This window comes from Microchirus variegatus (genome assembly GCF_963457635.1).
Source record: "Microchirus variegatus genome assembly, chromosome: 15".
Lineage (NCBI taxonomy): Eukaryota > Metazoa > Chordata > Actinopteri > Pleuronectiformes > Soleidae > Microchirus > Microchirus variegatus.
Genome location: NC_139816.1, coordinates 23,100,430 through 23,172,518, shown reverse-complemented (window position 1 = coordinate 23,172,518; position 72,089 = coordinate 23,100,430). Strand labels below are relative to the sequence as shown.

At 39.8% G+C, this 72,089-nt stretch overlaps 1 protein-coding gene across 2 annotated transcripts; it reads left to right on the top strand.

The window, feature by feature from the left end:
* The first annotated feature begins 38,424 nt into the window (after positions 1–38,424).
* ssr1 (signal sequence receptor, alpha) lies at positions 38,425–57,844 on the top strand. 2 transcript variants are annotated; one of them, XM_083902037.1, is made up of 10 exons: positions 38,425–38,561; positions 43,482–43,615; positions 47,293–47,389; positions 47,470–47,573; positions 48,392–48,550; positions 48,629–48,705; positions 53,098–53,176; positions 54,851–54,944; positions 55,452–55,466; positions 56,295–57,844. In XM_083902037.1, the coding sequence occupies exons 1-10, from the start codon at positions 38,492–38,494 to the stop codon at positions 56,360–56,362; spliced, it is 897 nt and encodes a 298-aa protein (XP_083758163.1). In that variant the 5' UTR covers positions 38,425–38,491; the 3' UTR covers positions 56,363–57,844. The 2 variants fall into 2 exon arrangements, with proteins under 2 accessions (XP_083758163.1, XP_083758164.1); XM_083902038.1 differs by lacking the exon at positions 55,452–55,466.
* Positions 57,845–72,089: the final 14,245 nt, after the last annotated feature.

Genomic DNA, 72,089 nt, shown 5'->3' with positions numbered 1-72,089 from the left:
GTGCATTGGAGTGAGTTAAGCTCATTTGGAGATTTTCCATTTTTTTCTCCTGCCATATGATATAAACTTAAAAAAATGAACATAACATCTTTACAATGTTACTTCTGGACACTCAGTGTAAAATTTTGCAATTATTTTATTGTTTGGACTTGTTTTCTGTTTTTCTATGTTTACTTGCGCATTGGAGTCAGTTAAGCTCATTTGGAGATTTTCCATTTCTTTCTCTTGCAATATGATATAAACTTAAAAAAGTGAACATAACATCTTAACAATGTTACTTCTGGACACTCAGTGTAAAATTTTGCAATTATTTCATTGTTTGGACTTGTTTTCTGTTTTTCTATGTTTATGTGTACATTAGAGTGAGTTTAGCTCATTTGGAGATTTTCCATTTTTTTCTCCTGCCATATGATATAAACTTAAAAAAATGAACATAACATCTTTACAATGTTACTTCTGGACACTCAGTGTAAAATTATGCAAATATTTCATTGTTTGGACCTGTTTACTGTTTTTCTATGTTTATGTGTACATTTGAGTGAGTTAAGCTCATTTGGAGATTTTCCATTTTTTTCTCCTGCCACATGATATAAACCTTAAAAATTGAACATAACATCTTAACAATGTTACTTCTGGTCACTCAATGTTAACATTTGCAATTATTTCATTGTTTGGACTTGTTTTCTGTTTTTCTATGTTTATGTGTACATTAGAGTGAGTTAAGCTCATTTGGAGATTTTCCATTTTTTTCTCCTGCCATATGATATAAACTTAAAAAAATGAACATAACATCTTTACAATGTTACTTCTGGACACTCAGTGTAAAATTTTGCAATTATTTCATTGTTTGGACTTGTTTCCTATTTTTCTATGTTTATGCGTACATTAGAGTGAGTTAAGCTCATTTGGAGATTTTCCATTTTTTTCTCCTGCCATATGATATAAACTTAAAAAAATGAACATAACATCTTTACAATGTTACTTCTGGACACTCAGTGTAAAATTTTGCAATTATTTCATTGTTTGGACTTGTTTCCTATTTTTCTATGTTTATGTGTACATTAGAGTGAGTTAAGCTCATTTGGAGATTTTCCATTTTTTTCTCCTGCCATATGATATAAACTTAAAAAAATAAACATGACATCTTTACAATGTTACTTCTGCACACTCAGTGTAAAATTTTGCAATTATTTCATTGTATGGACTTGTTTTCTGTTTTTCTATGTTTACTTGCGCATTGGAGTGAGTTAAGCTCATTTTGAGATTTTCCATTTTTTTCTCCTGCCACATGATGTAAATCTTAAAAAGTGAACATAACATCTTTACAATGTTACTTCTGCACACTCAGTGTAAAATTTTGCAATTATTTCATTGTTTGGACTTGTTTTCTGTTTTTCTATGTTTACTTGCGCATTGTAGTGAGATAAGCTCATTTGGAGATTTTCCATTTTTTTCTCCTGCCACATGATGTAAACCTTAAAAAGTGAACATAACATCTTTACAATGTTACTTCTGGACACTCAGTGTAAAATTTTGCAATTATTTCATTGTTTGGACTTGTTTTCTGTTTTTCTATGTTTACTTGCGCATTGGAGTGAGTTAAGCTCATCTGGAGATTTTCCATTTTTTCTCCTGCCACATGATATAAACCTTAAAAAGTGAACATAACATCTTTACAATGTTACTTCTGGACACCCAGTGTAAAAAATTTCAATTATTTCATTGTTTGGACTTGTTTTCTGTTTTCTATGTTTATGTGTACATTAGAGTGAGTTAAGCTCATTTGGAGATTTTTTATTTTTTTCTCCTGCCACATGATATAAACCTTTAAAGGTGAACATAACACCTTTACCATGTTGCTTCTGCATACTCAGTGTAAAAATTTGCAATTATTTCATTGTTTGGACTTGTTTTCTGTTTTTCTATGTTTACTTGCGCATTGGAGTGAGTTAAGCTCATCTGGAGATTTTCCATTTTTTTCTCCTGCCACATGATATAAACCTTAAAAAGTGAACATAACATCTTTACAATGTTACTTCTGGACACCCAGTGTAAAATTTTGCAATTATTTCATTGTTTGGACTTGTTTCCTATTTTTCTATGTTTATGTGTACATTAGAGTGAGTTAAGCTCATTTGGAGATTTTCCATTTTTTTCTCCTGCCATATGATATAAACTTAAAAAAATGAACATGACATCTTTACAATGTTACTTCTGCACACTCAGTGTAAAATTTTGCAATTATTTCATTGTTTGGACTTGTTTTCTGTTTTTCTATGTTTACTTGCGCATTGGAGTGAGTTAAGCTCATTTTGAGATTTTCCATTTTTTTCTCCTGCCACATGATATAAACCTTAAAAATTGAACATAACATCTTCACAATGTTACTTCTGGTCACTCAGTGTTAACATTTGCAATTATTTCATTGTTTGGACTTGTTTTCTGTTTTTCTATGTTTACTTGCGCATTGGAGTGAGTTAAGCTCATTTGGAGATTTTCCATTTTTTTCTCCTGCCATATGATATAAACTTAAAAAAATGAACATAACATCTTTACAATGTTACTTCTGTACACTCAGTGTAAAATTTTGCAATTATTTCATTGTTTGGACTTGTTTCCTATTTTTCTATGTTTATGTGTACATTAGAGTGAGTTAAGCTCATTTGGAGATTTTCCATTTTTTTCTCCTGCCATATGATATAAACTTAAAAAAATGAACATGACATCTTTACAATGTTACTTCTGCACACTCAGTGTAAAATTTTGCAATTATTTCATTGTTTGGACTTGTTTTCTGTTTTTCTATGTTTACTTGCGCATTGGAGTGAGTTAAGCTCATTTTGAGATTTTCCATTTTTTTCTCCTGCCATATGATATAAACTTAAAAAAATGAACATAACATCTTTACAATGTTACTTCTGGACACTCAGTGTAAAATTATGCAAATATTTCATTGTTTGGACCTGTTTACTGTTATGTGTTATGTGTACATTTGAGTGAGTTAAGCTCATTTGGAGATTTTCCATTTTTTTCTCCTGCCACATGATATAAACCTTAAAAATTGAACATAACATCTTAACAATGTTACTTCTGGTCACTCAATGTTAACATTTGCAATTATTTCATTGTTTGGACTTGTTTCCTATTTTTCTATGTTTATGTGTACATTAGAGTGAGTTAAGCTCATTTGGAGATTTTCCATTTTTTTCTCCTGCCATATGATATAAACTTAAAAAAATGAACATGACATCTTTACAATGTTACTTCTGCACACTCAGTGTAAAATTTTGCAATTATTTCATTGTATGGACTTGTTTTCTGTTTTTCTATGTTTACTTGCGCATTGGAGTGAGTTAAGCTCATTTTGAGATTTTCCATTTTTTTCTCCTGCCACATGATGTAAATCTTAAAAAGTGAACATAACATCTTTACAATGTTACTTCTGCACACTCAGTGTAAAATTTTGCAATTATTTCATTGTTTGGACTTGTTTTCTGTTTTTCTATGTTTACTTGCGCATTGTAGTGAGATAAGCTCATTTGGAGATTTTCCATTTTTTTCTCCTGCCAGATGATATTAACCTTAAAAAGTGAACATAACATCTTTACAATGTTACTTCTGGACACTCAGTGTAAAATTTTGCAATTATTTAATTGTTTGGACTTGTTTTCTGTTTTTCTATGTTTATGTGTACATTAGAGTGAGTTAAGCTCATTTGGAGATTTTCCATTTTTTTCTCCTGCCACATGATGTAAACCTTAAAAAGTGAACATAACATCTTTACAATGTTACTTCTGGACACTCAGTGTAAAATGTTGCAATTATTTCATTGTTTGGACTTGTTTTCTGTTTTTCTATGTTTACTTGCGCATTGGAGTGAGTTAAGCTCATCTGGAGATTTTCCATTTTTTTCTCCTGCCACATGATATAAACCTTAAAAAGTGAACATAACCTCTTTACAATGTTAATTCTGGACACCCAGTGTAAAAATTTTCAATTATTTCATTGTTTGGACTTGTTTTCTGTTTTTCTATGTTTATGTGTACATTAGAGTGAGTTAAGCTCATTTGGAGATTTTTTATTTTTTTCTCCTGCCACATGATATAAACCTTTAAAGGTGAACATAACACCTTTACCATGTTGCTTCTGCATACTCAGTGTAAAATTTTGCAATTATTTCATTGTTTGGACTTGTTTTCTGTTTTTCTATGTTTACTTGCGCATTGGAGTGAGTTAAGCTCATCTGGAGATTTTCCATTTTTTTCTCCTGCCACATGATATAAACCTTAAAAAGTGAACATAACATCTTTACAATGTTACTTCTGGACACTCAGTGTAAAATTTTGCAATTATTTCATTGTTTGGACTTGTTTTCTGTTTTTCTATGTTTACTTGCGCATTGGAGTGAGTTAAGCTCATCTGGAGATTTTCCATTTTTTTCTCCTGCCACATGATATAAACCTTAAAAAGTGAACATAACATCTTTACAATGTTACTTCTGGACACCCAGTGTAAAAAATTTCAATTATTTCATTGTTTGGACTTGTTTTCTGTTTTTCTATGTTTATGTGTACATTAGAGTGAGTTAAGCTCATTTGGAGATTTTCCCATTTTTTCACCTGCCACATGATATAAACCTTAAAAAGTGAACATAACATCTTTACAATGTTACTTCTGGACACTCAGTGTAAAATGTTGCAATTATTTCATTGTTTGGACTTGTTTACTGTTTTTCTATGTTCATGTGTTCATCAGAGTGAGTTAAGCTCATTTGGAGATTTTCCATTTTTTTCTCTTGCCACATGATATAAACCTTAAAAAGTGAACATAACATCTTTACAATGTTACTTCTGGACACTCAGTGTAAAATGTTGCAATTATTTCATTGTTTGGACTTGTTTTCTGTTTTTCTATGTTCATGTGTACATTAGAGTGAGGTAAGCTCATTTGGAGATTTTCCATTTTTTTCTCCTGCCACATGATATAAACTTAAAAAAATGAACATAACATGTTTACAATGTTACTTCTGGACACTCAGTGTAAAATTATGCAAATATTTCATTGTTTGGAGCTGTTTACTGTTTTTCTATGTTTATGTGTACATTAGAGTTAGTTAAGCTCATTTGGAGATTTTCCATTTTTTTCTCCTGCCACATGATATAAACTTAAAAAAATGAACATAACATCTTTACAATGTTACTTCTGGACACCCAGTGTAAAAAATTTCAATTATTTCATTGTTTGGACTTGTTTTCTGTTTTTCTATGTTTATGTGTACATTAGAGTGAGTTAAGCTCATTTGGTGATTTTTTATTTTTTTCTCCTGCCACATGATATAAACCTTAAAAAGTGAACATAACATCTTTACAATGTTACTTCTGGACACTCAGTGTAAAATTTTGCAATTATTTCATTGTTTGGACTTGTTTTCTGTTTTTCTATGTTCATGTGTACATTAGAGTGAGGTAAGCTCATTTGGAGATTTTCCATTTTTTTCTCCTGCCACATGATATAAACTTAAAAAAATGAACATAACATCTCTACAATGTTACTTCTGGACACTCAGTTTAAAATTATGCAAATATTTCATTGTTTGGAGCTGTTTTCTGTTTTTCTATGTTCATGTGTACATGAGAGTGAGTTAAGCTCATTTGGAGATGTTCCATTTTTTTCTCCTGCCACATGATATAAACCTTAACAAGTGAACATAACATCTTTACAATGTTACTTCTGGACACTCAGTGTAAAATGTTGCAATTATTTCATTGTTTGGACTTGTTTTCTGTTTTTCTATGTTTACTTGCCTATTGGAGTGAGTTAAGCTCATTTGGAGATTTTCCATTTTTTTCTCCTGCCACATGATATAAACTTAAAAAAATGAACATAACATCTTTACAATGTTACTTCTGGACACTCGGTGTAAAATTATGCAAATATTTCATTGTTTGGAGCTGTTTACTGTTTTTCTATGTTTATGCGTACATTAGAGTGAGTTAAGCTCATTTGGAGATTTTCCATTTTTTTCTCCTGCCACATGATATAAACCTTAAAAAGTGAACATAACCTCTTTACAATGTTACTTCTGGACACTCAGTGTAAAATGTTGCAATTATTTCATTGTTTGGACTTGTTTTCTGTTTTTCTATGTTTACTTGCCATTTGGAGATTTTCCATTTTGTCTCCTGCCACATGATATAAACCTTAAAAAGTGAACATAACATCTTTACAATGTTACTTCTGGACACTCAGTGTAAAATGTTGCAATTATTTCATTGTTTGGACTTGTTTTCTGTTTTTCTATGTTTATGTGTACATTAGAGTGAGTTAAGCTCATTTGGATATTTTCCATTTTTTTCTCCTGCCACATGATATAAACCTTAAAAAATGAACATAACATCTTTACAATGTTACTTCTGGACAGTGTAAAATTTTGCAAATATTTCATTGTTTGGCCTTGTTTACTGTTTTTCTATGTTTATGTGTACATTAGAGCAAGGCTCATTTGGAGATTTTCCATTTTTTTCTCCTGCCACATGATGTAAACCTTAAAAAGTGAACATAACATCTTTACAATGTTACTTCTGGACACTCAGTGTAAAATTTTGCAATTATTTCATTGTTTGGACTTGTTTTCTGTTTTTCTATGTTTATGTGTATATTAGTGTGAGTTAAGCTCATTTGGAGATTTTTTATTTTTTTCTCCTGCCACATGATATAAACCTTAAAAGGTGAACATAACATCTTTACAATGTTACTTCTGCATACTCAGTGTAAAATTTTGCAATTATTTCATTGTTTGGATTTGTTTTCTGTTTTTCTATGTTTACTTGCGCATTGTAGTGAGTTAAGCTCATTTGGAGATTTTCCATTTTTTTCTCCTGCCACATGATATAAACCTTTAAAAGTGAACATAACATCTTTACAATGTTACTTCTGGACACTCAGTGTAACATTTTGCATTTATTTAATTGTTTGGACTTATTTTCTGTTTTTCTATGTTCATGTGTATATTAGTGTGAGTTAAGCTCATTTGGATATTTTCCATTTTTTTCTCCTGCCACATGATATAAACCTTAAAAAGTGAACATAACATCTTTACAATGTTACTTCTGGACACTCAGTGTAAAATTTTTCAATTATTTAATTGTTTGGACTTGTTTTCTGTTTTTCTATGTTTATGTGTACATTAGAGTGAGTTAAGCTCATTTGGAGATTTTCCATTTTTTTCTCCTGCCACATGATATAAACCTTAAAAAGTGAACATAACATCTTTACAATGTTACTTCTGGATACCCAGTGTAAAAATGTTCAATTATTTCATTGTTTGGACTTGTTTTCTATTTTTCTATGTTTATGTGTACATTAGAGTGAGTTAAGCTCATTTGGAGATTTTTTATTTTTTTCTCCTGCCACATGATATAAACCTTAAAAGGTGAACATAACATCTTTACAATGTTACTTCTGCATACTCGGTGTAAAATTTTGCAATTATTTCATTGTTTGGACTTGTTTTCTGTTTTTCTATGTTTACTTGCGCATTGTAGTGAGTTGAGCTCATTTGGAGATTTTCCATTTTTTTCTCCTGCCAGATGATATAAACCTTAAAAAGTGAACATAACATCTTTACAATGTTACTTCTGGACACTCAGTGTAACATTTTGCATTTATTTAATTGTTTGGACTTATTTTCTGTTTTTCTATGTTTATGTGTACATTAGTGTGAGTTAAGCTCATTTGGATATTTTCCATTTTTTTCTCCTGCCAGATGATATAAACCTTAAAAAGTGAACATAACATCTTTACAATGTTACTTCTGGACACTCAGTGTAAAATTTTGCAAATATTTCATTGTTTGGCCTTGTTTACTGTTTTTCTATGTTTATGTGTACATTAGAGTGAGTTAAGCTCATTTGGAGATTTTTTATTTTTTTCTCCTGCCACATGATATAAACCTTAAAAGGTGAACAAAACACCTTTACAATGTTGCTTCTGCATACTCGGTGTAAAATTTTGCAATTATTTCATTGTTTGGACTTGTTTTCTGTTTTTCTATGTTTACTTGCGCATTGTAGTGAGTTAAGCTCATTTGGAGATTTTCCACTTTTTTTCTCCTGCCAGATGATATAAACCTTAAAAAGTGAACATAACATCTTTACAATGTTACTTCTGGACACTCAGTGTAAAATTTTGCAATTATTTCATTGTTTGGACTTGTTTTCTGTTTTTCGATGTTTACTTGCGCATTGGAGTGAGTTAAGCTCATTTGGAGATTTTCCATTTTTTTCTCCTGCCACATGATATAAACCTTAAAAAGTGAACGTAACATCTTTACAATGTTACCTCTGGACACTCAGTGTAAAATGTTGCAATTATTTCATTGTTTGGACTTATTTTCTGTTTTTCTATGTTTATGTGTACATTTGAGTGAGTTAAGCTCATTTGGAGATTTTCCATTTTTTTCTCCTGCCACATGATGTAAACCTTAAAAAGTGAACATAACATCTTTACAATGTTACTTCTGGACACTCAGTGTAAAATGTTGCAATTATTTCATTGTTTGGACTTGTTTTCTGTTTTTCTATGTTTACTTGCGCATTGGAGTGAGTTAAGCTCATCTGGAGATTTTCAATTTTTTTCTCCTGCCACATGATATAAACCTTAAAAAGTGAACATAACATCTTTACGATGTTACTTCTGGACACCCAGTGTAAAAATGTTCAATTATTTCATTGTTTGGACTTGTTTTCAGTTTTTCTATGTTTATGTGTACATTAGAGTGAGTTAAGCTCATTTGGAGATTTTTTATTTTTTTCTCCTGCCACATGATGTAAACCTTAAAAAGTGAACATAACATCTTTACAATGTTACTTCTGGACACTCAGTGTAAAATTTTGCAATTATTTCATTGTTTGGACTTGTTTTCTGTTTTTCTATGTTTACTTGCGCATTGGAGTGAGTTAAGCTCATTTGGAGATTTTCCATTTTTTTCTCCTGCCACATGATATAAACCTTAAAAAGTGAACGTAACATCTTTACAATGTTACCTCTGGACACTCAGTGTAAAATGTTGCAATTATTTCATTGTTTGGACTTATTTTCTGTTTTTCTATGTTTATGTGTACATTTGAGTGAGTTAAGCTCATTTGGAGATTTTTTATTTTTTTCTCCTGCCACATGATATAAACCTTAAAAGGTGAACAAAACACCTTTACAATGTTGCTTCTGCATACTCGGTGTAAAATTTTGCAATTATTTCATTGTTTGGACATGTTTTCTGTTTTTCTATGTTTACTTGCGCATTGTAGTGAGTTAAGCTCATTTGGAGATTTTTTATTTTTTTCTCCTGCCACATGATATAAACCTTAAAAGGTGAACAAAACACCTTTACAATGTTGCTTCTGCATACTCGGTGTAAAATTTTGCAATTATTTCATTGTTTGGACATGTTTTCTGTTTTTCTATGTTTACTTGCGCATTGTAGTGAGTTAAGCTCATTTGGAGATTTTCCATTTTTTTTCTCCTGCCAGATGATATAAACCTTAAAAGGTGAACAAAACACCTTTACAATGTTGCTTCTGCATACTCGGTGTAAAATTTTGCAATTATTTCATTGTTTGGACTTGTTTTCTGTTTTTCTATGTTTACTTGCGCATTGTAGTGAGTTAAGCTCATTTGGAGATTTTCCACTTTTTTTCTCCTGCCAGATGATATAAACCTTAAAAAGTGAACATAACATCTTTACAATGTTACTTCTGGACACTCAGTGTAAAATTTTGCAATTATTTCATTGTTTGGACTTGTTTTCTGTTTTTCTATGTTTACTTGCGCATTGGAGTGAGTTAAGCTCATTTGGAGATTTTCCATTTTTTTCTCCTGCCACATGATATAAACCTTAAAAAGTGAACGTAACATCTTTACAATGTTACCTCTGGACACTCAGTGTAAAATGTTGCAATTATTTCATTGTTTGGACTTATTTTCTGTTTTTCTATGTTTATGTGTACATTTGAGTGAGTTAAGCTCATTTGGAGATTTCCCATTTTTTTCTCCTGCCACTTGATGTAAACCTTAAAAAGTGAACATAACATCTTTACAATGTTACTTCTGGACACTCAGTGTAACATTTTGCATTTATTTAATTGTTTGGACTTATTTTCTGTTTTTCTATGTTTATGTGTACATTAGAGTGAGTTAAGCTCATTTGGATATTTTCCATTTTTTTCTCCTGCCACATGATATAAACCTTAAAAAGTGAACATAACATCTTTACAATGTTACTTCTGGACAGTGTAAAATTTTGCAATCATTTCATTGTTTGGACTTGTTTTCTGTTTTTATATGTTTATGTTTACATTTGAGTGAGTGAACCCTTAAACGCGCCTTTAAAAAAGTTACGTTAACACACCCAGAGCACCAAATGGTGCGCATGAAAGTACACAGCTATAAAAATAGTATACATCTGTATTTTTGCCTTTTTTTTTTTAGGTTTTAGACCAACATCTCCTCTTTCCATCCATATCAAATATTAATATATATTTTTTATTTTTAACCCTCAAATTTCCAGGTTTAGTCATGATGCACCTTATTTTAAGATCTAAAAAAAACACAAAAAATGTATTATTTTCAATAAAATTCATGCAAACTGGATTTTTTTTTGTTTGGATAATTGCAGCCTGGTATATGTGAAAGATTAGCAGAAACATTTTTTTTTCATTATTATTTTCTTTGTAATGTCAGATTGTCTCATTAAATCACGTTAATACACCCATACATTTGTATTTATTTTTTTAATTTTTTGGGGGTTTTAGACCAACTTTTTCATATTTTTTACCCTTAAATTGCCAGGTTTAGTCATGATGCACCTAATTTTATGAAAAAAAAAAAGACAAGAAATTTAATATTTTTAATATAATTCATGCAAACTGGATTTTTTTTCTTTGGGAGTATTGCAGCCTAGTATATGTAAAAGATTACCAGAAAAAAATTGCATTATTATTATTTTAAAATGTTAGATGCTCATACAAATACAAGCTATACAAATTGTGTATGTATTTTTGTTTTTTTATTTTCTTATTTCTTAGACCAACATTAGACCTCATTATAGATACCAAATAAATTTTTTTTTTTTTTTGTGCTTTAATGAAGAACTTTCATCCTTGGTATCCTCTCCTTTGCAGAGGTTATAATCAGAATGATCTGGGGCTTCTGGGCCTCTTTTTTTCCCGTTGCTGAGGAGGACATTTTTGTCCTGCTTCGGAGTGTAGGACAGCAGAGTGTGAGTAAATGGAGAGATGGAGGAGCCTCGGGAGCTGAGGGGGAAGCTCTGGTCAATTTTTACGCATTGTGCCAAAGATGGTGATCTTTCGTCGCAGCAGCTCCTCTGCCAGCCCAAATGAGGAAAATAAATGATCAATAGTCACAGTCACCCTCCCAGCCCCTCCGTCATGTCCAACACAACCCTCTCTGTCCTTGGTTTTGTTTCTGCAGCGCACCAGCTGCCCAATAGACGCCAACAGAAGGAGTCCAAACTAAGCCCGCACGGTGGTGGTTGTCGAGGTCCTTCCACTCGGGCACTGTCCTTCTCCCATGCAGTTTGGTTCATTCCATGATAAGTTTTGTGATCTCCGTGGTGAAAAATAAATAAAAAGTGTCAATCAGCTCACTAACAATGGCCACGGCAGAGCGGGGAGGTTCTGGAGTTAGTCCTGAGTCTGGAGGCTTGAACTGGAGCGTCAGGGTGTTTGTGGGTGCCCAGATCGCTCCGTTTTTGGATTTCCATAAAAGGTTGTCGTTTTAGTCAGGCTTCCTTCTTGTTCAGAACACCAGGTGATGAGATGATGACGTAGAATGAGACTCCGTGACACAAGACATTTTTCAAACAAAGAGATATTTATTCTGTAACAAGTCAAGTGTCAATTCCAAGCTCTGCAGTTGCTCGGGAGTGCCTCAGCCAAAATCCTAAGAAGCACTAACTTCTCCTGACCAAAGCCACACTTAATAAAGGTTACCTGCTCCTCCTACATCTTCCTATGCCCTTGGTTAGCCATTCGACCTCCAGTCTCCTCTAGGGAGCACATCAAAGGACAAATGCCAGGACCAATGCCTAACCTACACATCCACTTTATGGTCAACCGATGATCCATCTGAGCAGTACCTGCTCAGACAAAATCTACAGACATCTGTCGTAAAACTTAATTGTAGGGCATTGAAAACCCCAGTCACAGAATTATAGTAACATATTTGCTGTGTTAAAGTGTCTAATACACTTCATTCCCCCCTTCGGGACTTCATAGAGTCCCGAAATGCAGAATAATTAACACAGCCATGAAGTTTGGCACATTATCACACTTGCTTGTTTACTCAACAAAATTCTCCCTGTTTGGTCTTTTTTAATTCAAGTTAAGAACCTAATTTTCAATTTTGGGATCAGCTAATTAAGTAATATCCTATTAAATGTCCTATTCGCACATTAGTTTAACTATTTTAGACTAGGTAAACTAATCCTCTATTTTAATCCAATCAAATTTGGCTACTCTTAGCCACATCTGTCAATCTCCTTCCAGCCACACTCCTGTAAACCAAATCACCTTTGAGTATAGGTGTAAGGGAACCCCAGATCGGCTGTTATCTCCCAATCAGAAAAACCACCCCTCATAAAAGGTGGGAAAAAGACTAGGAGACCTTTCTAAAATGAAATTAGAGAAACTCTCATCCACTCAGCCAATCAGGATAAGAATCTCTTTTAAATTTAACAATTAATATTTATCCTCTAATTGTATGACTCTTTGCCAATTGGTCATATAACACACTTTTAACACTGAAGATTTCAAAACATCCAAAACATCATTGTTAGAAATTACACTCCAACAAAACAAATCTCCATGTTATAAAAGACACCTAATAAAAATAAAGAAAACATAAAAACAGTTTCTGTATATAAACATTCACACACGTCATCCAGTATGTCATTTAAACGTTGAAACTTCAGTAGCATCGCCTCCCAATGCAATGTAATATTATGTAATGTCCAGAGTATGTTGACTCAGTGAATCCTGCTTCTGTCATGTTCAGGAACCACAATCCACTTTCTGCTGTTCGGGCAGAATGTGTCGTCCACTTCCTTGTACTGGCTCAGTTGACACCATGCCATGCTCCTTCAGACTGGACTGCTGATGATGTTCTCCCCACACATTTATTGGACTAACTCCTTCACGTTGAGAAGGCTGAGCTCCACAACCACATTCTCCCGAATCAGGGTCAGCTCATGAACTCCTGCAGTTTCTAGTCTCACCACATCCACAGCACAGATGTGGCAACATCCTTCACTCATTGGAAGTGACACTGTCAACGTCACTGTTCATCACTGGAACTTAAGTCTCCTTCTTGCATTGATTGTCAATCCTCAAAGAGGTAACTGTGCCAGCTTTCTTTGCACTGCCTCACTTTGCATCTCAAAGATATGTTCACTCTTCAGCACCTCTGGATCTCACATGGGATTTATCATCCAGCCTTTCCCCCTGGAATGCAGTAGGTTATCCACTGCTGATGTTCCAAGAACACAAGTCCACACAGCTTCATTTCCTTCACGTGGCAAGATTTTCTTCCACTGTCATTTCCCCATTTGCTCTCATCCACTCACTTGCCCCTTCATGAATGTCTGGCAGTCTGGACATCAGCCTCACAAGGTCAAGTGTTTGGTCCCTGACGACCCTCAGCACCTTTAATTAACAAAATAGTAACCAACCAGGAGAACGTCTATCTGGTGGGTGTATGTTGGCTCTCTATTTTAGATCAAAACCTGTCTCCTAATGAGATTCTCAGCATTAGTTTCAACATCATTTCCAAATGTATCCAACCACCTATTTGAGAAGATTAAGATTTCTGTATTTGGCTTTTTATTATTGAAATCAAGTAGTATGATTCATCACTTCTGGACTTGAAGCAGTCTGTTATACCAGAATAACCCCTAGGAAAATCAGCAAATTGAGGGTATTTTAGATTTAGATTTGTTAATCTAAACCTCATTAATGTTGATAGATCCTAAGCAATTGATGCAATCCTACAATCCTCAGCAAGCTTTGCTGATTCTCTTTGTTTTGTTTTCATCAATTCAGTTTTGAATACAGCCAACCCTGTTCTTGCATTATTTCTGTTGTTGTTGGCCTTCTGTATTGAATACATTTAGTATTACTAATTCTAATTGTCTTTTATTTTGTTGTGTTTTACTTTTTACTTTTTTACCTGTGCACCTTTTGAATGAAATACCTCATTTTATTCAAACTAGGCATTAGTTGGTGTTTCAATTCGAGAGCTAAAACAATTAATTCTGAGAAACAGCTTGAATGTCAGAATTCATCCAATCTACTTGCATATATCTTAAATCTGCTAAAAACGCTCAATTTAAATTTATTTATCCAAATCCTATTAGTAATTCTCCACTTTTGAATTGTATGTGTAGTTTGCATACAGTCACTTTAATCCTGTTTTGTCCCTTCTCAAAGTTTTTGAGTTGAGACTGAGGCCTCACAGAGGAACTGTGAAGGTGACCAAATGTCAGAGAACAAGATGATAGGATAACATAGATAGCCCCTCCTATTCCACTGAGAGTCCGCGAGTTTTATTTCTGTCTCAGGCACTGAAGAGAACACTGCTCCTGGCCACAAAACAGCCATTCCAGCTGCACATTAATTGTCCAGCTGCTATTTGCACCCTATTCATCAGTAAACTTACAACATTTGCAAAAATTTGAGTCGCTAAACAGTGTTACACTGTTAATCTACCTTTTGATTTTAATCCAATCAGCTGTAAATGACCGCTGTATTTGTCTTAACCTCACAAATATAAGTAATAAATGTCAACACAATCATAAACACCCTGGAGCAGAACACCATTTCCAAATTAGCACTTACTTCTTTTCATTCAAACATGATTTGACATACAAATGTTTGATTGCCCACACTTCAGACAACTTTCAGAACATCAGACTCTTACAGACACTCTTCACATTATTCACAGACACACGCACACACACAGACACTCAGTTATTTCTGCAGTTTTTCCTCATTCGTCAGTCAGGTCTGTTAGTGGAATCAGTGATTAGATCAAGGTGGTCAGTCCCCAATACCTATATTAAATGTATGCAATTTGTTCTCAACTAACGCCTGAAATGATCAGAAGATATTTATTTGGTCAGTAAGTGTTCACCCAAAGCTTTGAGAAGAAAAAGAGCGTCCCCGATTTCCTCTCATTTGGGATCACCGAAGAGTCATGGTGTCCCATGTCTCTCCTGTTGACCTGTCACGATCCATTCCACTCTCCACATTTCTGCTTTTAGTTTGTTTTGTTCTTTGCTGCTCCCTGGTGTTTGCTTTCTCTCTCAGCAGGGGGCGTGGTTGACCCAGTTCTTCTGATGACACCAGAGATGACTCCACCCGCGCAGCTCCTGCCCAGCTGTTCCTGATCAGCGATCAAGCGGACTTATAAGGCGGGGCTTCGCACATCTCTGGTGTCAGATCCATGTTTTCACGCCGCTGGTAAAGACATACACTTACCTAGCTTGTAGAAACTTTGACTCCAACCTGGTTACTTACCTGAACCTTCCTCTCAGGTCTCCACGTCTCCTGCTGCTGAGAACAACACCGACTCTCCTGCGGATTCCATTCTTCTGGGATCGCTTCCACCTGTTGTGTCTCCAGCTTGCTCGTCATCTCCATTCCACACGAAGCGGCAGCTTCGCCACAGACTCTCTAGGACTTACGTTCTCCTCCATTACATCCTGAGTGAGTTCGTTCCACCTGGAACACAAGACAGACTGTGTTGCCACAAGAGAGCTGTAGTGGATCCTGGCTCAGTTGTATTCGTTCACTTTAACTTACCTTCGTGTGGTCATTTCCTATGTCGCTTGTAAACACTGGTAGTTAATAAAAGAATACTTTTACTTACCTGCCTCTGTCCTGTCTGCATTCGGGTCCTCCTATTATAATCTCTACGTTTCCTTTAACGGAAACGTAACAGTTGGATCTGACCAACCATGGACCCGGCAGACAGCGCTCATCGAAGACGGTGAAGCGATTAGCCGCCACGAGGCTTTGCTAGTTGATGTTGCTAACGCTATGAAGATGCTAACAGCTAGCCTCGGGCCGCTTCAGTCCTCCGCTTCACCAACTCCTCCGTCTCCTCAGTCTCTTCCGGTAGCTTCGTCACTCCGACCTGCTATGCACCCCCGTGAGCCATTTGTTCCGACACCTGAACGCTTTTCGGGGGAACTGAACAAATGCTCAAGCTTTTTGTTTCAATGCTCTCTGGTGTTTGACTTACAACTGGCTACTTATCCGTCTGACCACGCAAAGATAGCGTTTGTCGTCAATCTACTCTCCGGGAGAGCCGCTCAGTGGGCCGCGGCCATTTTTCGTAATGTTCATTCACATCCAACTTCCTACTCTGCTTTCGCTACCGAGTTAAACCGAGTCTTTGATCATTCCTTTCGGCTACTCGCGTTAAGACAGGGCAGTTCTTCGGCGGCAGATTTCGTGGTGGATTTTCATATTTGTGCTTCAGAGAGTGGGTGGAACGAGCTATTTTCTTACGTGGGTTAAACGATGAGTTAAGAGACGAATTGTCCACTCGAGACAGAACACCTAGTCTCTACGCTCTAATAGACCTAGCCATTCGTCTAGACTGCAGACTTAAGGAGAGGCGACGCGATAGACGGCGTTCTTCTCCTCGTCGTTCGATCAAGGTTTCTCACTTCCCCGTCTCTACCGTTCTGTCGTTTAAATCACCCACTCCTAGTCAAAATAATAATAGTGAACCTATGCAGCTGGGCCGCACCCATCTATCATCCACGGAGAGACGACGCCGACTGCAGTCTGGTTCCTGCATCTATTGTGGTCTCACTGGACATCTCCGTGCCTCATGCCCCAGCCGCCCAAAAGAGCAAGCTCACCAGCGCATGCAGGAGTGCTGGTGAGTAGAGCGGTTTCTGTTCCTGCACCCATCAGTCTCGCTTCCAGGACAACTTCAGTGGGGAGAAGAGAAGTTGTCCCTCACTTGTCTCGTCGACTCAGGAGCCGACGATAACTTCATAGACACTCTTCTGGCTGAGCAGGTGGGGATTCCAACTATCCCGTTGGACCAGCCCAAGACCATCTCCGACCTCAATGGCAATCTACTCGCCGAGGTGACTCACCGTACCGACACCATCACCATGGTCCTGTCTGGTAACCATGTGGAGGAGGTCCAGCTGTTCCTCATCCCTGCTTCATCAGCGTCGATCGCCTTGGGGCTTCCCTGGCTGGCTCGCCAAAACCCGGTCTTCAACTGGTCCACTGGTCTACTCTCCAGTTGGAGCGTCCACTGCCACTCACTGCCTCAGATCCGCCAGACCTTCTTCTCTTAGACCTCCAGACATCAACCCCAAACCTCCTGACCTCACCGGCGTACCATGACCTCACTGAGGTTTTTTCCAAGGGCCGTGCGCTTTCGCTACCACCACATCGCCCATACGACTGCGCCATAGATCTTCTTCCTGGGGCCACACTACCATCGAGGCGTCTGTATAATTTATCTCGAGCCGAACGTCAAAGCATGGAGGACTACATAACCCAGTCTCTGGCGACTGGGCTCATCCGGCCGTCCTCCTCTGGAGTGGGGGCGGGATTCTTTTTTGCGTCCAAGAATGACGGGACTCTCCGACCGTGCATTGACTATCATGGCTGTTGCGGAGATTTGATTATTAAGTGAGTCGACCAAAGATGGAGTTTCCTGGAGTCAGAGATGAGTTAAGTTGAAAAGCTTTATTGGAAGCAGCTCAGATCTGAGGAGAACTGAGACAATGCCGAACATAAAACAAGTATGTTAACAGTTGGGCATCCTCTGTCAGTCTGCCTGTGAGTCCCAGAGTTAGGATACTTAAAGGTGCTTCTTCTGCTGATACATGGAGCTGACCTTGGGGAGGACTGCGCAGTAGCGTCAGTCCTCTGCCCCAATCCGGTCAGGCTCAGCGAAAACATGGAGACGAATTCTGTAGAAAACAGTGCTGTACCGAGGTCAATGTGACAACAACAGTTCCAGCGGGCGCTGTCCTGAACTGTTTAGGCTTGTGCTTAGGAATGGGAGCTGATAACTTTAGAGAAGGCCGAATAATATTTTTCACTTACAGTCCCCCCTTTTATTGATTTGTACCATCAATAAACTAGAAAGCACAGAGCCTCAATAACCCAATCAATTACATCTAACCATTAAATCACTAAAATACATGTATCAAATACCTTTAACCCAAGGACTTCACCTGGCATCAGTTGAGAAAATGCCCTTCTAACAAAAAAACACAATCAATCATAAACATAGTCATGACTGATACAAAAAACTTAAACATTGTAATCAAGACATCAAGAAATCATAACATCACCCTTCTTTAGCCATCTCTTATCTACCATATGACTCATGAATTCCGCCTTCCAGGTCAACAAGGACACATTTTAGACAAAATTGTCTCCTCATGGAAAGAAGAACCCCTATGACACCAGAGCATCACAGGCGCTCACAGCGGAGGTCACAGATCACATGACACGGGAGCCAAAAACCTTCCTCAGAATGCAGAAGAAGGGTTAAAAAGACACCTGCGCTGACTATTCTGATCTATAATGGTCAAACCTCGATGTTTTTTGAGGAAATAAGACCTACAGAAACTTCTCTATTTATCAGATGTTACACACTGCGGTGGGTGATGTAGAAATACAATGATCGTCATACATTACATTCCAGATAAATGAAGAAATAAAAACATCAATTATCATGAATCAGCATGAAACATGTAGTGCAGGGAATTGAAAATGCATACACAAAATCATACTAATCACACATAAACACATTACTGCAAATGTATTTCGCGCAACCATATTCACTTCAACTCATAAACACATTACTGCAAAATGTATTTCGCGCAATCGTATTCACTTCAACTCATGCACTGTCCGTGCAGTAGAGAGTCACCAGCCATGGAGAGGTTACTAGCACATGATGCATGGCGGCATGGAATCCAACGTCGTCATCTTCTTTATGAAACATTTTACAGAGTAGTGTTCAACCCATTTAAAAACCATAAATCTTTTTTTTTTTACATGTTGTTGCTTTATAAAAACATTTCCATTTCCAAACATTTCCCCATAGCATAATGGGAGGAAGGTGGAAACATAAACTGAACTGTTAAAAAACAATAAACTAAATTAACCTTGGCAATGAAAAATTATCAAAACAGTATTGTATTGATCTGATCATTACTCTGAAATGATTGAAAGCACAATATGAAAGCATAAGGTTAGTGATCTAATCAACACACATTGTTAATTGTCTAGGAATGTAAATAACATTTCTCAATCATTAGCACAACAAGAAATATAACCTCAAAATTAGGTTATTGGTACATTTTCTGAACTTCATGGTTACCTACCGACCACTTCAATACAAAAAACATCTATCACTCTAATTGGCATTCATAGTAAAGCACTATGAACTGGCAATTTATAGTTCTTTACAGAGGCAAGGAAATACATCGGAAATCCAAACCGAATCAATTAAAAGAAGTTATAGAAATTCAAACAATTCAAAACAAACAATTTAAAATCAAACAGACAATTTCATCTGTCTTGTGTTTGCTCTCCCTTATTAGTCCGGGATGTGAAAATGAAATAAGTCACAGGGCTTACACTCCAACTCAGCTCAGTCTCCAAGACTCTGGAGCTGGTCCTATGAGTCTCCAAGACTCGACGAGTGCTTTTTTACCTGTTCTTCCCATCCATCTAATCAGTCCCCCTTTAACTCAGAGAAACACCAAACAGATGAAGCATCCGTCAACTTAAAATTAATATAACTTTGGAATTAATTTAAAATCATTAACCCAGCAGATATGAAAGTTAAAGTTTAGTGAATTGATCCTATGTGAAAGAGGATCTGATTCAAAATATTCTTTAACTTCAGTCTAAGTCGAAATTCAAAATACACATTTCAGTGAGTTTACATCTCTTTTAATACTCCTAAGATAAGATAAACATTATTTATCCCCAAAAGGGGAAACTCACTTGTCATAGCTGCTAAAAAACAGTTAAGACAAATGTGTGCAGACAGCAAAAGTACAAAACACAATAACAAGCGAGGGGTTAAAGAAAGGTAAAACAGATGCATTTTTATACGAAAATAAATAAATCATATATATTAATATGGACACTGAATACAGTGAATATGTATAGAGATATTGCATGTTGCCAGTAAATGCGTAAATAAATGTTTACAGACTCAGTAAGACAAAAGTAATACTTTTGGCTATTGCACAGGATAAAGCACTGATGTACACATAGGCACAGATGATGGAGGTAGTAGTGTCGGAGTAGTGCACGTGGAGGCGGTCAAGACCCCCACAGTCTCATGTAGGGGGTGAGAGGGGTTGTCCATGATTGATGGCACAACATCCTCCTCTCACCCTCCTCAATATCCCTATGTCAACCCTCTTTGGCAAACTAAACTGATTATAACAATGTTATAACACAAATAGTTTTCCCCATCTAAACTAAGCAAATCTAATCAAATTAAAGAAACTTCATCTATGTACTTGTCAATAAACATGGTCACAGTTTAAATTCCAAAATAACAAACATCACTAAAACCTTTAAGAATTATGTTACTTTAGTTACTATTTTGGACGGTTAATTTACCCATGGAACCCTGAAACCTGAATGAAGGACAAGAAATCTCTGTTAACTCATGTTACTGTTCTACTCAAACACAGTAGAATTCCCAAGTCCCACGACAAATGGCCTGTAATAACAATCCCTAACAATCCTTCAGTTTACATTGTCAACAAAGTGACTTCATCTTTCAATCGTTTCAGGAACAAGCCCAATTTATACTTCTGCGTAAAGTGCTCTGTGTCGTCTCCGTGGTGACGCAGTCGGATAACGCATACGCAGTCATGGAGTAAGGACAATGGAAGATAGATTTGTAGATTAAGATCTGTAAACCATGACACAGAGTGCATTTAATAGTTCTAGACATATCTTTTGAACTATCTAGCAACTCCATCCCAAACAAATACTTCAAACAAATACTAACCATTGTATTACATTAGAAATCAGGATATTTAAATTCTTATATCTTCTAGAACACTAGCTCTTGTAAAAATAAAATAAACCTGAAATGTCCAATTATACATTATTCTTGTTATCATTAATAACGTATTTACTTATTTCTGTTCTTCTTTTCGTGGAAGGTCTGAGATTAAGTGCTTTCACCTTCTCAAAATTCACAAGTATTGTGATAATTTTTTATATCTTCTTTCAGCACAAATATATTCAGAATTTGGAATATTTTAATTCTAAATATACTTTGCATACAGGTAGATAGGCTTCTGTTCACAACTCTAATAATATGTCTACATTCCCAGAGACACATTATTTTTGAAACTTACAAGAGAGACATTATGAAAAACATAGTGACAAGTCTTATTGATGATTCTATACACTGTAACGAATTGCTGTAAATTTACAGCTGATTTCCAACAGTAGTGCACTGTATTTTACTATAATTGTAAAATACTGTTAAATATTCATCCCTTGCATATAAATTAACTGTAAAATTGGTCACTTAACAATCACAGTAGATAACTGTAATTTAACAGGATAAAACAGTATATGTAATGAATTGCTGTAAATTTACAGTGGATAACAACAGTATTTTACTGTATTTTATAATAATTGTGAAATACTGTAAAATATTCATCCGGTGCATGTAAATTAACAGTTAATGCTCAGTTAACAATACAACAACTGTAATTCAACAGCATAAAACAGTATTCTGTATTAACAAGACGTGATTGGCTATTTTCGAACTTGATTTTGGACAGCACAGCGTTGTCATCATTCCAACCAGAGCAGTCCATGTGGAGTTCAACGGAGGAGGTAAAGTTATGCTCATCTCCTGAAATTAGCAGTGTTCAGTATTGTTTTGTCTGCATGATTATTGAACTGTTTCAGATAATGTTTAATTAGGTCAGGTTGCTAAAATTGGTGATGCAAGCTCGAGCTAGCTCAGTTTAGCTCATAGCTCGAGCTAGCTCAGGTTAGCTCATAGCTCAAGCTAGCTCAAGTTAGCTTGTAGCTAGCTTATCTTATCATCTTATTTGTTTATTTGACTTGATTTACAAATTATTACAAATATATCCACTATAATTTTATATTAGCCATGTATTGCCTTGTTTTCCTCACATATAGTACTTTGTTACTTTGTACTAAGACTTGCACTGGTTTGTTAAGAGGCACATTTAGACCCAAAGTTGTACACCAAATGGTTCTTTTAAATGTGTTTTTCCTGGATGTCATAGAACTTTCCAAAAGTTCAGAACATTTTTACCATCACTGTTATGGCCTGTCTAGGTCTACATATCACATACCAAAGTACAAGTACAATACAGTCTTAATAGAGGAGTATTTGGATTCGAGGATACAAACTTTTCCAGATCACCAACTTAAGCCAGCAAAATGTTTGTTGTGATCGCTCATAATAATAATGGCCTTATTGTTGGTAAAATTAAATTACTCTTATTCATTAGAGTTCATCTGTTTATTTTCTTACTGAACAGTATCAAGCTATGCATCTGCCAGAATTTGGTGTTTATAACATCACACCAGTGCAGAGAGCCTATTGCTGTGTTGCTCATGAGAAGCTACTAGACTATTATCCATTGACACAATACAGTGTTTGGGGAATGTCACTCATAATTCTTCATCATTCTCTCCCAACTTTTCAGAAGCATGTCTTCACTGGAAGAGAGCATCAAAAGGATTATCCTCAACACTTTGCCCAGTCTCTCTGTGGAGATGCAATTAGAGATTGTTTCTACAATTTAGACATCTGGTGTCGAGTCTGTGGATGACCTGAAGTATGTCCAACAGAAGGACATCAAAGGCCTTCTACCTGTTATACAGCAAAGAAAATTACTCAAGGCCTTCAGATTAGGTAGGCCTCAAAGTTATCTCAACCACCTGTGTAACATTAAATAGCGCTGTGCTTGGTATATTAGTTGTGTAATTTTCAACTCATTCTTGATTCTGAAGGTCCTTCTGGACACTGGTTTTTTAATAGAGTGTGTCCTGCCTTTGAACCTATAAGGCAGCACCTCCTTCTGAGTTTTTTGAGCACAAAACCTTTGGTTTGTTTTACAGGCACTCGTCATCAGGGACTGAGGATACTTGCCAAACATTTGATAAGTACTCACTGCTCACATTTTCATGTGTTAAATACTTGTTACCAAACTACATTGTTCTGTTACACTGTTCTTGAAGCTAACTTAATTCAGTGTCTTGTGAGTTTAGTAAATCCTGTCATAAATGATTTTATTGGAGACAGTTTATTCCAAAAATTATGGCAATGCTACACCTTGTAATTTTTGTAATTCAAATGTATGTTACAAGTCTGCTGTACAAATGAGGGTTTGTAATAAACTACAACAATGCTATAGAATGTATATTCTCTTGTGTTCTATAACAAAGGTCCTCAAACGTATTACTCAACAGTCTGCATCTGTTTTTTTGTTCATTTGGTAAGAGGTCAGGAATGATTTGTGATAATAGGATAACATAACACTTGATTAATTGAACTTTTTTAAATTATGGGGACTTATAGGAATTAAATGCAATAAAGAGCAGATTTTATTACCCTTTGTGTATAAAACAGTAACACATTGGCATATATTGTAAAAGTATCATAACCCACATTTATACTTCTGTAATGGACTGTAATCCAAAATACAGCAATATACTGTTAATTTAAATTACGGTAGATGCTCTGTTAAATTGCCACAAACTAGTTATCCTACTATCATGTACTGTAATCCAAAATACGGTAATATACTGTTGAAAATTACAGTAGGTGCACAGTAATACTACCATAATACCTACCGTTAACCTACAGTTGTGTACTGTTATCCAAAATACGGTATGATACTGTTAAAATAAATTACAGTAGATGCACTGTAAACTAACAGTAAATTACTGGCGTCTCTGCTGCCAGTAATTTACTGTTATTTTACAGAGAAATTCTTTACAGTGTAGGGTTAGGGTTAGGGTTATCTATAAGGTAATCTGTATCTAGAATCAGAATACTTATTGATCCCACTGGGGAAATTCATGAAAGGATATACATACAATGTATAGGAATAATAATACAAACTTAATAGAATGAGATTGAACGTAAAGATAAGTAAACGTATACATTCCTATGTTACATGTCAACATGTAAAATTTATACAAGAGAGATGTAAATACAGTAATGACTGAATAATCTGGAGATGGTTGTAATTTGAGTGATGGCACATAAATATGTTATTGTACCAATAATTTAAATAATATGCACAGATCCCAACATAGATGTCAAACATTAATGGAGGGAGGAGTTGTTTAGTCCACTGACCACAGTTAGGAATGCCTCCCTGTGATGCTCTGTGCTCTATTTGTTTTGTAGGTATTTCCCACAAACAATATGACATTTATGATAGAACATGTGAACAGTTCAGTACATGCAAACATTATCTTGTTTTAAACAGATCACATGTTTTGTACCAAATCACAATGCTCTTGGATATTTACCTACATGGAGGAATTTTAATGTTATTACACTTTTACATATTGTAACCTAAACTTTAAGTAGCTTCTTAACCAATGATTTATCACAGGAGTAATGAATGATCAACTGTGTTAAATCATGTCTTCCATACAATAAATCAATATATATCTGTAGTAATTAGACCTTTTTAGATGCTGTGATCTTGATTCAGAATTCATCCCCAAGAGAACGGATAAAAGAAACTTGGGCAAGGAAAGGACTTATAACCTGTCTATCTCTCATCCACATACAACAGTAAGATACAGAGTTTTCAGTCTTTGCAGGACAAACATGGCCTAGTACAAAGTGACTATTTCAGATAACTCCAGGTACGACATTATCTTAAAACTAAGTCGATTTCTAATTGTATAATGCCTTCTTTTCTGCTAAAAACTGAAAACACCTTATATATTAAAGACAAGTGGGAAACAAGAAGCAGGAATAAGGCTTTCTGATGAAACTTGGGGGGGTTGCATCTTCCAGTGGCCCACAACTAATTACATGAATTGGAGAGAACATTGCTTGAAAAATGTTTAAAGGTCACATAGAGTGGTCCTGTTGCACATAAATGTTAGTTATGGAGGTCTACTTACATATATTAACTTGTTTTTATGGTTAAAAACCTCCTAGTTGCTGTGAACTAGCCGATAGAAATCCTCTTTTCTGACAGTTTTCGGTTGTTCAGGAGAACCGCTGCTTACGTAACTATTACGGGATTTTCAGTGATCTCGTTGAGCCCCGAGATTACAATAAAACACAACGTTCTCAGCAATGGCTGAACTGTTTGTTTCGAACCGTCAGGGCTTCATAAACAAGGTAATGACGCAGATATCACCAAAAAACAGCGATAATAGGAACTTCCGGTCTAGTTCCGCTTTAAGATATTTTAGGACTACAAGAATAGGAGTTGGACATGCTGGAGACAATGTGGTTCAATGGATGCAAATCATTTTCATTAACTCTTATGAGGCGTTCATGTTACCATGTGAAAATATCCACAAGGAAATATCTTTACATATAATAGGTAAACTACACAATCAAGGACATGTACACCTTTATCAGTGACATGTCAATAGAATTACCATTAGTATTTTGTAATTACTCTTAAACTTGTAACCAGATTATGACAATAAGATATTATTCTCACAATCTCCTCAAAAAAACATGAAATTCCTATTATTAAAAGCAACACAAAAAAATATCATCTTCATCACAAGGGACTTTGAATTTTAACTTGGCAAAGATAATGATTAAACCCACTTTTCTACTTACTAACTCCTTTATATGTTCAATAACTGAATTGTTGAATTGTGCATTTTTTACAAAGTGTAAAATAAATATTAAAATGTATAAAATATACATTTTACTATTTACTTTTTTTTTTTTTAACTCTTTTTAGTCAAGAGAATTTGCACACTCAAAATGTTTTTTTTAATAATTTTGCAACAATCGAACATAATCTCTTCTTTTGAAAACTTTTCAAAAGGAAATGAAAAACCAACCTAATCCTGTGCAGTCGATGGAGTACAATTTTGGAAACATAAAATCTTTTGTCTAAAAAAATGTAACTGCACCGACTTATATCAAAATAATCAAACAAACCGAGTTACTTTAATGCCATGCTCACCATAGCATATAAATACCAAAACATGGGATGAATTTTAACTGATTATTTGGACCAGAACTAAATATTGTCATCTCCTTCCCCACTGAACATGAACTATTATCAGTTCTGCAGTGACTTATGTTAAGATTTATGACAATAATCACTTAGTAATTTAACATTTCGAGTTGTAACAACCATAACATGAATCAGTGTAGATTTGTACACTGTTAAACTAGTTTAACCAGCTGCTAATCTAAAGGCTTCATAAAGAGCCACAAGCTCAGTGTCTAGAACTGAGTAGTGGACAGGAGCAGAACCTGAGGACAGAACAGCATGATTAAGAACAAACAGCATAGATACAACTTAACCACAGACTGTGTTAGTAACAAAACAGAAACATCAACAAACAAAAATGCATCAGCATTTAACAGAGGTCCAGTCTGGGAGTGCACACCTGTTGGAGAAATCAAACCAGATTAATGATGTGTTCTCTGTCACGTGCAAGCTTGCATGTGTCTTTCAACAAAAAGACCTATGCATCATCATAATGTTTTTTTGTTTTTGTTTATCTAGTGAGGCACTGATGACATCATAAAGTTCAAACTGTGCAGAAATAAGTGATATTGCCAATGCACACCCATGTCATCTATGTGCTGACCAGAACATGTGTATCATTATTATTATTATTTTCAAACCAACTGTTGGCTTCATCAGGACAGACAGACACAAGTTCAGTGCAGTGCAACTCATCAATTGACATAAAATCAGTCTACTACAGAGAAACATCAGATTGTGCTTCTATCAAAATGTTAACAGAAACAGTGGAAACTGAAACTTCCATTCACTTGCATATTACAACTGTGTGGCACTGACATGAACATGTGTGTGTGTGTGTTTAGCTTAGAATGCATGCATTTTCTGACAACGCCACCATCAGGTGTGGAAACAGAAAGACATTCCTAGTCTGACCATCAAAGCCGTTCCCTATCAAATCTACATGTGACAAAACAGAAAAGCATGTTTAAAAGCCTTCGCCTTTGAATTACAGTTACTCATTCATTTATCTTTTTGACCAGAGGAACCTTTGTAGTGCACATAATGTCCACTCAGTTTGGGGTTTCAGTAAATTCTGCTTTAATTCTACTGTCTACAAGAAATGTATGTAGACAAAATGTACTCAGCATGTACGCTGATCATGTATGTGTGCATGGGGGTGTATTTTCTGAGTAATGCACATACTGGATTGTGCAATAAGATTGTGTGAATCTGTATTGTTTTCTGCATTAGCAAGCATTTCTTCTTTGCAGTGGTGTGTGTGTGTGTGTGTGTTACCTCCCTCCTTTTGTATCACAGTCAGACACGTTCACTGAGTCACCTCTCCTTCCTCCTGCCCCCTTCTCGAGCTTGTTGACTGGTTTGTAGCTCGTCATGTCAAAGAATGTTCATCATTATTGGCACCATGCAAAGTTCTTTTACATCTTTTCATTTTAGTCTTTCTTCTTCCACTGAAGTTGATCTTGGGTGTGGTTAGCATGTCTGCATAGTTCTTGCAGAGTATCAGAGCAGAAAATCATCATTTGCTCACCAAACTTGAGGTCACACTCAAAAGTTTGACAGATGTTTAAGTAGCTGCCGTGAGGTCAGCAGCAGTCGGGACCTGAACACCAGTGTTGAGTGCTCAAGAATGGCCACTTTGACCATAGGCAAGGTGTGTTCTGCACCATGGTCACCTTAATTATCATCATCATCATCATCATCATCATCATCATCATCACCATCATCATCATCATATGACACAGTGGATTTGTTGTAGAGGCTTTGAAGTGTTATCACAGTCTCACCCTCTCCTCCTGTCTGGCCTTACACACCATTTCTTCTTCAGCATGTGTGTAGTCGTTGCCCGTCCCCTGTGACGCCCATTTCTCATGACGATGTAGACGTTGGGCCTATGGGGGGTTAAAGGAGGAGTCAGGGGAGGAGGAATCTGATACTTCAATCTCCCTTCTGGGTGGAGCTGTCTGAACGGTGGGAGGGTCTTTGAGTCCTGGTGGTTGGTGTCTCGATGGCGGGCAGGAGTGGAGGTCAGGTCAGTTTCAGTGCAGTGATCTGTGAACAGAGAGAGGAACTGTGCGAGTATGGTGGTCGCAAAAATATGAACTTTTTCTTTTTCTCTTTTTTTAGTCTGTAATGTGTATATGTCCTCGACAAATGTTTATACAATCATTCTTCAGCCCTCCCATCTCTACACAAATGGAGGGTGGAGGCTGGCGAGATTTTGTCTCCAGGTTGGCCATTCGCTGTCCATGGAGCCTCAGACCACCACTCTACTCGATCCCCCTTCTGACAACAAATTGTCATGGCAAATTCTTAATAAGACCATCATGAGTGTACAGACATTAGTGAGTGGATAGATAAGGTCATAAAAATAGTAGCTGTTTTGTGAATTTTAGAATCTTTCTGCAAGAGGAGCAGACAGAACAGTGTATCAAGGTTGTTTGTGCAGTCGTACTCTGGAATAGAGTCACAGTTTAGATTGTTATTTTATTATCCTATTTATTCTTCACTCTAAACTGACCAATTCCTATATAGACACTTAAAAACAGCTTTTCAACAGCATCAGAGACTCCTCACTCCTTTTAATTTTCCTTTTGTTTCTGGGACCTGTGTGGGTTATGAGTGATTATTTCTACACCATGTGCACATGGAATTTGGGCGTACCCCGTTTCCCCCAGGACACAGGGCAGATTCTTGGTCTTGACACCAAACGAGGCGGCCTTTTTCATCCTCCCGAAAACTTAATTTTCCGATGATTTGGTTCTCACGAGGCCCCCTGTGTCGGACACAGCTTGATGCTGAACCGGAAACCAAAACGTCACTCATATAATGTGACAATAATCTTATACTACATACCCCCACACTCCTCCCCAAAGAAACACTTTTGTTCTACTTTTGAACAAAATCACTCTATTATTATTTGAATATTTACAAGAATTGTTCACACTTATTAATTGTAAATCAGTCGATAATCAATCCCCTTTAACTACACAGTTCTTTGGATTTCGTCAAACTCAGACATGGTAAGGCAAACTAAGAATGTTGCACTTACCAGTCTGTAGTTCTGTTGAAATCCTGTTTGTGACGCCAATTTGTTGCAGAGATTTGATTATTAAGTGAGTCGACCAAAGATGGAGTTTCCTGGAGTCAGAGATGAGTTAAGTTGAAAAGCTTTATTGGAAGCAGCTCAGATCTGAGGAGAACTGAGACAATGCCGAACATAAAACAAGTATGTTAACAGTTGGGCATCCTCTGCCAGTCTGCCTGTGAGTCCCAGAGTTAGGATACTTAAAGGTGCTTCTTCTGCTGATACATGGAGCTGACCTTGGGGAGGACTGCGCAGTAGCGTCAGTCCTCCGGTCAGGCTCAGCGAAAATATGAAGAGACGAATTCTGTAGACAACAGTGCTGTACCGAGGTCAATGTGACAACATTGTTTAGGCTTGTGCTTAGGAATGGGAGCTGATAACTTTAGAGAAGGCCGAATAATATTTTTCACTTACAATGGCCTTAATGATATAACCATAAAGAACCGTTACGCTTTACCTCTCCTTGATGCCGCCTTTAACCCCCTCAGTAAGGCACGAGACTTTTCCAAGTTAGACTTACGTAACGCCTACCATCTGGTCCGCATAAAGGAGGGAGATGAATGGAAAACAGCCTTTAATACACCCCTAGGTCATTTTGAATACCTTGTGATGTCCTTTGGCCTCACTAACGCCCCTGCTGTTTTCCAGCACTTGGCGAATGATGTGCTGCGTGACATGCTGGACAGGTTCCTCTTCGTGTACTTAGATGATATTCTCATTTTCTCCAGGACTGAAGAGGAACATGTCCGGCATGTCCGCTTAGTATTACAAAGACTTTTGGAGAATAAGTTGTTTGTTAAGGCAGAGAAGTGTTCTTTCCATGCAAGATCCGTTCCGCTCCTAGGGTTTATTGTGGAACAGGGGAGTCTTGCTCCCGACCCTTCGAAGATCTCGGCGGTAAAAGACTGGCCTATTCCTACCACCAGGAAGCAGCTACAGCGCTTCCTAGGCTTCGCGAACTTTTACCGATGTTTTATTAAGAACTACAGCCATATTGTCGAACCTTTAACAAAACTAACTTCTCCTAAACAGACGTTCCTGTGGTCCGGTGATGCTGAGTCTGCGTTCCATCGATTGAAGGAAATGTTCACTTCTGCGCCTATCCTGTCCCATCCTGACCCAGAACGTCAATTCGTGGTGGAGGTTGACGCGTCCGACACCGGTGTGGGGGCGGTCCTCTCCCAGCGCAGCCTCAACGACCAGAAACTCCATCCCTGCACTTTCTTAAGCCGTCGACTCTCTCCCGCTGAAAGAAACTACGACATTGGGAATAAAGAGCTCCTGGCTGTCGTCTTGGCCCTCCAAGAGTGGAGGCATTGGCTAGAGGGGACCGCCCAACCGTTTATCGTCTGGACTGATCATAAGAACCTGGCCTATCTACAGAACGCCCGACGACTCAATTCGAGGCAGGCACGTTGGGCTCTCTTCCTGGGACGTTTCCAGTTCACCCTCACTTTTCGACCAGGGACCCAGAACGTAAAGCCTGATGCCCTCTCCCGACTGTATGCTCCAGACCCTCCAGAACCAGAACCCGGAACCATCCTGCCGTCCTCCTGCATCCTGGGGGCCGCTACGTGGCCAGTGGAAACGAGAGTTCGTGAGGCCCAGGCGACCGATCCCGACCCTGGAGGAGGACCACCTGATCGCCTTTTTGTGCCTGCAGCTGCACGCTCCGAGGTCCTTCAATGGGGCCATTCCTCCAAGCTGGCTTGTCACCCTGGTACTGCTCGAACTCTCCAATTCCTAAAACAGCGCTTCTGGTGGCCTTCCATGTCCCAAGACGCGGCGACCTTCGTCTCTGCTTGCCCCACCTGCTCCAGGGGCAAGACTTCCAATCGCCCGCCGTCTGTTCTTCTACACCCCCTACCCATCCCCCACCGTCCCTGGTCACACATCGCTGTAGACTTTGTTACTGGACTTCCCCCCCCTCCAATAATCATACCACCGTTCTCACTGTTGTTGACCGTTTTTCTAAGTCAGTACATTACATCCCACTACCTGCACTGCCCTCCGCCATGGAGACTGCTGAACTTTTGGTCCAACACGTCTTTCGCATCCATGGTTTCCCCCGCTGACATCGTCTCAGATCGTGGTCCTCAATTCGCCTCGCAGGTGTGGAAGGCTTTTTGCTCTGCTTTTGGGGCTTCTGCCAGCCTATCGACCGGCTATCATCCCCAATCAAAAGGTCAAACAGAAAGGGCAAACCAGATTATGGAAGTAGCTCTCCGATGCGTCGCCGCCCACCATCCAGAGGAATGGAGTACCTTCCTACCATGGGTCGAATATGCACATAATTCCCTCATCTCTGCATCTACTGGCGTTTCCCCATTCATGGCGTCCCTGGGCTACCAACCACCTCTTTTTAGTTTTCAGGAGAGAGAGGTCGCAGTTCCGTCTGTTCAGGCCAACCTGGAACGTTGTCAGGCAGTCTGGGCTCAGGTCCGGACAGCACTCCAGAAGGCCTCCCAACAGTCTCAACGACAGGCGAATCGTCACCCCACTCCCGCTCCTGAGTACACCCCTGGCCAGAAGGTCTGGTTGTCCACGAAAGACCTCCCTATCCAGGTCGAATCCCGCAAGCTGGCGCCCCGATTCATCGGACCTTTTCCCATCGACAGAATCATCAACACCACATCGGTACGTCTCAAGTTACCTCTTTCTCTCAAGATCCATCCCACTTTTCATGTCTCCCTCATTAAGCCCGTGGTCAAGTCAGATCTGGTCCCTCCCGCCGATCCCCCTCCTCCGATCATTGAGGGCGGTCCTGCCTACACGGTGAGCTGCATTCTTGACATCTGCCGCCGGGGCCATGGTCACCAGTACCTGGTGGATTGGGAAGGATACGGTCCGGAGGAAAGGTCATGGATCCCACGTCACTTCATCCTGGACCAGACCCTGATCCAGGACTTCCATCGCGACCATCCCGAGGCTCCTGTCTTGGCGCCAGGTGGCGCCCGTTGAGGGGGAGGTACTGTCACGATCCATTCCACTCTCCACATTTCTGCTTTTAGTTTGTTTTGTTCTTTGCTGCTCCCTGGTGTCTGTTTTCTCTCTCAGCAGGGGGCGTGGTTGACCCAGTTCTTCTGATGACACCAGAGATGACTCCACCCGCACAGCTCCTGCCCAGCTGTTCCTGATCAGCGATCAAGCGGACTTATAAGGCGGGATTTTAGTACTGCTAGAGGAATTAAGTACCTGTAAGTCAGGTCAAAAGTGAAAACATGGATCTGACACCAGAGATGTGCACCAACACCATCTCTGGTGTCAGATCCATGTTTTCACTCCGCTGGTAAAGACGTACACTTACATAGCTTGTAGAAACTTTGACTCCAACCTGGTTACTTACCTAAACCTTCCTCTCAGGTCTCCACGTCTCCTGCTGCTGAGAATAACACCGACTCTCCTGCGGATTCCATTCTTCCGGGATCGCTTCCACCTGTTGCGTCTCCAACTTGCCCGTCATCTCCATTCCACACGAAGCAGCCGCTTCGCCACAGACTCTCTAGAACTTACGTTCTCCTCCATTACATCCTGAGTGAGTTCGTTCCACCTGGAACACAAGACAGACTGTGTTGCCACGAGAGAGCTGTAGTGGATCCTGGCTCAGTTGTATTCGTTCACTTTAACTTACCTTCGTGTGGTCATTTCCTATGTCGCTTGTGAACACCTGGTAGTTAATAAAAGAATACTTTTACTTACCTGCCTCTGTCCTGTCTGCATTCGGGTCCTCCTATTATAATTTCCTTTAACGGAAACGTAACATGACCTCTGATATCTCCTGAGCCTAATTGTAGACTATGTGTTCAGATGTTTCCTAATGCAGTCAAATTCACTTCTGGATTACAGATTATTTTAGTCCTATAGTTACTGGAATGTAATTACAGATGTATGTGTTAGTTTATATCCACTTCAGTCATTTTCACATCACATCAACCACACCCACACAGCACCCTCCTTGTCTACAATAAGACAAAGTCATTTTAAACAAAACAAAATCATGTCACACATTCATCTTAAAACTATGGGAGCCGTTAAGAACTTAGTGTCTTGATCAGGGACACCTCGCCATAAACATCATCCGCTCATGCACTATATACAACATAGGAACACATTTAAATTTCCACAACTGAGTTGAGCTAACTCAGCCCCAGCCACACATCATCCTCCTCCTTAGTGACAGGAAATCCTGCTCCTTTCCCAAAGAATAAAATCTCTTGACTCAGCCTTTAGAAATAGAAAGATAAAACATTTCTATTTCATCCTGTGCACAGGATTTCACTCTTCTTCTTGAATCAATGTTCACGCTTTCCGCTTCTTGACCTGACTTACAGGTACGCAATTCCTCTAGCAGTGCCCAAATAGTCTAGTCCACGCTACTAATTATTCTTTTGAGCTACTGTTGCCTGCAACTCCACCTGACTTATAGGTACTTAATTCCTCTAGCAGTACTTAAATAGTCTGGGTCAACAATACTCATTCTTCTCTTCGACTGCTGTCACCTGCCACTCCACCTGACTTATAGGTACTCAATTCCTCTAGCAGTACTAAAATAGTCTGGGTCAACAGCAGCCATTCTTCTTTTATTACTTAAATTTTCCCTACCATTTACAGTTCCCTACCGAATTTGCGCTCAACTTTCTCAAAAGTATAGGTGAATACCATGCCTTACAGTTCAGCGAAGATTGGGGCCCTTCTTCGAGATCTTGCACCGTTTACCAGCTTTACTGTTAGTTACTCATTAGCTCTTTTGCCAAATTACTAACCAATCTGTCCCTAATTTCTTAACTTCTTCTTTAATGAAAAATTTATTTTCGCAGGCCCTCTAATTCACACATATTAGTACTTTTATTCCTCTCATATGGCCATTTAGTCGGGCTTACACTACTCATTATCTACTCATCTACTACTCATTATTCTCTCTAACTTCTACTTTTAACTCTTCATTCTCTTAACTCTTTATCTTTATTCTCTTAATTCTTTATTCCTCAGCATAAAAACAAAAACAAATTCAGACGGAGCTTTCTGCACCATCATCACTCCTCAGCCTGCTACCACACAAATGATCCTTTTTAGCATGCTCGTTAGCCCACTGCATTCCAACAGCTAAAGCCCAATTTATACTCCTGCGTAAAGTGCTCTGCGTAGCTACGCAGAGTCCTCTGCGTCGACGCAGAACCTGTCGAAGAGCCTCTGCGTCGTCTCCGGGTGCACGGAATATTTTTTAAGTGTCCGTCACTCCGTCAAGGGACTACGGAGACGGCAAGAGCTGCGATTGGTCCTCAGGACAGGCCGAGCAAAGCTGCTCTGTGCCGGCTCACAGTGAGCGCCGAGCGCTACAGAGGGCGGAGCTGATCCCCGCCGATTTCGTCGCTGCCAAACTATAAATACGTCATATCTTAACACACACAGCACATGTTTAGACTCTAAATGACCAATTTCTCGCCTCAAATTATCTTAAAACTGCGTTGCGGGACACAGAAAAGTGAGAAACGGCCGCTGTTTCAACAACAACAGTCTTTCTCCCTCGGACGCCATTGCTCACTGTAGCCAAAAGCACAAGACCTTGCGCAGCGACCCCTACTGATCGGGCGGGAAATTGCAGCGCCTATCCGTCACCACGACGCAGAAGTATAAATGCTCGAGTGGTCTACGTGGTGACGCAGACGGATAACGCATACGCAGTCGGAGAAGTATAATGTGGCCTTAATTCAACAGATCTCCTCTGGCTCCCATAAAGTGAGAAATCACTCACCTCTATTTTATATGCCGGCAAGGAGCGAGAGCAGATCCAGTGAAGAGCCATCGGTGTCGCAGACACAGAGCAGATAGACCATACTGTTCGTGACGCCAAAATGTCGTTTTAGTAAGGCTTCCTTCTTGTTCAGAACACCAGGTGATGAGATGATGACGTAGAATGAGACTCCGTGACACAAGACATTTTACCAAACAAAGAGATCTTTATTCTGTAACAAGTCAAGTGTCAATTCCAAGCTCTGCAGTTGCTCGGGAGTGCCTCAGCCAGAATCCTAAGAAGCACTAACTTCTCCTGAGCAAAGCCACACTTAATAAAGGTTACCTGCTCCTCCTACATCTTCCTATGCCCTTGGTTAGCCATTCCACCTCCAGTCTCCTCTAGGGAGCACATCAAAGGACAAATGCCAGGACCAATGCCTAACCTACACATCCACTTTATGGTCAACCGGTGATCCATCTGAGCAGTACCTGCTCAGACAAAATCTACAGACATCTGTCATAAAACTTAATTGTAGGGCATTGTAAACCCCAGTCACAGAATTATAGTAACATATTTGCTGCGTTAAATTTGCTGTGTTTGCTAATACACTTCAAGGTCCGCTAGTGTCACCTCTTCCCCAAAGTCAGAAGAGTCAGTGGAGTTGGTGGGACACGGGAAAGCCCCCGGGAAGTACTCTTCATCGGCTGTGTCGGTGTCCAAAGCTGATGGAACGCATTGCGCTCCGTGCGCTCGTCTTCAATGACCATGTTTAGCGCCTCTGTGGTGCCGCTGTGATGCTTCATTGTGTGTGGTTTGACATGCAAAGTCCAGCTATGCTCTTAGCTCTGCACAGACACCTCATCACCTGTATACCTGTGATAATTGCAGCGCGGCGCACAGATCGGGGTTTGTTTTGGCTCTAATTTTTGCTGTACATTTCATGTGATGGGAAATCGCCTGCGTTATGGATATTTCAAAAGCTGTGGGGACCCCACAATTTAGATGTCGGGGTGCTTTGGAGACTGTACTTTGAAGTTTTGGTGCTTTGAAAGTTTGAAAAAAACATTTTACATGAAAGGAGGGCATGGAAAAGGTGTTTTTTACTTTATATTTGAGCAGGATCAAAAATAGTGATTTTAATGGGTTTCAATGAGCACACTTTGGTTCAAAGGTGTGTTAACGTGATTATTTTTGTCACAGTTGTTTAGAATGGACTAAAAAAAGAATTCACATGAAAAAATTTTAAAGCACCCAAAAATACACAACCTAGCAAATTTTGAACAATATGCATGAAAAAATTAAAAAGATATGCTAAAAAGAAAAAGTCAAAAACACAAAAAGGTGGCTAGGTGTGTTAAAGGGTTAGGCTCATTTGGAGATTTTCCATTTTTTTCTCCTGCTTCATGATATAAACCTTAAAAAGTGAACATGACATCTTTACAATGTTATTTCTGGACACTCGGTGTAAAATGTTGCAAATATTCCATTGTTTGGACTTGTTTTCTGTTTTTCTATGTTTATGTGTACATTAGAGTGAGTTAAGCTCATTTGGAGATTTTCCATTTTTTCTCCTGCCACATGATATAAACCTTAAAAAGTGAACATAACATCTTTACAATGTTACTTCTGGACACTCAGTGTAAAATTTTGCAATTATTTCATTGTTTGGACTTGTTTTCTGTTTTTCTATGTTTATGTGTACATTAGGGTGAGTTAAGCTCATTTGGAGATTTTCCATTTTTTTCTCCTGCCACATGATATAAACCTTAAAAAGTGAACATAACATCTTTACAATGTTACTTCTGGACACTCAGTGTAAAATTTTGCAATTATTTCATTGTTTGGACTTGTTTTCTGTTTTTCTATGTTTATTTGTACATTAGAATGAGTTAAGCTCATTTGGAGATTTTCCATTTTTTTCTCCTGCCACATGATATAAACCTTAAAAAGTGAACATAACATATTTACAATGTTACTTCTGGACACTCAGTGTAAAATTTTGCAATTATTTCATTGTTTGGACTTGTTTACTGTTTTTCTATGTTTACTTGCGCATTAGAGTGAGTTAAGCTCATTTGGAGATTTTCCATTTTTTTCTCCTGCCACATGATATAAACCTTAAAAAGTGAACATAACATCTTTACAATGTTACTTCTGGACACTCAGTGTAAAATGTTGCAATTATTTCATTGTTTGGACTTGTTTTCTGTTTTTCTATGTTTATGTGTGCATTAGAGTGAGTAAAGCTCATTTGGAGATTTTCCATTTTTTTCTCCTGCCACATGATATAAACCTTAAAAAGTGAACAACATCTTTACAATGTTACTTCTGGACACTGTGTAAAATGTTGCAATTATTTCATTGTTTGGACTTGTTTTCTGTTTTTCTATGTTCATGTGTACATTAGAGTGAGTTAAGCTCATTTGGAGATTTTCCATTTTTTTCTCCTGCCACATGATATAAACCTTAAAAAGTGAACATAACATCTTTACAATGTTACTTCTGGACACTCAGTGTAAAATTTTGCAATTATTTCATTGTTTGGACTTGTTTTCTGTTTTTCTATGTTTACTTTAATTTACTTTTAAGCTCCTACTGCATATTTTAAAGGTGATATTTGCTTTAAAATAAAATATATTTTTAGGCGAGAGAAAAAAATCCTTCAGTTATGCTGTGTTCCATGTACATTTACTCTGACACAGTGGCATCTACAGTGAAACTTACACCTCTGGTGAAATCTCACAAGTGTTATCTTTATTTTGATACTCCATACTCCATTTAGATAATCCATATAGAGCTTGCAACTGCAGATATTTACTCTATTTAGTTTGGGCATGTCATTTTCGAGCAGGGACTCCAAAAAAGAGGGTCAGGGAAGAAGTGGTTAATGCTAGAAATTAGTTAACCACTATTAGTGAGTCTGCCCGTGAGGTGGGGGCACCGCCGCGCCAGGTGTCCCACATTGTCCCTCAGAAACATACCCCTTGTCCCCCCTTGGGCTTATTTGCAGGTGGTCACCCTAACTACATTACGGTGTATAAAGAGAATGGTATATAATCTGTATGAAAATACACGCGGCAACAAAAAAGGAATTTGCAAAAAAAAAATGGGCCGTTGGGCGCTGTCTCCGTGTTGTCGTTTGTTGGTTTTGTCAAAAAAACGGATTATACTTAAGTATCCGGACCTTATAATACATCCATGCTGAAACACGACGACAAAGAAGAAGGAACTCGGTCACAGCAGCTTCCGGTGAGCTTGTTATGGGCATGCGCGGTGTGAGGAGCGAAGAGAAGCAGTTCGGCGGCGCACACACGCAAGTCCTGACAGCCTGACACGCGCACTGATTCCCGCTGCAAAAATGATTAAGTTTGTGCCCAAACTGCTGCTGCTGGTGCTGTTAGCTTTCCCGGCGACTCTGCTCATCAAAGGTAAACTTAAATTCACCTGCTACAACAACATTAGCCTGTAAATAGCTCTTGTGCCTTCATATGCTAGTGTTAGCAGCTAACTCGTTAGCCGCTTTGAGAAAGGCCACCTTCTTCTTCTATTTTTTTTAATTAACAAAAAGTCAATGAGTTTCAAAAAAATAAAGGAGTCGTTTTGTTAAAATAGAAGGCGATTATTTAAGTGTTTAATTAAAGTGTTTATTTTAATGTGAGTGTTTTACTTGTTCATGTCGGGACAGTTTAGCTGCGTGTGCGCTTATACTGACGTGTCCTTACCTGCTAGCTGTTAGTTGGGAAGCTAAGTGGCTCTGCTAACGTGCGAACTCTCCCATAGTAGACATTAAACATTAGGTTTAACTCGATTTAAATATACGTTTATATTACTCGTAACTTCATATTGTGATCGGTGAACACAATGACAGCTGTAGTTATCTTGTTACTGAGTCTCAAGCTACGCTAGCTCACTCTGCAGATGCTAAAGTTGGACCAGCTGGTCGTTTAAATGTACCGACTGGTTTATTTTCTAAGTTTTTTTGCATATACACTGCTTAACAGATTCACCAGACCACCACATAGTGTAAGGTTTATGTCACAGCTTATTCTAAATTAATAGCATTGGTTAATATCAAAATCACATTTATCACTCTGACCATCACTACTATTTTAATACATCACTGTCACTTTATCACAGCGCTCTCATTCCTTTCTGATAGTTACTGTTTTGTTGTCTACCCCCATTGTGTACATATGTACATAAATTTATATTTCCCAGTCATATATTTAAAGGGTACATATTTGGCAAAATCAACTTTTCATCATTTTAATTATATTTGGGACTCTGGAGGCCCTATGAGTTTGCAAAGGCAAAAATGACTCACTCATGTTTTTGTTGTCCCCCTCAGTCTACGTACAGGAGATAAAATAGGCAATGTTGACTTCCACACTCATTGCAATGTCTCAATTAGGGCTGCAGCTATTGAATAATTTTTGTAATCGAGTATTCTCCCGATTATTCATCGATTAATCAAGTAATCGGGTAAAAAAAAATAGGGGAGAAAAGCAACAAAAGTAAAAAATAGAATACAACAAATGGATAAGGAGGGTTCTCATGCCATCCATTCATTCACTCGACACGGTTTCTTGTAGGGATAAATTGAGGTAGTCCGACTGCGACTTTGGTAACTTCATTATAAGTAACTGTGGTTGGGATGGGACACTGTAGCGTGGCTCAACCCTTTTCAATAAATACTTGAAGCCGGGCTCCTCTACTACGTCTTATGTCGCATAGATGTGGATATGCCAATTTATGTTTTTGGTCCTGTCTGTTATTGTCAAGAGGTTGCTTAAAAGCAGCGGGAATAAGTTGTGCACACACGTTTTTCCTCGCACCAGTGACTGACATATCGGGGTGATGCCGTCTTATGTGTGTTAGAATGTTTGATGTTTTTGTCTGCGAAACATCACCGGCAGATGGTCTTTGTCCCCCCCCCATCTTCCTGTGATGGCACTCTTTTTGAAAACGGATATTTTCTTCCCTCAGTTTTACAAAATAACTTACATCCTTTCCAATATTATCCCGCATAAATAAGCTGTCGAGAGCCATCATAACTACACCAAGCCTGTGGGAGGCAGTGTAGGAAGAAGGAGAAAGCTATACAAGCCCATCAAAATCATCATCGACAACGACGACTGACCTCTCACCCTCGATGTATGGACGTAACTATACAAGCGACAGAGTGACAGCAGCGATGATCGCAACATCCTAAAATTGTCACACCACTCCTCCGTGACAATAACCTCATTCTCAAAGTTCTCGCACCAGACGGCAGTCCGCCCAGGTCGGACCCCAAACCGGCAATGCTGACGGTGACACGTTCTGGCTCACCTCCGAGCCCTAACATCTCTGCTCCTCTACGTAATATAGGAGCTGTATTTGCAAATGCAAACATGTACAAATGATCATAAACCAAATGTAGAAAGGTTGCATTTTTGGATCGTAGATTGCCTAAAACTCTGTTTTTCTCTGTTTTTCTCCTTTACATGCAAATGTGAAAAAAGTTTCCTAAAATTTCCGCTTTTGCCGGAGTTTTTAGATAGAATCGTTTTCAGAGGCAAAATCGCCATTTGTGTGTAAACGAAAGGCACGAAGGCAGGGGAAAGTCTCCGGTTTAAAAAAACAAAAAAACCCATGCTAGTGTAAACGTAGCCTTAGTGGCCCACAGTCTAGCATAGTATCGCCTGGAATAGCCTGCCAGTAAAGCTAACTTGTTATGCTAGCAAAACCACCGTATGTGAATCTGTGAGTCTATGTGAAAGATGAAGTTTAAGTAAAAGTATCGGGTGAAAGTGTTTACCAACTTTACAAAACTAGTGTTTGTCAGTTAATCGATCCTAACAGTAGATAGCATAGATCGCATAGAGAGCAGGAGATGCAGAGTGTATCACCAGTGGAAGAAAAGGAAGTGACACCATACGTTACCGCCTACATCAGACAAGTGTTCGAATACATTTAAGCACTGTATATTAGTGTAGGGCTGGGCGGTATGACCAAAAACATATATCACGGTATTTTTCAAAATTTGAACGGTTTCACGGTATCTGACAGTATTTTTTTTTTTTCATGTATAATCAGGTGTTCACAGCAGGGATTAAAATTAACGTCTTCCCGGGGACTGTGTTAATTGTCATCGGGACGATCAATATTCTCTCTCGGGACGACCACAGGACGAAAGAGAATTTTGACTGACTAAATGTTTCTGTTTAAGTTTTCAACACTTTCTGTGAACCATAATGGGTTCGCAGTCGGTGGGAAATACTTATGTGAAAAGGTTAATGACTGGGGCACTCGCGTTTGCGTTGTTCAATGAGACGCAGAAACTGCTGCTCTCTCACTGCTGCCGCTCAGCTGAGATACTGTTGCCGCTCGAGCTCAGCTGAGACGAGACGAGGATACTGTCGCCAAAGGTCTGCTGTCACTGTGCGCAATGATGTGCGCAACATCATTGCACGTTTCATTAATGTTGACATATTTGTTTCAATCACTGAATGAAGCCTGTCATATTTGGGACCTTAAATTGCTGCACAAAACTCTTGATCAGCACTCAGCATTTGTTTGTTGTTCATTTAAACCAGTAAGCGCAGAGAGCGAGCGAGGGAATCTCCGCTCTTGGTCATCAGTTCATTTACTTATTTTTGTGTAGGTAATGTGTTGTGAAATATGTTTAAACTTAAATTAACTACCTATAGAAGTAGTTTTGTCTGGTTGTATTAGTTTGTCCTGTTATTGATGTCATGCTGTCATCACCTGACAGTCTGGCTGATTGAAAGCCCCCAGATGCAGCGGATGCAACGCACCCCAGATGCGCGTCATTGATATCATGCGCAAATACAGATATTCAAATATGTGTGTTTTTTCAAACGTCATTTTTGAGCAATTTTGACAGCTCTTAACAGCCTCATGCAAATCTCAATGCATGGCCCTTCTCATGACGACTACAACCCACTAAATGCAGTCACTAAATGGTGGAGTAGTGGCATAAGGTCAGGTAGGCCACAGTTCTGTGACTGAGCATGTTGTTTGTCATCTACAACAACACAACAAATCTAGTCTGGAAATAAATATATTATTTATTATCAACATAATGTATTGTGTTTTTATTATATTATCAGTAAGTAACAACTCAAAATGTAAAAAACATTTTCGGGACGATTCAGGACGGTTCAAAATGTTTTTCGGGACGTTTCCGGGACGGTGGTGAAAAAAGTTATTTTTAATCCCTGGTTCACAGCATTTTCTACTGGTAGAGAACAGAATTACTGCAGTAGATAAACTTAGGAGGGTCTATTTTACTGACATAAATACTGTAGAATAACTCCACACTAGTACAGGTTTGCATGGCCCCAGAAAATGATGCTGTTTACAAAGAAGAGCTACTCATGATTCTAATGAAGTGAGGAATCAGAATGCAAAGACAATTACAGAACTTTGACTGTGTAAATAAACATCTTTTATAAAAAATCCCTGTGTTACATGCTGATGTGAAGGGTGCTGACTTAACTTCATGCATTCTTGATATTCCAAGACATTGACATGCTTACTAGGGCTGTCAAAATTGCTCAAAAATGGTATTCGAATATTCCCTCTCAAAAACACAGATATTCGAATATATTCTCATAGTATTTGCATCGCGCATCTGGTGTGCGTTGCATCCACTGCATCTGGAGGCTTTCAATCAGCCAGACTGATTGTCATGTGATGACAGCGTGACGCCAATAACAAGACAAACTAATATAACGAGACATAACTACCTGTAGATGTAGTTTAAGTTTAAACATGTTTCACAACATATTACCTACACAAAAATAAGTAAATGAACTAATGACCAAGAGCGCACTCGCTCGCTTGCTTTCTCTCTCTCTCCAGCCCCGTGCCAAAAATGCCTCTCTCTGCGCACACAGGTTTAAATTACAAACAAACAAATGCTGAGTGCTGATCAAAAGTTTTGTGCAAGTGATTTAAGATCCTGACTCTTGTCCAAAATATGACAGGCTTCGTTCAGTGATTGAAAAAAATATATAAACATTAATGAAACGTTTACATGCAGAGCGACTCGCAAACAGACTGCAGCGCCGCAGCATGTTGTGTAATCAAATAAATTGTGATTACACAACATGATAATTCATATTGTGACGGAAAAAAAAAAAACTTCAGTTTGACTCTTTTTATTGCTGAATAATGAAAATAAAAATGTGACACTAGGTGTTCTGGGCTTAAATTCAGTCCAATAACAAAATGAATCAACTATTTTAATAATATGGGTTTAAGTCCAGTTTCTTATATGTGAATATGTTTTTGGTTCATGGACAAAATAAGATGTGTGGTGTCTTCTCCGTACCCTCCAGGGCCGGCAGCGAGCGCTCAGGATCTGACGGAGGACGAGGAAGCCGAGGCTGTGGACGAAGAAGCTGTGGACGATGCTACAGCTGAGGATGAGGATGATGAGGCAGAAGTGGAAGATGACGAGAATACGGAACTAGTGAGTGTTTGAGTTGTTTAAGCCGATAACATATCACACAATTCTATAATTTTATCACAGTGAGCAACTGCACACAGAATTACAGGATATCTGTGTTTTAGTGCAGGTTATGGCTGCAATCCGTCAATTAGATTATGATGTATATTAGGGCTGAACGATATATCGTTATCGTATAGATATCGAGATATGAACATTCAAGATATTAATATCGGAAAAGCAACGATATAAACAATATAAATTTTCCCCCGCGCTCGCCCTGCATGTACAGCTCCTGCAGTCACAATACACATCTTTTTTACGATTGCCCTTGAATGCACCACTTCGACCAGCCAACCACAAACCTTATTTCATGCTTGCTGTGGATTGACAGCTGAAGCAAACCAATGACAAACATAGGAAGGCGGGAGGGAGACGGGGACTGAGACGCACACACGACATACAGTGGGAAAATCCAAAAAAAAGAAAGAAAAGTGACATGAGTGCGAAAGATAATGAGGCCGGTGGCGATTTTGTGCCAAAACAAATCATCGATCATTTCGCCGCAACCACGGAACTGTGGTCAAGCCAGACAACCGAACCTTACATCAGTTTAATGATCCATTTTATTACAACAAACTCCGAACTCAAGACCCGCTGTCTGCAGACGTTCTTCTTCCACGGGGAGCATACAGGGGATAATATAGCGCAGGAGATGAGAGGTGCGTTAGCAGACTGGGACTTGAAGGAGGACCAACCGGTTTGCGTGATGACTGATAACGCATCAAACATTAAAGCGGAGCTGCAGTAAAATGTTTGATTTTTTATATATTCTTTGGTGACTTTATGTTAATGTTGATGACTGGCAGTGAGTTCTCATCAATAAAACTGCACTTTCCATGTGGAAAGTTTCCAGTCTTTTGTATTATGTTTTTATTTTTCTGAAAAATGCTTTTTCACCAAACCTGTAGTCGTATCGTATCGATATCGAGATATCTGGCATGAATATTGAGATATGAATTTTTGTCCATATCGTTCAGCCCTAATGTATATCATAAGGTGGTTTCCTTCAATCAAAATCAGATAATTTTTCTCAATCAAAATTATTTGGTCCAAAAAAATGTTGATGAAATCTGGAAATGATGTTCTCAAATGTCTTTTTGTCCACAAACACAAAATTATTCAGTTTTAATGATTTCTTTGTGGATATGGAGCAAAATATTAACATTTAAGAAGCTGAAAAATCACACAAACTAGTGTAAATTGATAAATTATCAAAATAGTTGGCAATACTTACAGTAATTCATTGCTGTTCTAGTCTTGACAGAGACTTGTGAAGAATCACTGATCAGGAATAATCATTACCGGGACCGGGGGCAGCATCAGACGCAGCGACAAAAGCGTCATAAAACCATGTCTAACTTTAACAAACACAGACATGCTGCATACCCACAGAAAGGTCAGAAACTCGGCTAAAGGCTCATATAAACCATTATTATGTTCACCAAACACAGTTAAAACACAGATGGATCAAACAGCAGGAGCGAAAAAAATCACAGCGCAGTCATTGAAAAGCGGCACCGGAGTGTCGGCGTGATTAACAAAAAAACACTTGTCGACTGGACAGCAGAGAATCTACAGATTCCAACAGTACCATTTTTATCGCTCTACGACCAAGATTCATGGATCCATCCCCATAATAAGAGCAAAACAAAAGCTGACTTTCAAGATATACAAGCAGAAATATCGTCTTACCTTTGCTGTTTATCAAAACAAGTTATTTCCACCGGAACAAAACCACTTCTAATGAAGAACTACACTTTCCAGCATGCTTTGGAAAAAAATCCCGGTCTGATTGATCATTACAGAGCGACATTAGATCGTTCTGATTAGAGAAGGGCGAATGTCCGCACAAATGCACCATATGCATTTATGTCCTTTTCACTCGCTAATGAAGTGATTCACATGCATTTGGAGACCGGGGTCTGATTCTACCGGTTTAGAGGTTTAAAACGAGCTGTCAATCACCCTAATTGACCAAGGTAAGCCAGGGCTATGGCGCTGCGTAACTGAAGACGCTACAGACCCACAGAGTTATTATGCACCGCACATGAAGCATCGATTTACAGCGAGTTGTCATACTTTTTTTTTTTCAAAACAAGTTCTTTTTAGACCTGTAGGGACATGTGAATAAAATTAAATGGGTTTTTAATAATTTAGTACCTAAGAAATCTCAAATGGCACAGATGATCCCAAGCTTTGCCAAAAGTTAGAATGTGACTGAAATGCTGTCATTGTGAGGAGAAGGAACGTTTGTCTGGGTAAATGTTCTGGGGACCGATCATATGTGGCAACACCTGTGCATCTCCTCACAAACACTCACCTGGCAAGGGTTTCCCCCAGTGCATTATAAGCACTATAAGGTATATAAGGTGGGCCGTCAGGCTTTACTTGCTTAGCATTGCTTGTTTAATTATTTTAAATAAAAAAAAAATTTATAGACCACAGATTTTTTTTAAACCGGGTAACAAGGGCACTGCGCCACCATGTAACCGGCGAGCGCCCTCTTGTCCAGGTGCCGATTGGAACCCAAGTCACACTATCAAATACATCATTATTACCGTTAGATTGTTCTTGCCAATAAATAAGCTATATTTAGGAATGCACTGATTATTCGGCGGCTGAAACACAGCGAGTACACTGTGGAACAACACCTATTAAATGCTGGAAAGTCTCTTTGCGCAAAAGCGAAACTTATGAACTCCCCACGACATTCACTTCACAGCAGAGAACATTCTCTCCCTTTGAGCAGTTAACTAAAACAGATCAGCTCATCTGATGCATCTGTTGCATCCCTAAATTGCAGCGTTAAAGCGTCTTCTACTCAAAAATTTAGACCACGGAGTGAAAACAATGAAAAGTGCGCTCTACTGTCTGTCTGTCACCACGCTTTACTAAGATCTACTTGGATCCTCTGCACTTCATTACGACTGTACTCGATCCTCATCATAAAGATCATTATTTTTATGTAGGGACAAAACTGTGTAGAGAAATGATCCAGCCTGTGTTGGATAAGGAGAGCCCACTTGGAGACAGAGAAGCCGTGCGCTGTGTGCAGGAGAGGGAAAACGGTATAGCACAGAGGCGGTGTGCAGAAATCTGTCTGCACCTCATGAGGGGGCACTACCACTTTTTCCAGGTTCCAAGTTCCAATTAACGCTGTTTTTTGGTGTGCATTTGCGCCATTACCTTGTTTATGAACACTTCAGCCACTGCTGTGAACGCTGGGTTTTATTGTATTCTCGGGCTCTGTAAGCGTCTCGTCTCCTGAACAGCAGCTCAGAGCACTAGTCCAGGGACATCCGGTTGCGTATTTTGAACTGCAGAAGAAACCTCCATTGTGGAAACTTGCAAACAGTCACACTGTCGGGTCAATTTTTGTAATCAAGTTACTGGAGTAATCGTTTGCCTTAAAAGAAACGGCCAAAACTGAACAATTACGACCAATCGCTTTTATTTATTAATTTTCAGTTGTAGTTTCAAGGAGGATTTGCTTTTTTAATTAAAAAAGCCATTGCAAAAGGTATTCAATTGTTGTTTCTTTCCTTGGATTCCAGTGAAATATGTTGTTTGATTTTGTATGAATAATTGTCAAAAGAAGTAAATACGAATATTAATGCTAAGTAAACCTGTGTGTTTAGACGGAAGAAAAGGAGGATGAGGAGGAAGAAGCTCAGGTTGGAGAGATGAAGGCGTCCCCCAATGCTGATACCACCATCCTGTTTGTCAAAGGAGATGGTGAGTGTGTTTGCTGTCTCCTGCTCTGCAGCAGCAGAGTGAACCATGTCTCATTGTCTCTCTTCCCTGGTTGTCTCCAGACTTTCCTGCCAACAACATTGTCAAGTTCCTGCTCGGCTTCACCAACAAGGGAGCTGAGAACTTTGTCGTGGAGTCTCTGGACGCTTCTTTCCGTTACCCACAGGTACAGGTCTCACCTCACACCTTCAGTGAGCGGCAGAGTTTGCGATGCTCTCGTCTGTTCAGTGTTTTGATGGGTATTTCAATGGACACTTCAGTTTTTTTAAACACTGCACTCTCCCTGTGCTGAGAAGCAGCTGTGAAAACCTGCCATTTCTGCCAGCAGGGACACAAAAAGCACATTACATCTGGCAGAAATGTAATATAAAATAATACTTTTATATTTTTATTTATTTATTTTTTACAATTTGTACAATCACCCGAATGTAAGAAATGTTTTTTTTCGCTACCACAAAATTAGTCTGTTATATTTTCATCAGGAGCAGCTGCAACTTCACCAGTAGATGGTGCTAAATCTTACACATAAGACTTTTCAAACAGGAAACTGAAGTTTGTAAACCACTCACTCTCTCACACCAAAGTCCATAGAGAAAATCAATGATTTTAGCTTTAGGACACAGGAGCTGCTGGTCTACTGCTGCCTCTTGTGGTCACTTTGTGTCACTGAGGTAAATCCGAATTCAAGATTTTTAACGCTAAATCAAAATAAGACATTTGAACTTAGTGATGGAGGCAGCAGTGGATCAACAACTCCTGTGTGCTGTGATGTTAAAATCTCTGTATGGTGTGGGAGAGTGAGTGGTTTACAAACTTCAGTTTCCTGTTGGAAAAGTCTGTCTAACAGTGAGATAAAGATGTGAACAAGTTTTGTAGATATCGTAGACTAAAACTTCTGTAGATTTTGTTTGACAAGTCTGTTTGGCTCTAATAAATAAATCGTTCAGTAGAGTCTAAGTGAGATCTGTTTTTGCCGTTGTTCAGGATTATCAGTTCTACATTCAGAACTTCACGGCTCTCCAGCTGAGCACTGAGGTTCCTCCCAGCAAACAGGCCACCTTCGAGTACTCCTTCATCCCTGCAGAGCAGATGGGAGGGCGGCCGTTCGGACTCGTCATCAACCTCAACTACAAGGACACCAGTGTAAGGGCTGAGTAGAAGAATGTGGGGGGGGTTTTTTTGAAGGATTTCAAGTCTTCTGAAATGTCTTTGTTCCTGCAGGGCAACATTTTCCAGGATGCAGTGTTTAACCAGACGGTCACTATCACTGAGAGAGAAGACGGACTGGACGGAGAGACGTGAGTAACTGAATCTTCTGCTCGTTTTCTTCGATTTGATTATTTGGTCGACCAAGGATGGAGTTTTCTGGAGTCAGAGATGAGTTAAGTTGAACAAGGCTTTATTGGTAGTAGCTCCAATCTGAGGAGAACTTGAGACAATGCCGAACATAAACAAGTATGTTAACAGCAGTTGGGCATCCTCTGCCAGTCTGCCTGTGAGTCCCAGAGTTATGATACTTCCTATTAACGCTGTTTTTTGGTGTGTATCTGCGTCATTACCTTGTTTATGAAGCCCTGAAGTTTCGAAACAAACAATTCAGCCACTGCTGAGAACGCTGTGTTTATTGTAATCTCGGGGCTCAGCTAGATCTCTGAAAATCCCGTAATAGTTAAGTAAACATCGGTTCTCCTGAACAGCCGATCGTCCTGCTCCGGGCACTAGTCCGGGCACATCCGGTTGCGTACATTGAACCGCAGAAGAAGAATCACGTCCGTTGTGGAGGTGGAAGACTTAGGGTGAATTCCAATTCCTAGCTTAACCCTCAATCTCAAAAATTCACGCTCCCTCTAGTGCAAGTGCTGTCCCGATTCTCAGAAAAATTAGGTTGAGGGGCTAGTTTAAGGGCTGTAAAGCCCTCAATATTGAGATTTTCCAAGACCACCCTTGGGAGCAAGGGCTACCCAGAATGCATTGCGTGTTTTCACATGAGAAAGATGGCGTCGAAAGCAGCGAAGCGAGTGCGATACAAATTAAGTATTTTCTTTGTTAATAGAGATATAAAAATTATGAAAACCATTGTATTATCTTAGTTTAGGCCCGTATTATGGATTACTGACGTCATTGTTGCGTAACATTTATTTGTATTTTACGATCGTTTGTCAATAGCCGGCCAGTGCGCACACGCGATCATTCACTATCGTTAACCCTTCAATAAGCCGTGGTGTGCGGTAACTGTCAGCTGAATATGTCCGTGGTTGTGGTATTTGTATATGTATGTATGTGCATCGATAGTCTGCCGTTACAATCGATTTGCCTCGGGTGCACTGTGGAGTCGGCATGAGTGTTTTTAATGCCATGCTTACTTGTATCATTGACTTGCACTAGCCATACTATCAGCGAACTTGGCAACTAGAAGAACTGAATGAAATTTCTTGAAAACGTCTCCAGACGTCTCCATCACACTGGCTGAGTTGGAAAATAGGTCTTATGTCCAAAATTCCGAACTATCACTTTAATAATACTATTTGTGATGCAAAATGAATGTATTAATATCAGAAAACAGACTTTTTTTTTTTAATTACATGAATAATAGTGTGGACAACTAATTAAAATTCATACCAGGAGCCGTTTCGGCCATTGCCATTAACATGGTTCACATCGTTGCATCACTAATTTAGCGTGATCCACCCTTACACTTGAACAATAACACAGCTTTGTTAATACTGGAGTGGAACCTTAATGTTACTGGTAAATCCTGTGTTTGTCCTACAATTTCATTTAAAGAAATATCTACCCTAAAAAACATCTATTACACCAGGTTTATTCAAGGCATGCTTGAGCATAACATACACATGTTACATACACAGCTTGCTAATATACAAGACCAGCTTTAAAGGTCCCATATTATACCCTATTAACCCAAGTTAAACTAGGTCCTGGTGCCCTAACGAACATGTCTGTGTCATGCTTTAGTCAAAATATCATAAGGATGAAGCACAATAGCAGTTCAATAACCCTGCCAAAACAGCCTTTTTCAGAACGCTCGGTTTTGTGCCTGGTCATTTACATGTGAATGGGACACAGGTAAACACGCATCCACCGCTTCCAGGGGAGTGTCGCCACTTATCACCTATTGTCATGCACCGTCATCACAACCCCCGCTCCATATACCCTATAGCAATGTCCGTTTACCCGTTGTTACTGAGTTTCAACGTAATGCATAGAGTGACCACGATTTTGGCTTCTCGCGATCATAAAAACATTAAAATCGAAGAAAAACGATAAATGCGCCACGCGGCGTGACGAGTATGTAAATTCCCATGCTAGAAAAAGACCCTGAACGCACCAGTGTTACTGCGGCTGAAAGTGACATGTGGATCAACAACACGAGGAGAGAACGTGGAAACACGACAGAAAGGCAGCCTTTGGTTGAGAAGAAATGTAGGACATCTACATCTTTCTGCAGTGCTTTCAAACGCGTGCTCTTCATATTTTTGATCCACACATGCCACTCGCTAACTGCAGGCACGTAACTGGTGCGTTCAAGGTGTCCCTCCAGCATAGGAATTTACATATACGATCAACAACAAAGGGCTTGTGAAGCTTGTGAACATTTTTTTAAATAAAATATATCCTCTTACACAAACTTCCAGCCTCAGAGGATGTTTGTGTCCAAACACTGTGCTCCGCTCTGCAGCCACTCTTCCTCCTTGCCTGCACTCTCGTATTTCACAGGGACAAGGGGGAGCTACGGTGGAGCTGTGAAGTACTCTGCCTGGCTGGGTGCCAACAACATTCACGGTGAAATGTCCGCACTGTCGTCACCTGGTCGGGAGGTGTAAACATCTTGTGTTTTATCGCTTATACTTACACAAAGTGGAACCACTAAAACATGACTGAGTCTTGTTTTTTCACATTTTGGGGACTGGTATGGCCCACTGAGTCCCAAATATAAGTACTAAAAGATTAAAAAGTTGATTTTGCACAATAGGGGACCTTTAAGTTGCATCACTTCATTCCAAATTCACATGATCACAGAATTTGACAAACAGAAAATACAACAAAGCTGGTGGTGCCTGAAACTTTTGCACAGTACTGTATGTGTGAGTTCTATTACATTTCTCATACGCTAATGAAAGTTGGTACACGTGTTTCAGGTCAGGACACGCAAAAACGTACTGATGACCTATGCCCTTAACTAGGGCTGTAACGATATGCGTATCGAAATCGCGATACTCGGAGCCACGAACCAGTCTCGTGGCGTGAGAAAACAGAATCGTGAAACGCCCTTTCTAACTCCCAGTTATTTTTCCAGTCAGCCACATGATATGAGCTGTTAGTGCTACCAAACTTATTTTTGTTAGGGGTGTCGTCAGACGCAGCGACAAAAGCGTCATAAAACCATATCTAACTTTAACAAACACAGACATGCTGCATACCCACAGAAAGGTCAGAAACTCCGCTAAAATCCACATTTTTATCACTCTACGAACAAGATTCAGGGATCCAGCCCCAAAATAAGAGCAACAACTGACTTTCAAGAAATACAAGCGGAAATGTTGTCTTACCTTTGCCGTTTATCAAAACAAGTTATTTCCACTGGAACAAAACTGCTTCTAATGAAGAACTTCACTTCCCAGCATGCTTTGGGGACAAATCCCAGTCTGATTGATCATTTACTTTGTATTTTTCAACAGTATTATTTTGTTACAGGAAAGAGAGAAATCTTTGGTCATTTATTTATGTTAAAATCTGTTCAGTGTTCCAAAATGGTGTTATTAAATGTTACATAAAGTTCTAAGATAAGTAAATGTTTAAATAAAATGTTAAAAAAAATAAAATTGTGGAATGTATCGATTCGTGGGTCAAAAAATCGTGATACGAATCGTGAGTTTGTGTATCGTTACAGCCCTACCCTTAACCCAATGGGAAAGCAGCCATTTTAGATTGAACAGTGACTGAAAGGCCAATTTAAGCTTTTGTACAGGTGGTATTTGAAAAAACCCTAACTACAGCTTTGCTGTGCTCAACTTCAAATTCTAGGCACGATAAGGACCAAAAGCTTGTCTTAATGTCACATGATGCAGATACTAGTGGGCAGCAAAGTTGCTGCAATTTCTGATGACTCGCCAAAAGACACAAACCTGTTATAACTCCACAACAGTAAATCTGATTGGAAACAAACTTGCTATGATTGATAATTGTCAGGCCGTGGAAAGATTCCATTTGGAAGATGGAGCCCCCAATGGCAACAGGAGACACTATATTTTACAGTTTTAAGCGATCTACTGGCAGGGATTGTTGGCTCAAAAATCAAAATTGGTGGAATCACTTACACACTATGTTGATTTGGTGTGGTGAATATCGTGTTGCCAGGGCAACCATGTTAATTCCCTTGTTTGAGAATGGTGAGGAAATTTGTCTTGAAGACAGAAATGTTCCAATACTCTGAAAATGTACACGGTCATCAACAGTAGCACAACATGGAGTCAGTCCCAGGACACAGCGCCACCTAGAAATTATAAAATAAACGGCCCTCACAGCTGTTTTTTCCTTCACACCTGACATTTTGGATGAAATTTCCAAAGGAAAAACTCTGGATTGGAGAAAAGAGGAACACGACCTCATATTGGGTCTTTTTTTGTTGTTTTATTGTCTCTCACTTTTTGTCCTCCTCTTTGTCTTCCCAGAATCTTCATGTATGTCTTCCTGTCGGGCCTCGGGCTGCTCCTAGTCGTTGGCCTTCATCAGCTGCTGGAGTCCAGAAAGGTAGAGTGAATTGTTTAACCACTTCTTCCCTGACCCTCTTTTTGGAGTCCCTGCTCGAAAATGACATGCCCAAACTAAATAGAGTAAACCTCTGTAGTTACAAGCTCTATGTAGATTATCTTGGTATCAAAATGAAGATAACACTTGTGAGATTCCACCAGAGGTGTAAGTTTCACACAGTAGATGCCACTGTGTCAGAGTAAATGTACATGGAACACAGCATAACTGAAGGATTTTTTTCTCTCGCCTAAAAAAATATTGCATTTTAAAGCAAATATCAGCTTTAAAATATGCAGTAGAAGCTTAAAAACACAGGGAGGTCATGTAACAACATATGGACATGAGCTGTGTAAAGTCTGATGCTGCTGAAATGAGGCAGGGTGAAATTACAGAGGTTTTATTAAAGAGATGTCTGGGCGTCCTCACTTTTGGCACAGGTTGGCACCATCTGTGCCATTTGAGATTTCTTAGCTACCAAATTCTTAAAAACCCATTTAATTGTATTTACATGTCACTACAGATCTAAAAAGAGTTGACCGAAAAGTTTAAAAAAAAAAAAAAAAAGTATGTTAACTTGCTGTAAATCGCTTCCTGTGCGGTGCGTAATAACTCTGTGGCTCTGTAGTGTCTTCAGTTACGCAGCGCCATAGCTCCGGCTTACCTTGGTCAATTAGGATGATTGACAGCTCGTTTTAAACCTCTAAACCGGTAGAATCAGGTCCCGGTCTTCAAATGCATGTGAATCACTTCATTAGCGAGTCAAAAGGACATAAATTCATATGACGCATTTGTGCGGACATTCGCCCTTCTCTAATCAGAACGATCTAATCTGCTCTGTAATGATCAATCAGACCGGGATTTGTTCCCAAAGCATCCTGGGAAGTGTAGTTCTTCATTAGAAGCGGTTTTGTTCCGGTGGAAATAATTTGTTTTGATAAACAAAGGTAAGACGAAATTTCTGCTTGTATTTCTTGAAAGTCAGTTGTTTGGCTCTTATTTTGGGGCTGGATCTGGGAATCTTGGTCATAGTGATAAACATGGTACCGTTGGAATCTGTAGATTCTCCGCTGTCCAGTCGACAAGTGTTTTTTTTGTTTACATAATCAAGCTGGCGCTCCGGTGCCGCTTTTCACTGAGTGCACGGTGATGTTTTTTTTTCGCTCCTGCTGTTTGATCCATCTGTGTTTTAACTGTGTTTCGTGATCATAATAATGGTTCATGTGAGCTTTTAGCTGAGTTTCTGACCTTTCTGTGCGTATGCAGCATGTCTGTGTTTGTTAAAGTTAGATATGGTTTTATGATGCCTTTGTCGCTGCGTCTGACGCTGCCCCTGGTGGCAACTGTGAAGAAGAGGTTAATGCTGGCTGGAAAAATAAATGTATATTTTCAAACTCCCAAACTCACTGGCTGCTTATAATCTAGGATTGTATTTTTTAGAGCTGCAACTATTATTTTTTTAACAATCGATGAATCTGTTATGTTCTCGATTAATCAAGTAATCGCTTGGTCCATGAAATGTGAGAAAATGTTGATCAGAGTTTGGAAATGTTCACATTTAAGAAGCTGAAAAATCACATAAATAAATTTAGTCGTTGAATAATAAATAAAAAAAACTTGAATTGTAACGATATCTAAGCTAATTCTTGGTTTTTAATGTGTGTGTGATGTGTGCAGCGGAGGCGTCCAGCTCCGAAGGTGGAAATGGGAACATCGAGCCACAACGACGTGGACCTGAGCTGGATCCCACAGGAAACGCTCAACCAGATCAGTAAGTACAAATCTATGCTTTATCCCCATCAAATACTTCAAGCTCTACCTTTTTAATCACAGCCAGAGCACTGAGAAACTTCACCTCAAAGAAAACGCATAATTATAACAGCAGACGAGCTTTCACCTTCATTGTCTGAGGTTCTTCAAGGTTTTGGCATCGAACAAAACTTAAAATGGGTTTTCATACGATGGATATCAGTTAAATTGCTATTCACAAGTGCTGCTAGCTTTTGATGCCCCCTGGTGGTGTTTTCATCTTACCAATAAACTCCTAAATGTTACGACCTTTAGTGCATTTTTTGACATTGCTGCGCTTAGTTTGAGTCCGATCACTGGTGTCCTCGTCTCTCCACGTGTGTGTCCTCCTGACTGAATCAGCTGACTGAGCTTTTTCTTGCTTGACCTTTTTCTGTGTGAACTTAAACCTTCACCTGAGCTCAAGGTCACTCACCTTCCTCTTTCTCTCTGTTCTTCTTGCTCGCTGTCACACTTCCTGCTGCTTCAGTGCAGAGTCGCCGAGGTGAGCTCTCCCTCTGTGTGTGTATGTGTGTGCTTGTGTTGGGTGTGAGGTTTCTTAACTGTTCACTTAGCCTAAAAACTAAATTAATCCTTCACTGACTGGATGTCACTCAAGTTCTGATCCAAGTGTAAGTGTTTCAACACTGATAAAAGGAATAGTTCAGATTTATTTCTACTGCAACTGTAGAAGATGCTGTGAGCACCCCCTGCTGATCAGACCCTGAACAAAAGCCTTGGCTAATAAAATTGGCGTCAGTTTAAGTCCACGATATCGAGGTCACGTTCACGTCTTTATATCACTTTCCAACGGGAAACTGAAGTTTGTAAACTACTCACTCTCCCACACCAAATTCCATAGACCGCACACAGGAGTTGTTGATCCACTGCTGCCTCCATCACTAAAGTCAGATGTCTTATTTTGTCACTTTGGCATTAAAAATCCTTTGTTCAGATTTACCTGAGTGACACAAAATGACCACACAAGGCAGCAGTAGACCAGCAGCTCCTGTGTCCCTGCAAGCTAAAATCTGATTTTCTCTATGGACCTTGGTGTGGGAGAGTGAGATTTACAAACATCAGTTTCCTGTTGGAAAAGTCAGTCTAACAGTGAGATAAAGATGTGAACCAGTTCTTAAGATATCATAGATTTCAACTAATGTGGATTTTATGAGGTGAGTTTTTGGTGTCATGGCTAAAATCTGCTGGCAGCCATTTTGTTTTCACTGAGAGTGAGCCTGAACCCTGAACTATCCCTTTAACATCATGTCAGACTGAACCTTCCTGTTTCCTTCATATTTCACTGTATTTGAATTTTTTTATTATCCTGCAGACAAAGCTTCTCCCAGACGATCTCCACGCAAAAGGAACCAGAAACGCTCGGCCGGCTCGGACGAGTGACCGCAGCCCGTCACGTGGCAACAACTTCACTGACTCGTCTGTGGGAGTGGGAGGAGGAGGAGCGGCGGCGGCAGCAGCAGCAGCGAGTGTTAAATCAAACCCACGCTGCCCTCAAATGAGAAACTCTGAGCAGTGCCAAGCACAGCAATGTGTGACTCAAACTGCACGCACGCACGCACACACACACTCACACACACACACACACACACTGTGCCCCTGTTGGTGTAATTTCTGTTTGAAGCTGAGGGAGAGAAGAAGACCTGTAACAGGTTTGTTTGGACAGTTTTCTCTTAAAGTCGTCGGCTTGCGACGTAAACTGCTGATGTCATCATTGTGAGACATTTGCGATTGTTTTGTTTTCTCAATTTAATCTACTCAAATAATTTTATAAGATGGTAATTTGTTGTCTGCAACCACAGATTTACGATTTAAAGCCTTGTGATGTAATCTGCTGATGTCATCGTAAGATATTCATTATTTTGTTTTTTGCAGTTCATTGGAACCACTAAAATCAAGTCTACGTTCATCTTTGTAAATTTTAAAGCTGGAAATTCAACGTCTACAACCACAGATTAATTTTTTTAGGGGGGATTATTTGATCTGGAGTTGTTCAGAACGTAAAGCATTGTCATTAACTGCTACGTAAATTTGACACAAATTAAATCTGCTTATCTTTGTCCTTTTTTTTTTCTCCAACATCTTCAACCACAGATGAACAGTTTTTTTTTAATTCATTGATCGTTGTCAATTAATCCCAACCGCTGACGATTTAAAGCCTTCTGTTGATGTCATCATCGTGAGACGTTTGCGGTTGGTTTGTTTTGTTCAATCACTCGACTCACCATCTTTTCATAGTCTTAAACCACAGATTAGTTTCGCCGATTAGATAATCTGGAGTTGTAGTGGGGTTTTTTGTCACCAGTTTCACTCTGCGTTTCCGCTGTTGATCTGGTTTTAAAGATGAAATGTTGACGTTTTCAAATCGCTATAAACAGAAGCTGCTTCCTTCTGCCGCGACGATCACACGTTTACGAAAAACTTTGCCACTATTGTTTGCAATGAACTTTAAAGTGTAAGTTTATTTGATTGAGGATTGAAAAGTTTGATGAGTTTTGCAAACGGAGAAAGCGGCGATGCGCCATGGCTGTGGTTTCTTGAACCGTTTGCGATGTCTCGGGCTGAACGTCCTGCGTCCGACCTTCACATGGATTAAAAACAAACGTTTTCAGGCACCGAACATTTACATCAGCTGATCAATATATTACAACACTGTTTTTTGTTTTTGGGCTTCTCCTCCTCTCCAGCAGCTTTTTTTTAAATCTGAAAAATCTTCTTCCTTTTTTTCGTCCGGATGGTAAAGATGTCGGAAGTGTCTAAAGCACTGGTGTAAATACTGCACGATTCTGTGATAAATGACCCAGCTAATTTATTTGTGTGGCGGGAAAGGGCGGGGTTTGCTGTTTACTGTATTTCCTTTTTCTTTTTTTGTACCACTAGGGGGTAGGGGGGGGGGCAGGCTGACGGGCTGTGCAGGCCTGTTGTGTTTCTGTCAGCGGTCTCTCACAGAGGTTTTGTTTGTTTCTTCTTTTCTAAGACGGAGACCGACTCTTCATTCATTCAAGCTTTTACTTTCATTTGCTTTTAAATGTGCAGGAGAATAAACTTGGATGATTTGCTGTATTTTATTTGTCTGCTTTTCTTCTGTCGCTAAGACCAAATCACCGTATAAAATTTAAAAGAAGTAGCAGACGCATGAGAAATTCTGGCAGTGTGTTCAGTGTGTACAAGTTAGTGCCACTTAGTGGCTATTTTGTGTGCGTGCGCGTGTGTAGACGGAACAAAAATATAAATGCAACACTTGTTTTTGATCACATTTTTCCATGAGCTGAACTGAAAGATCTAAAACATTTTCTATATACAAAAAAATCACCATTCCTCTCATATTGTGGGGGAAATGAACACTTAAACATACATAATACATCATATATATATGCATATACATATATATATATACATATACATATACAGTGGTATGCAAAAGTTTGCGCCCCTGTAAATTTTCATGATTTTCCTTTATAAATCCTTGGTTGTTTGGATAAGAAATGTCAGTTAAATATATCATATAGGAAACAAAAGTTTATATGATTTACAGAAAGTGTGCAAGAATTATTTAAACAAAATTAGGCATGTGCATACATTTAGGCACCCTTCTCATTTTATTAATTTCAAAACCTTTAATTATTGGAATTAACATTGGTTTAGTAACCTCAGTGACCCTTGACCTCCATACACAGGTGAATCCAATCATGAGAAAGTGTTTTTAAGGAGGCCAATTGTAAGTCTTTCTCCTTTTTGCATCTTCTCTGAAGAGTGGCAACATGGGAGCCTCAAAACAACTCTCAAATGACCTGAAAACAATGATTGTTCAACATCATGGTTTAGGGCAGGGGTATTCAATTAAAAGTCAACGAGGTACAGTTACTAAAATTTCCTCCAACTAAAAGGTCCGAACATTTTCATTTCAACACACTTTTTCATATGGTTTCAATATTATTTATTGTCAATGCAGGAAACCTTTAACAGAGTGAACTTGTATAGTAAACTAGCTCTTTGACCATAAATAAAAGTAGTGCTGCTGGCAAATAAATTTAAGGCCTTTTTTTTACATTCAAAACAGAAACCTCAGAATAAAATAAATAAAACAGAGCCTACAACCCATTTTTTTCTGTTAAATTAAAGAAGTCCCAGCCTAAAGAAACACACTTCAAGTAAAAAAAAAAAAGTAGCAACATCTAAACATCTTCAGGAAATAATTAATAAAAAGTGTCACTTTTAGGCACAAAACAAGAGCAAACAGAGCATTGACTATATTTTTCTTAAAATCAAAGAGGTCTCAGTCTAAAAAACTGACAGGTCAACATCTTAAGAAAACAATAAATAAGAAATGGCTTTTAGGGAAAAAATGATAACACAGCTTGGACACCACCTTTCTCTTTTGATTATTATTTTTCTCTTAATGAGAAAAATGGGCATGTGACTGCCCTGCCAGTGATTTAAATCTGGGTTGGAATGGAGTCAGGGCCATCCTCGTGCAGACATGCAAGTGGCTATTCGTCAGCCTAGAACGGTTCTTGTTTTTGATGATGTTCATGGTGGAAAATGCTGACTCACAGCTGTAAGTGGATCCAAACATGGTCAAGGTGTGCAGTGCTACTTTAGTTAGACCGGGGAACACACTCTCAGACACAGTCTGCAGCCAGAAGGTAGCAGGGTCAGTTGCCTCAAAATGCTCTTTTAATGCAGCATTTCCTTGCAGATCAATGAGCTCAAGCTGTACAGATCCTGCATGTGCCCACTTGAACACGTGTCACCTCCTTTGAAAATCCTCTGACCTCTCTGATGAGGAAAGGATTCTGGATTAGCAGGAGGAGCTGTGGCCCAAGGCAGAAGCTGTTGAACCTGTTACTGAAGTTTTCAATCAGCTTGCTGAGGAAGTCAACATAGGGAGAAACATCTCTCTCACCCTGCATCTGTTCCTGCAGTTTTGGGAAGTGTTCACACTCTGCATCAATATCTTCTTTGAAAATGTCCAGCTTCCTCTGGAAAGAGCGAACGGCTGTCATCAAATCCGCAACTGAATTGTTCTGGCCCTGCAGCTTTAAATTGAGCTCATTAAGATGTGATGTTATGTCAACCAAAAAAGCAACCATATCCATCTTGTGCTCATCTTGTAGAAACAGTGAAAACTGTGTGGCTCTCTGGCTCTTGACCTGCTTTAAGAAAGCTTCTATTTCTTGTTCGAATAGACCAGAAACGTCCCAGTGCGATGCCCTTACTCAGCCACCTAACATTGTTGTGCAGTAGCAGGTCATTGGCATTTGCCTCAACATCTTCCAGGAATTCTCTCAGGAGGCGATGCTGAAGGGATGAGGATGCCCTAAGGAAGTTGATGAGTTTCATCACTGTGTTCATTACTTCAGAAAAATGTTCTGATAGAGTGGCACACAGAACAGTCTGATGGATGAGACAGTGGTAAGCAATAAGATCTGGGTTGTCCTCTTTCATCCGGGACACAGCTCCCCGCTCTTTTCCCACCATGGCAGGAGCACCATCCGTGGTGACAGAGACAACCTGTTTCCGATCTATGCCCCTCTTTGTCAGCATCTCTTTTATTGCTGCATATGTCCTCTCCTCTTGTGTGTGTTTCAAGTGGTGTTACACCCAGAAAGTCCTCACAGAGCTCCTTCTTATCTTTGTGGAAAAAATCTCACATACACCAAAAGCTGGGCATTATCAGTAACATCTGTAGATTCGTCAATGGCTAAAGAAATGCATGGTGCACTCTGAATGGCTGCATCAAGCTGTGCCAAAACATCATCTGCTAACATTTCTGATTTTCTGGTTGCTGTTGAAGCTGACATCGGGATTTGTTTGATTTTTTCACACATCTCATCTTTGTGTTTCCCCTCAAATAATGTCTCAGCAACAGCATTTAAGCACTCCTTCACAACTGTCCCATCACTAAACGTTTTTTTGTGTTGCCCCAAAATCCATGATACCTTCAGTGAACATTCGTTTGCACGTTGCTGGGCTGTAAATGAATGCGTGATGAGTCGGGTAGACCTGTCACACTGGGCTTGCAGTTCGGTTATTTTGTGCGCCCTCAGCTCGGACTTCAGGGGAAAACATTGCTCAAAAGAGCTGTGCTTTTTTTCGTAGTGCCGCTTCACGTTGCCACTTTTAATTAATGCGACGTTTTCGGAGCATATGAGGCACACTGGTTTTGAACTGCCTGCCGGAAGAATGAATATAAACTTCTCCATTCATCTTTAAAACAGCGATTTTCCGCATCAACCTTCCTACTTTTGGAGCAAGCCATGTCTCTTCCTCACTGCTCTGGTGCGCCGGCCGCACAGGGTAAACAAAGGATTTGATTGGCTCAACTGAGTGAAGCTATTGCCGTATTAACTCGAGTAGCATCGCCCGCCGTCAATAGTTGCGACCGTCAGAAAAAAATGCTCCATGAAAATCTGCTATTCTCGTTTATCATAGATTGGTCACGGCTCACGGGTCCGGACAGAACCATCACTGGGTCCGGGTCCGGACCGATGTCCGCCATTTGGTGATGCCTGGTTTAGGGGAAGGATACAGAAAGCTATCTCAGAGATTTAAGCTCTCAGTTTCAACTGTGAGGAACATTGTGAGGAATTGGAAGACCACAGGCACAGTTCTAGTTAAGGCCTGAAGTGGCGGACAAAGAAAAATCTCAGATAAGCAGAGGTGAAGGATGGTGAGAACAGTCACAGTCAACCCACAGACCAGCTCCAAAGACCTACAACATCATCTTGCTGCAGATGGTGTCACTGTGCATCGTTCAACTATTCAGTGCACGTTACACAAGGAGATGCTGTATGGAAGAGTAATGCAGAAAAAGCCTTTTCTCTGCACCCACCACAGTCGCTTGAGGTATTCCAAAGTACATTTGGACAAGCCAGCTTCTTTTTGGAATAAGGTGCTGTGGACTGATTAAACTAAAATAGAGTTATTTGGGTAAAACAAGGGGCGTTATGCATGGTGGAAAAAGAACACAGCATTCCAAGAAAAACACTTGCTACCTACAGTAAAATTTGGTGGTGGTTCCATCATGCTGTTGAGCTGTGTGGCCAGTGCAGGGACTGGGGCTCTTGTTAAAGTTTGGGTTGCATGGATTCTACTCAATATCAGCAGATTCTCGAGAACGATATCAGTGACAAAGTTGAAGTATAAATATATTAGGAACAAATACAACGTTCTGGAATGGCTGTCTCAGTCCCCAGACCTGAATATTATTGAACATTTGTGGTGTGATTTAAGGCGGACTGAAACCATGCTCGGAAACCATCAAACCTGACTGAAATGTAGATGTTTTGTAAAGAAGAATGGTCCAAAATACCTTCCACCAGAATCCAGACTCTAATTGGAAGCTATAGGAAGTGTTTAAAGGCTGTTATTTCTGCAAAAGGAGGATGCACACATTTTTTTTTTTGTGGTGCCTTAACTTATGCCCTAATTTTATTTAAATAATTCTTGCAGACTTTCTGTAAATCATATAAACTTTATTTCACTTCTCAAATATCACTGTGTTCTATATGATATATTATATTATATTATATAGTATATAAAGCACTGTGCAGAAGTCTTATGCCACCATTAGATTTGATTTGATTAGATTAGATTTATTATTTTTTATTATTCATTACATTTCTAGAGCGCTTTTCAAGACACCCAAAGCGCTTTACAAATGACCCATTATTAATTAACACATTCTCACTGGTGGTGGTAAGCTACGTGTAGCCACAGCTGCTCTGGAGCAGACTGACTGAAGCGTGCGCCAAACAGCCCCTCCTACCACCACAATCAAACATACATACATTAATTGCATGTTTTTTCGAACTGTGGAAGGAAGCTGGAGAACCCGGAGAAAACCCATGAACACACGGGGAGAACATGCAAACTCCTTGCAGAAAGGCCCTTGTTCCAACCAGGGCTCGAAGTTGTTCCAACCGGGGTTTAAACCCAGGAACTCTGGCATTTTAGCAATGCTACAACGACAATAGAGGATAATTATTTATATTTCACTTTACTGGAACACATCCAGAAAATATGTATGCAGTTTTTTGTTTTTTGAAAAAGAAAACATCCTCTACAGGCGTGATCTACTCTCTATTCACTATCGGTTGGTTTTACCATTTAGCCTAAAGCAAACGTGCCATTGGTATTCATGAAATCCTCTACCACATGTCAGTAGCGTACTCCCATCATGCTTTTCACTGTTCATGGACGCACCGAGCAAGTCGAGAGCGCAACGGCTCATTCACATAATCCGAGAGGCAATATGGGAGTGACACTACTGCACATGCTCTATGGGCCGCACAACCCGGAAATAAACCCCGGAAGTCAGATACTTTTTTGGCATATGTTAGCATATCTTATAACACTTCCATGGTGGTGATGTGATCAGGAAATAAAGAGGGGCGAGTCTAACCCTGTTCACCAATAAAAGTAGACATGGAAACTAGTTTTTCAGAATAAAAGGTTTATTTCATTGTATTTAAAGATTTAGGTTCATGTCATACTCCATGAGAAAGAAACAGGAAAGACTAAGCATCCCACTCACTCTCAATGCTTGCCCCAGAATGGTGGTGACATGACTTATTTACCTCTCCCACACATAGAGATAATCAGTGATTTTAACTCACAGGAACAAAGCAGCTGCTGGTCTTCTGCTGCTTCGTGTGGTCACTTTGTGTCACTGAGGTAAATCTGAACAAAGGATTTTAAATGCCTAATAGACAAATTAAGACATTTGAACTTAGTGATGGAGGCAGCAGTGGATCAACAACTCCTGTGTGCTGTGATGTTAAAACCACAAATTTTCTCTATGGACTTTGGTGTGGGAGAGTGAGTGGTTTACAAACTTCATTTTCCTGTTGGAAAAGTCTGTCTAACAGTGAGATAAAGACGTGAACATGTTCTTAAGGTATTGTAGATTTTATAAGCCGAGTCTTTATGATATAAACACAAATAAACAAATACTGTATTTGTGCGTAGACGGACATGGAGATGGACGGGAGTACAAATAACAGTAGCTCAGTCTGAAAGAGAAGAAACCACATCACAGGGGTCAAAGTTCCTGCTGCGAACTGGTCAGCTGACTGGTTTGGATTTTGGTCACTACACAAAAAACAGGTTGGAACATGACATTCGATCTTACATGTAGTTAATGTTTGTTGTTGATCATCTTCACAGTTGATTGTGAAGTATTGAATTACTACACATTGTTATTTAAATATTGGCGACTCTACTGCCCTCTCTGGTCAAACACCAGCTACTGCATTCAGACTTTGCCATTTGTTTTCTGCAGGGCCGTGTATATACGTATGTATACGTTGTCATGTACACAAAGCTTTATTTAAAAAAATGTCCACAATTTCATCCATTTCCTACCGCTTTATCCTCCACAGTAGGGTGGCGGGGGGTGCTGTGCGAATCTCAGCTGACCTAGGGCGATTGGCGGGGTCACACTCTGGGCAGATCGCCAGTCCATTGCAGGGACACATGCATAGACAACCATTCACTCACACATTCACACCTACAGTCAATTTAGAGTGACCAATTTACCAAATCCCCATATTGCATATTTTGGGACTGTAGGAGGAAGCCGGAGAACCCGGAGAAAACACACTCACACACGGGGAGAACATGCAATATTGCATATGCATATTTACAGAAATCTTTTTTTAAACCACAAAGAAGAAGGTCGTATGTGTGGAAAAGACCTGAGTCACTCTTTCTTCACCCTGTTGTCCAATCACTGCAAAGCTTTTTGTCCCAGACTCCTCCCCCTTTTATATAAGCTGTCTCTTCATTGTCATTCTCCCTCCACTCCTGTCTCCCCGCTAGCATCCATGTTTTCAATGACAATAAACCCATCACAGCACATTAGGAGCTTCTTGAACACGTGTAGTCACTTGGTGCTAAGATTTAACTCTTTTCGGTAAATTTGTCACCGATTAATTAAAAGTGAACCAATACTCTGTAGCACGATGCGAAAGTAAAAAAAAGTACCGGCTTTTGGTTCCCAACCCTACACATTATAGCCTGAAAGCCAGTGACCCTGCATCAGCCTCAACTCATGTTAAAAACATACCACCCTAGCTAGCGCCTAAGATTATGAACAGTCCATAGACGGTGAAGTGAAGTCGTGTAATCAGACCTTTGGACTCACTGAGCCTTCCTGCAGTTCCTCAAAGCTGGGATCAGTAGCCGTAGTCCCTCCACTGATGTGTTTTGTACTTCTCCAGGTCCAGCTCATCTAGAACCTTTTCTAATATCTGCAACATGTAAGCCAGAGCTGAGCAGGGAATCTCAGTGAGCTTCTTCTCAGATCTCTTCTCAGACTTCAGGAACTCTTGGATCTCATGATGCACCAATTGGTCGTTCATCTCTGTCAGACAGTGGAAGATGTTGATGTTTCTGTCAGGTGAAAAATGATCACTGTGGATCTCCTTAAAGCCACTGATGGTTCTCTGGATGATCTCTGGACAATTAGCTGCTGGACCCAGCAGGCTTCCTAAGAGTCTCTGGTTGGACTCCAAACAGAGTCCATGGAGGAAGTGAACAAACAGGTCCAGGTGACCATTTTTGCTTTCAAGGGATTTCTCCAGGTTTTTTTTCCAAGAAGATATGCAGGGAGGAGGCCTAGGACTTGTTGTTCCAATCTGTTCCCAAGAAGTCCTGCAGTACATCTGTCCTCCTGTTGGTGAAACAGTGGAACATGTAGACTGCAGCCAGAAACTCCTGAACACTCAAGTGAACAAAGCAGTAGACTGATTTCTGAAAGATCGTGCACTCTTCTGAAAATCTCAGTACAAAATCCTGTGTCCACTGAGGCCTCTGTCACATTAAGACCACACCGCTCCAGGTCTTCTTGATAGAACATGATGTCTCCTTTCTGCAGATGTTCAAAGGCCAGCCTCCCCAGCTTCAGAAGAATGTCCCTGTCAGCCTCCACTAGCTCCCGTGGACTTTTCTCATGTCCCATACTGTACTTGTACTTGTTCTTCTTCCTCTTAATCTGAACCAGCAGGAAGTGTGAGTACAGGTCTGTCAGAGTCTTGGGCAGCTCTCCTCTCTGCTCTGTGGTCAACATGTGCTCCAGAACTGTAGCACTGATCCAGCAGAAGAAGAAGGATTTGACACATGATGTGGAGGCTCCTGGACGTCTTGATGTGTGAGATGATTCTGCTGGACACCTCTTCATCGTCAGTGAAGCCTCGTACTTCTGTTACCTTGTCAACACGTGTAGGAGGGATCTGATTGGCTGCTGCAGGTCGAGAAGTTATCCAGATGAGAGCTGAGGGAAGCAGATTCCCCTGGATGAGGTTGGTCAGCAACACATTGACTGATGACCTGTGTGTGACGTCAGAAACCAGCGTCCTGCTGTTGAAGTCCAGTGAGAGTCTGCTTTCATCCAGGCCGTCAAAGATGAACACAAGTTCACAGACAGCGAGATTCTCTGCTCTGACCTTCTCTAATGTTGGATGGAAAACATGGAGCAGCGTGAGAAGACTGTGCTGCTGATCTCTGATCAGGTTCAGCTCCCTGAATGAAAGCAGAATCATCAGATTCACATCCTGGTTTTCCAAACCCTCAGCCCAGTCCAGAGTGAACTTCTGCACCGAGAAGGTTTTTCCAACACCAGCGACACCGTTGGTAAGGACGACTCTGATGCGCCCCTGCTGGTCAGGTAAGGCTTTAAAGATGTCACAGCACTTGATGGGAGTGTCCTGGACGATCTTCTTCTTGGAGGTCGTCTCCAGCTGCATCACCTCATGATGAGTATAGGAGGGTTCTACTTCCTCTTCCATTAGTTCCTTCAGTCACATGTTGAAATCTCCCCAGACTGATCTTATGTTCATCTAGAACCTTCTGCAGACCAACATCTGCTGAAAGATAAGAGACAAAGTCAGACTGAAGAAATAATCTGAGCAGCTGATGATTCATTTCACAAATACAATTACCACCTTGTGGTTTTATGTCTCTGCAGGTCAACTCATAACAAGCCGTTATTGATTTAGTAACAAATAATGTCTAGTGAGGTCACCTTGCGGTCAACTAAACGGTTTAACTTTGACTCCAAGTGAACACTCATTCATTGTTTAGTGCTTCATCCTCCACATGAGGGTTACAGGGAACTGGAGCCAATCTCAGCTCACATAGGGTTAAAGCCGAGGTCACACCGCAGGGCTAACCACTCACTCTCACATACACACCTGTGGTAAATTTAGAGCCAACAGTTAACCTCGGAATCTGTTTCTGAGTCTGTTGGTTCTTGTTTTGATGGACCTGTAGTGCCTGCCAGAGGATAGCAGGTCTCTTGAGGCAGAAGGATGAGTAAATGTCACTGAGGGAAGGGAGGGGGCATCCTATCATCCTCTGTGCTGTCCTGACCACTTGCGGTAGCCTCTTCCAATCTGCCTCGGTACACCGTGATGTAGTAAGTTAAGATGCTCTCGATGGTAGAGCGGTAGAAGGTCACCAGCAGCTTCTGAAAGATGTTACTTTTCCTGAGAGCTCAGGAAGTGCAGACACTGCCGTGCCTTCTTGATGACAGCCAAGGTGTTAGCAGACTAGGAAAGGTTTGCAGAGATCACGGTGCCCAGGAAGGTGAAGGTGTGGGTCCTCTCTACGCAGTCTCCATGTATGTAGAGGGGAGATGGATCTGACCTGTGTTTCCTGAAGTCCAGGATGATTTATTTTGTCTTCGTGGTGTTCAGAGACAGGTTGTTTGCTGACCACTCAGACAGTTTCAGGACGTCATCCCTGTAGGCAGACTCTTCTCCCCCCATGATCAGTCTCACCACCGTTGTGTTGTCTGCGATGGTGTTACTGGAGTGGGCGGGTCTGCAGGACCAGTCGCTCCAGGCACTTAGGGATGATGAGTGTGTGAGTGCAACTGGGCGGTAGTCTTTGTGGCTGACAGTGGTTGATTTCTTAGGAACTGGGATGGTGGACTGTGTCAGGGAGAGGTTGAAGATTGTGGTGAAGACCTGCGAGAGTTGTGCGGCACAAGCCTTGAGCACCTTCCCTGGAACACCGTCAGGTCCAGCAGCTTTCCTGGGGTTCATCTTGCTTAGCATCCGTTCCACATGTGCCTGCACAGTCAGTGGTTGGGGGCTGGGAGATGGATGGGGCTAGGGTGGTGTGGCTGCAGAGTGTTGGGCAGGGGTCTCGAAGCACGTGAAGGAGTTTAGCTCCTCCGCTAGCGCGATGCTCGAGTCCGCTCCTGTGTTGGTCTGTCCACTGAAGTTGGTGATCTGCTGGATTCCCTGCCACACATGTCGAGGGTTGTTCTTGGAGAGGTGGTTTTCAATCCTCTGTCTGTGCTCTGCTTTTGCTTTCCTGATTCGACTTTTCAGGTCAGCTCTTGCAGCACCATATAGTTCTCTGTTTCCAGACCTGAAGGCAGAGTTGCGGTCTTTGAGGAGTGTCTTGACCTGGTTGTTCTTCCAGGGCTTCTGACTGGGCAAGACTTGGATACATTTGTCCACTGATACATTGCTCATACAGAACTTGATGTCTGAGAGTACAGCCTCTGTGTTTACGCTCAGGTCCTGGTGTTCAAATACACTCCAGTCACTGTGCCGGAAACAGTACTGTAGTTTTGCTTCTTCTTATAGGTGTGTATGCAGGGGTAAAGCCTCAACGGCAGGGGGCATACAACCAAAATATTCAACTTGTGCTGCCGGATAAAGGTCCGCTGTCTAGTAACAGCAGTAAACAAAAACTTTCTGCATATCGCTTACATTGTTCTCAAAATTACTGTCTGTCTCTTGGTTTTTCAGGTATTGGGACAAACATCCCAACTCCACCAGATACACCGGGAGGGCTTTTCCCCCTGGGTCACCACTCTTTCCACGCTCTTGGACAGAAGTCATACAAATGTGTCTACAAGCAGACCTACTTGGCCAGCATTCCATTGAAAATAAAGATTATTTCGAGAATTAGAGTCTGAATTGAAAGGTATTTTGGACCATTCTTCTTTACAAAACATCTCTAGTTCAGTCAGGTTTGATGGTTCCCGAGCATGGACAGCCCGCTTTAAAACACACTACAAATTTTCAATAACATCCAGGTCTGGGGACTGAGATGGCCATTCCAGAACGTTGTATTTGTTCCTCTGCATGAATGCCTTTATTAGATTTTGAGCAGTGTTTAGAGTCGTTGTCTTGTTGAAAGATCCAGCCCCGTCACAACTTCAACTTTGTCACTGATTCCTGGACATTGTTCTCCAGAATCTGCTGATATTGCAGACTTTCTGTAAATCATATAAACTTTATTTCACTTCTCAAATATCACTGTTTGTCTCCTCTATGATATATTTAACTGAAATTTCTTATCCAAACAACCAATGATTTATAAAGGAAAATCACGAACATTTACAGGGGTGCCCAAACTTTTGCATAGCACTGTATTTCCATCATCTGTTTTTGTTGTTTGATAAAAACAAAATATACTATATATACTTCAGGATCAAAGATAGACACATATTTCTAATATCAAATCAAACTGCCTTGCCACCGCAGGCACTAATGAAATACATTGAAGTGGCTCTGGTGTACTGTGGATGGATCAGTCTGTTACTGAATGAGCTGATGATGTGCTAACTCTCAGCTAGTTGCTAAATCATTAGCATCACAGTCAATACTTCATACACAAAGCTGTGTCATTCACATATGATTCAAGCACATCAGCACATGTTTGTGCCGGCCCTTGAGCTAGTTAATAACAATGCAGCCACATAACGTTCTGAAACGCACAGTGGATTATTAAAAGAAAAAACATCGATAGACATAGATTTTGGAACTGTATGTAGATTTTGGAACTGTAAATAGATTTTGGAATTATAAATAGATTTTGGAACTCTGAGTAGATTTTGGAATTATAAGTAGATTTTGGAACTATACTTCAATTCAATATTTTTTGTATCATTGTACACAATACAATGATAAGAAAATAAAAATAGAATAAATATATATACATGTACATTGTACATACAGGGTGCAATTTATAGGGGGGATGGGGGGATTCCAATGATGAGGTGGACAAGGCCCTCCCCCCTTGATAGCGATGGATGCAACTTCACTGATGGTACATAAACTCTTGATTTACTAAGATTCCAAATAGAAAGCGCTAAATTGTGTGTGCAAGTTTAAATATTGCGCCTGCTGCTGGTTTGCGTTTTGCGGTGACCTACTTAGATTGCCGCCACAATTGACTACAGGCGCAGAAGTGGTTAAGACTGCCCTATTTAAATGAGGATTTTGCGCTATTCAAGGGTTGTCAACATGGAGAAACGCAGACTCAATCGCGAAATGAAATTTGAAGCCATTGAACAGAAAGTACAGCTGACCTTCTGGGATGAGCAGATAACTGGGATCGAGGGATATGACATCCTTGAAGGGGCCGTCAGGCCGAATCTCCATTATGCGTGCCAACAGCCTTTGATCTGACATCAGATGCGACAGGACAATAAATATAGATATAAATCTATGTGTTGATTCAGATAGCTATATTAAATAGTGATTGTTCTGATTATTTATTGCATTTAAATGTGCCTGGAACTGTGGAAACCTGCCTTTATTAAGTATTTTTGTTTATGGATTTCTCAGAGGATTGTGCTTCAGCGGGGGTGCAGAAGTATGTGTGTAATCGCAGCCATTTGTGCGCATGGCTGTGCCAGTTAAGACCTGCCTTTCAAACTTGCTAATTAAAGACTCACAAATAAGCACCGCACTCAGTTTCAGGTTTGATAAATCACTTTGCGTGTTACGGTTTCTCGTAAGGAGAAACCAATGACTAAGGAATAGAGGACCCGGAATGCAGACAGGGCCACGAGAACAGTTTAAGGACTTTATTTAAAGCAAGTAGGTATGTATTTACAACACTAGGTAAGTATGTGTATGTGTGTATGTGCGTCAGTCTGCAGCAGGATGGTGAAGGAAACGCCGTTTCTCTGTGGCAAGTTCGTCGTGGCGTTCCCAAGGAACGGACTCACTCTGGTTGTAGACGTACAACGGTGTCGTTTGAGGAGTCGGATGACGATCAGCGAGAAATCGCTGGAAGCTGCAGGATCAGCGGAGAACCACAGGAGAAGTATGACGAGGAGGCGACGAGGATGGAGGCAGGCAGAAGGCGGAAGTTGGAGACGAACCCAGGAGAGTGGCGATCGTGGAGCTGCCGTGTCTTTGCCGCCGGCAGGAGACATGTCGACCTGGAGAGGAAACGTGGTGAGTTCTCTGGAGTCCAAGAGTTTCACGAGGTAAGTAGATTACGAGCATTTACCATGGGTAGCGAAACTACTATCTGACGCTGGAGTCACCGCTGGTTCCCGCTTATGTACTGCTCCTGATTGGTCATCAGAAGCAGCTGGGTGGAGATGCGCAGGTGCGGTGATCAACAGCGTCATCGTGAGAAGTAGGTCAACCACGCCCCCTGCAGAGATAGAGCAAAGACACGGAGCAGCAGGGAAAAACACAGGCACTTAATGGAATTAATGAGTGTGGATTATGACATTGTAAGTGCTAAAATAACATATTTACATTTTCTCCCCCCAGCACATGTAAAATTGCAAGTAAACGCCCCACATTGCATATTCATTAAGGCAAGACCGCTAAATGGGTTGTGAGTGCTATTTTGCCCGTCTGAGAGGCGCAATCCTCGTTGAACCCTGTTAGTAGATCAGCATCAACGCAAATTTGCGTGTGCAATCCAGTTTGCGCGTGTTTTTGCATTTAGTAAATCAGGCCCTTAGAATCTAACGATCTTCAAACAGGGTCAGTCAGAGTAGGCTATTCAATACTGACAGCGCATATGTTCCTGAACGTTTCTGAGTGGCAGTCCCGGCACTAGCTCAGTACAGAAAAGGCTTTTAGCCAGCAGGGACGCCCTGCGAGACAGGTGCTGATTGAACCCTAAGTCTCACTATCAAATATGTCATTATTACGGTTATATTGTTCTTGCCAATAAAGATGTTACATTTAGGGATGCACCGAATTTGGGAGCCAAAAGACTTTTATCACCAAAACAAAACCACCAAAACGCTGTTGTGATGTGACGCATGCAAAAACTACGGCCAGCACTTGCCTGTCCATACCCGCTTAGAGTCTGTCCAAGATCAGTTTGG

What these genes read in the sequence shown, in the direction of transcription:
- ssr1 (XM_083902037.1), top strand. Translation starts at nt 38,492, where the DNA reads ATGATTAAGTTTGTGCCCAAACTGCTGCTGCTGGTGCTGTTAGCTTTC. An exon ending in CCTGTTTGTCAAAGGAGATG is followed by an intron (nt 47,390 to 47,469) that starts GTGAGTGTGTTT and finishes GGTTGTCTCCAG; the next exon opens with ACTTTCCTGCCAACAACATT. An exon ending in TCAACTACAAGGACACCAGT is followed by an intron (nt 48,551 to 48,628) that starts GTAAGGGCTGAG and finishes TTGTTCCTGCAG; the next exon opens with GGCAACATTTTCCAGGATGC.